This window comes from Pristiophorus japonicus, chromosome 23 (genome assembly GCF_044704955.1).
Source record: "Pristiophorus japonicus isolate sPriJap1 chromosome 23, sPriJap1.hap1, whole genome shotgun sequence".
Taxonomy (NCBI): Eukaryota; Metazoa; Chordata; class Chondrichthyes; family Pristiophoridae; genus Pristiophorus; species Pristiophorus japonicus.
The window spans coordinates 63,937,221-64,009,309 of NC_091999.1; the positions used below are offsets into that span (position 1 = coordinate 63,937,221).

Below are 72,089 nucleotides of genomic sequence, written 5' to 3' on the forward strand. Positions count from 1 at the left end.
AGCCAAACCAACCGAATAACGAGTGAGTAGAGAATTACCTTGAGAAATTCTCCTCGCAAAGTAACCAGGTATCCAACGAATCTGAGGTAGAGTCCATGCAGCCAGTAAATCCAGTTGAGGGGCGCGTCAGGACAATGTAAATAAGTACTGTAAGTGTTGGGGCAATAAGTACGCATACGGGATATCGGGGAAAAAGCCTCAGTGTAAATATTTCCGCATAATTAAAGGTGGAAAAACAGCACTAGTTAAAAAGCATTGGTGTAAAAAGTTCTGCTTAAGTAAAGATGGTAAAACAGGAACTGGTGAAAAAGCCCCAATGTCTGAAATGGCAAAGGAATCTGCCAAGGCCCTTGGAGGGCTTCGGTATAAACTACCAGAAGAGTTTCTGAGAGATACATCTGAAAAGGTCATGGAGATGGTTAAGGCAGGATATGATGAAGGGAAAAAGATAATTTTAACAGCCGGAAAGATGAATAGAAAGATACCCGAAGGTGAGATGGACAGAGAAAGTGACAAAAGACAACAGGATGTAAGTATAAAAATAGATATAGATGACAGAAGGGAATGGACAGAGGAATTTGGCCCAAATTTGTATCCCACACTAACAGGGTTATGATTAGGACTGAGGAAAATAAAGGATTGATTGGGGGCCAGAAGGCTCGCTTAGTAGATATTTTTCGTAAGTCCATAACACAAGATGTTAGTGACTATCTTAAGTGAAGTATGGATCCAAAAATAGAGCCGGCCAAACAATAAGCTTTGTTGAATGAAGAGAGACTTTTGTGAATGTCTGTCTTTGAATGAAAGTGCTTGTGTGATTTTTGGCTGCGAAATATTTGAGGTGGGAATTAATGAATTTTTCATGTGTCTGTAAGCCTGCTTCAGAAAGTGGTAGAGCTGTCTGTTGTTATGGCTCCACCCACTTTTTCAGACAGAGTGAATTTGTTTTAACCCTTTGCAGTGTTGTCCTGTATGAAGGAAGTTTTAAGAAAGTGTGAACCTAGATTTGAATTACATTTTAATTTAGAAACCCAGGTGTCGATTTATTCAGGTGATATGTTATGGAGCTAGGAAATGCACAAAGGATAGGTTTGTTGAGCAAAAGATAAAACAATGTGTGGTCCCGATGGTTTAAAAAAAACATTTCGACACGCTCACTTGTCAAAAGAAAACATGTAATCATTGATTACATTTGTTTGAAAGACAATACATTTAGTCTAGGAATGAGATAAAGAACGGAGAAGGGAAATTGTAATGCCTTAAAAAAAGAATCCTGCGTGGGTGTCTCAAGGCTGCGGGCTTGGGAAGTACGCCCCCATATTTCTTTGTGTAAAATCTTGATGCGAAAGCTTCGAGCTCAGTAAAAATATTTTTAAATCAAAGATTGGCATATTTGAATTGGGATTTTGAGATATTTGTGGTGATTCTCCTTGATAAACATTTTGGTTGTATTGGAAAATCTTGGGTTTGGAAGACTTTTAATAAAAGTAAACATACTGCGTCAGAAGCTGAAGCTTTAAATGATTACATTTATGAGATACTGTATCACAAAATTGCAGTTACAGCGCAAAAGATTCGAGTTTTTGATGTTCAGCTTCTAAAGCAGAAGTGAGGCACATAATTATAAAAAAAGTAATTTGCATTCTGTGATCTGTGAATCACTATACGCATAAATGATAAGTCCGATTAAAAAACAGTATTTTCATATTTGACATTTCATAATCCAACAATAAATACAAATACTACAAAAAGGGAGCAGAAATTAGGATGGAAGCAGTGAAGAGTTAATTTTGTTGTGAAGATTTCAAGTACAACTATTTAAGAAAATACGCAACAAAATTAGATACATTTAAATTAAAAAGTTAAATCTGATCTCTTAAAAAAAAGAAATAAAACTATAATGTTTGGAAACAATGTAGAAATACCTTCAGGGATCAGGCCAAACTCCTGGGCATGTGGGGAGCTATCTGCGAAATTGCAAAAGGAATTTTGAAAAAAATTAAATATTAAAATGGCAGGCTTTAGCAGTTTAGAACAAAGGAAAATATAAGTTGAACTTGTGACTTCAGATACGGTGGTTGAAGAACCATAGAAACTGAGACGTAAAGGCTTTGAAACTGGAACATTTGAGACAACAGAAAGCAGTTATCAAAGCCTCCGTGCTAGACTCTGTTCTAGTAATGAAAAATACATTTGAGATAATGGAAAGCAGGATGTAAACTAAATCCCAAAAAGGCACAAATCGGACAATTTGTGGTACAGTACCTGGGACACGAAATATCCCAAGGAAATCGGACCATGTCCAATGACGGGAAGGAGGGCATTAGGATTATGCCCCGACCAAAACCAGTCTGAGGGGTTTGTAAGGTACTGGGGTTCTTTAGCTATTGTAGGAATTTTGTGCATAACCACAGCAATTGCAGAACCAATACAGTGGCGAGTGAAAGGAAAATCCGGTTAAAATGGAAATGGTAAGACTCTCACTAAAACCTGGAATATCCAGGATGTGCTTTATCAACAGAATATAAACGTGATCATCACCGTCCTTCCGATTCTACAAGGACAAGCTACAAGGCCGCCCCGAGGGGGCCCAGAAGCATTTAACCACAGCGGAGGGTACAACAACTACATAAAGCAGCATCTAGGGTGCGGCATCTAAGTGTCGGGAGCGTTTGTCTTGAAGCCATAAGATAAGTGAGTAAAAAATGTTAGCTGAATATTGTAAACCAGGGGAATTAACCTTGGGAAATTGCGTGGTAGTTAAACCTGGAACAGAAGTAATGTTGTTATTTGACAATGTGTAGCATGAAATGTTACCTGTGAGCATAAATTAATCAGCCAGAAAAAAATAACCACAAGACTAAAGCGTTGTAAATACGATTGCTAGACACAATCCTGAGAATATCTAGCGACACATCAGGAGCAAGGGAGTAACACAAGAAGCTGAGACACAAAGAAGGAAGACAGAGGAGATATAGAGCGAATGACGTATTAACTTTAAAGGGACATCTCTAGTAGTTGCACCAGATATACAGGCGATCCAGGCAGGTGTAGAAAGTTTGAGGGGAACAACGGAGTTACTAATCAGGAAACAGGCCAGGATTGGGATAGAATCTTCAGAGTTAGGATCTAAAACATCCCAAAAAAAATGCTAGAGGGTGTAGCCGTATTGGAAGGCCATGCACGAAAAATTAACGAGCAAAATAAGCAGGAATTGAGAGGACGATGCCGAGGACAGGAAAAGAGACACATGTCATGCTGATGGGAGATGGATGATTGGTCAGGTGAGACACGATATGGATCAGATACAAACCGGGCGAGTTACAGGTACAATAAATAGCACCCAGTTGAAAGAAATGGCACAGCACACTGGGCCATTAGATGCATGCACCCTGAAACATAGAAACTTAGAAACATAGAAAACGGTTGCATGAATAGACCATTCGCCCCTTCGAGCCTGCACCAACATTCAATATGATCATGGCTGATCATTCACCTCAGTACCCCTTTCCTGCTTTCGCTCCATATCCCTTGATCCCTTTACCTTAAGGGCCATATCCAACTCCCTCTTGAATATATCTGATGAACTGGCATCAACAACGTTCTGCAGAAGAGAATTCCACAGGTTAACAACTCTCTGAGTGAAGAAGTTTCTCCTCATCTCGGTCCTAAATGGCTTATTTCTTGTCCTTAGACTGTGACCACTGGATCTGAACTCCCCCAAAATCGGGAACATTCTTCCTGCATCGAACTTGTCCAGTCCCATCAGAATTTTATATGTTTCTGAGGTCCCCTCTCAATCGTCTAAACTCCAGTGAATGCAGACCCAGTCGATCCTATCTCTCCTCTGATGTCAGTGCTGCCATCCCGGAAATCAGTCTGGTGAACCTTCGCTGCACTCCCTCAATAGTAAGAACGTCCTTCCTCAGATTAGAACAAAACTGAATAATTATTCCAGGTGAGGCCTCACCTAGGCCCTGTACAGCTGCAACAACAACGCTCTGCTGCTATATTCAAATCCCCAAGATATGGGGCCAACATGCTATTTGCCTTCTTTCTGTCTGCTGCACCTGCATGCCAACCTTCAATGATTGATGTACCATGACACCCGGATCTCGTTGCACTTCCCCTTTGCCTAATCATCCGCCATACAGATAACATTCTGCCTTCGTGTTTTTGCCACGAAAATGCATAACCTCACATTTATCTTTATTACACGACATCTGCCACGCAATTGCCCACTCACCTAACCTGTCCAAGTCACCCTGCAGCCTCTTAGCATCCTCCTCACATATCACAACGCCATCCAGCATCATGTCATCTGCAAAATTGGAGATATTAGACACAATTCCTTCATCTAAGTCATTGATGTACATTGTAAATTGCTGGGGACCCAGCACTAAGCCATGAAGCACCCAACTAATCAATGCCCGCCATTGCGAAAAGAACCCGTTTATCCCGACTCTGTCAGCCAGTTCTCTATCCACATCAATACATTACCTCCAATGCCATGTGCTTTAATTTTGCACACCAACCTCTTGTGTGGGACCTTGTCAAAAGTCTTTTGTAAGTCCCACTACACCACATCCACTGGTTCTCCCTTGTCCGCTCTACTCGTTACATCCTCACAAAATTCTAAAAGATTTGTCAAGCATGATTTCCCTTTCATAAATTCATGCTGATTTGGACCAATCCTGATAGTGCTTTCCAAATGTGCTGCTATTTCATCTTTAATAATTGATTACAACATTTTCCCCACCACTGATGTCAGGCTAACTGGTCTGTAATTACCTGTTTTCTCTCTCCCTCACTTTTCAAAATGTGGTGTTACATTCGCTACCCTCCAGTCCATACGAACTGATCTAGAGTTGATGGACTGTTAGAAAATGATCACCAATGCATCCATTATTTCTAGGGCCAATTCCTTAAGTATTCTGGGATGCAGACCATCAGGCCCCGGGGATGTATCGGCCTTTAGTCCCATCAATTTTCCGAACAAAATTTCCCACAAATAAGGATTTCCTTCAGTTCCTGCTTCTCACTAGCCCCTCGGTCATGTACTATTTCCAGATGGTTATGCGTGTCTTCCTTCGTGAATGCAGAGCCAATGTATTTGTTCAACTGGTCTACCATTTCTTTGTTCCCCATTATAAATTCACCTGAATCTGACTGCAAGGGACCTACGTTTGCCTTCACTAATCTTTTTCTCTTCACATATCTATAGAAGTTTTTATGTTCCCAGCAAGCTTCCTCTCATACTCTATTTTCCTCCTCCGAATTAAACCCTTTGTCCTCCTCTGCTGAAATCTAAATTTCTCCCCGTCCTCAGGTTGATGCTTTTTCTGACCAATTTATATGCCTCTTCCTTGGATTTAACACTATCCTTAATTTCCCTTGTTAACGACGGTTGAGCAACCTTTCCCGTTTTATTTTTTTACTCCAGACAGGGATGTCCAATTGTTGAAGTTCATCCATGTGATTTTAAATGTTTTCCATTGCCTATCTGCCATCAACCCTTTAAGTATCATTTCCCAGTCTATTCTAGCCAATTCATGTCTCATACCATCGAAGTTACCTTTCCTTAAGTTCAGGACCCCAGTCTCAGAATTAATTGTTTCACTCTCCACCTTAACAAATATTTCTACCTTATTATGGTTACTCTTCCCCAAGGGGCCTCACACAACAAGATTGCTAATTAGTCCTTTCTCATTACACATCAACCAGTCGAGGATGGCCAGCCCTCTAGATGGTTCCTCGACATATTGGTCAAGTAAACCATCCCGAATACACTCCAGCAAATCCTCCACCGTATTGCTACCAGTTTGGTTAGTCCAATCTATATTGGATTAAAGTCGCCCATGATAACTTCTGTAGCTATATTGCACACATCCCTGCTTTCTTGTTTGATGCTGTCCCCAAACTCACTACTGTTGTTTGGTGATACACAACTCCCACTAGCGTTTTCTTCCCTTTGATATTCCGCAGCTCCACCCACACAGAATCCACGCGAATGTCCTTCCTTCCTATTGGGTTAATTTCCTCTTCAACCAGCTATGCCACCCCACCTCCTTTTCCTTTCTGTCTATCCTTCCTGATTGGTGAATATCCCTGGATGTTGCGTTCCCAGCCTTCGTCACCCTGGAGCCATTTCTCTGTGATGCCAATTACATCATATTCATTAATTGCTGCCTGTGCAGTTAATTTGTCCACCTTATTACGAATACTCCTCGCATTGAGGCACAGTGCCTTCAGGCTTGTTATCTTAACACACCTTGTCCCTTTATAATTTGGATGCAATGTGGCCCTTTTTGATTTTTGCCTTGGGTTTCTCTGCCCTCCACCTTAACTTTTCAGCCCCCATTTTACTTCCCTCTGTCTCCCTGCATAGGTCCCCATCCCACTGCCATATTAGTTTAACCCCTCCCTAACAACACGAGCAAACTCTCCCCCGTGGACATTGGTTCTGTCCAGGTGCAGAGCGTCTGGTTTGCACTGGTCCCAGCTCCCCCTGAACCGGTTCCAATGTCCCAGGAAATTGAATCCCTCCATTCTGCACCACACATTCATCTGAGCTATCCTGCGATTCCTCCTCTGACTAGCAGGTGTCAGTGGTAGCTATCCTGAAATTGCTACCTTTGATGTTCTATTTGTTAACTTAGCTCCAGGATCCCTAAATTCAGCTCGTAATTCCTCAGACAGAGTGAGTCAGACTCAAACACAAACACATAAAGAGCTCTCTTAACACAGAGAGTGAGAGGCACAGAAACATTGCATAATCCCATTTCTTTGTCAGTTGAGAATGTTATAAAGTTATCGACATGAACAGATTCAACAGAATACATTTGCGTATTACTGAGCAGGATGGGAGGAAATCGGATTTAATTTAAAGATTTACCAGGAGTGGGGTTCGAGCCCACGCAGCTATACACCCATTGGATTTTACGTCCCACGCCTAAACCACTCGGCCATCCTGGTTTTGTCAGTATTCGGATTTTGTCTCTGTGAGAATCTGGGCTGCAGCTCCACTCTCACAGACATCGGTTTTCAATGAGCATTTTCAAACATTTATAGTAATATTGACACAGGGGCAACTCTCCTATTCTTTTTCGAGTAATGCTCTGGGAACTTTCACATCTACCCGAGGGTGCAGACGGAGCTTCAATTTAACATTTCATCCGAAAGTCAACAGCTTCAACAATGCAAAATTGCCCAAGTGCTGCATTTGAGCGTCAGCCAAGATTATATGCTCAAGTCTCAAGAGCAGGACTGACACACACAACCTCCTGATTCAGCCGAGAATGCTGCCACTGAACCAAAGCTCACATCCGTATTACTTTCCACAAGTCTTTTTCTAAAGTTCCAGGACATTTTGAAGCAATATTCAACATTTTGAAAAAGTTCCACCCTCGTCAAGGTATTGAACCCCGACCTCACGCGTGACAGGAAGGGATACTAACTACTACACTAACGACGAACTGACGGGCATTTGTTTTGTCAGAGCAGGAATCGAGCTGTGAACAGAACTGGACACCATGAGAAGTCGACAGGCACTTTGGGAGACAGAGACTTCCGACAAACAGGCAGAGACAGACAGCGAGATAGAGACAACGCGAGACAGAAAGTATGAGACTGAGAAGGAGAGGCAGACTAAGTGAGAAAAAGGCTCAAACACACACATATACAGAGATGTGTGTGTATGTGCTCTTTAAAGAGAGAGAGGGAAAGAGTGAGAGAAAGACAGTGACAAAGACAGTGACAAAGAGAGAGACAGAGAAAGAGTGAGCGACAGATAGAGAGATAGACAGAGATAGAAACAGAAAATGATGGAAATACTCAGCAGGTTAGAGGCAGTAACTAACAGAGACAGGCAAAGAGAGAGACAGGTAGAGACATGGACAGACAGAGATGATGGGAATGAGAGCGACAGTCAGACAGAGAGACTGAGTGAATCCCATTGGAACAGAACTGGACATCGTGAGAAAGAGACAGATACGTTGAGAGACAGGGAAACAGGGAGAGACAGACAGCGAGAAAGAGACAAAGAGAAACAGAGACTTTGAGACTGAGATGGAAGGTCAGACTGAATAACAGAAAGACTCAAACACATACATATACAGAGATGTGTTTGTGTGCTCCATAAAGAGAGGGAGGCAAATAGTGATGGAATGGCAGGCATAAAGACAGGAACAAAGAGAGAGACAATTCATAGAATGCATACGGGACTGTTTCTTAGAACAGTATGTAACAGAGCCTAAAAGGGAGCAAGCCATCTTGAATCTGGTCCTGTGTAATGAGACAGGAAAAATAAACGATCTCCTCGTAAAAGATCCTCTCGGAATGAGTGATCACGATATGGTTGAATTTGTAATACAGATTAAGGATGAGGAAGTTGTATCAGAAACGAGGGTACGATGCTTAAACAAAGGGGACTACAGTGGGATGAGGGCAGAGTTGGCTAAAGTAGACTGGAAACAAGGACTAAACAGTGGCACAATTGAGGAACAGTGGAGGACATTTAAGTAGCTCTTTCATAGTGCGCAAAAAAAATATATTCCAGTGAAAAAGAGGGGAGGCAAGAGAAGTGATAACCAGCCATGGATAACCAAGGAAATAAAGGAGAGTATCAAATTAAAAACCAATGCGTATAAGGTGGCCAAGGTTAGTGGGAAACTACAAGATTGGGAAAATTTTAAACGACAGCAAAGAATGACTAAGAAAGCAATAAAGAAAGGAAAGATAGATTACGAAAGTAACTGGCGCAAAATATAAAAACAGATAGTAAAAGCTTTTACCGATATATAAAACGGAAGAGAGTGACTAAAGTAAATGTTGGTCGCTCAGAAGATGAGAAGGGAGATTTAATAATGGGAAATGTGGAAATGGCTGAGACATTAAACAATTCTTTTGTTTCCGCCTTCACAGTGGAAGACACAAAAACAAAGCCAAAATTTGCAGGCCACAGGAATGTGGGAAGGGAGGATCTAGAGACAATCACTATCACTAGGGGAGTAGTGCTGGACAGGCTAATGGGACTGACGGTAGACAAGTCCCCTGGTACTGATGAAATACATCCCAGTGTATTAAAAGAGATGGCTGAAGTTATAGCAGATGCATTCATTATAATCTACCAAGATTCTCTGGACTCTGGGGAGGTACCAGCGGATTGAAAAGCAGCTAATGCAACGCCTCTGTTTAAAAAATGGGGCAGGCAAAAGGCAGGTAACTAAAGGCCGGTTAGTTTAACATCTGTAGTGGGGAAAATGCATGAAACTATCATTAAGGAAGAAATAGCGGGACATCTAGATAGGAATAGTGCAATCAAGCAGACGCAGCATGGATTCATGAAGGGGAAATCATGTTTAACTAAATTACTGGAATTCTTTGAGGATATAAGGAGCATGGTGGATAGAGGTGTACCGATGGATGTGGTGTAATTAGATTTCCAAATGGCATTCGATAAGGTGCTTCACAAAAGGTTACTACAGAAGATAAAGGTACGCAGAGTCAGAGGAAATATATTAGCATGGATAGAGAATTGGCTGGCGAACAGAAAGCAGAGTGTCGGGCTAAATGGGTCCTTTTCTGGTTGGAAATCAGTGGTTAGTGGTGTGCCACAGGGATCAGTGCTGGACCACAACTGTTTACAATATACATAGATGACCTAGAGGAGGGGACAGAGTGTAGTGCAACAAAATTTGCAGATGACACTAAGGTTAGTGGGAAAGCGGGGTGTGTAGAGGACTCAGAGAGACTGCAAGGAGATTTGGATAGGTTAAGCGATTGCGCTAAGGTTTGGCAGATGGAATACAATGTCGGAAAGTGTGAGGTCATCCACTTTGGGAAAAAAAAACAATAAAAGGGAATATTATTTGAATGGGGAGAAATTACAACATGCTGTGGTGCAAAGGGACCTGGGGGTCCTTGTGCATGCATTCCAAAAGCGAATGGAATATTGGCCTTCATTGCGAAAGGGATGGAGTACAAAAGCAGGGAGGTCTTGCTGCAACTGTATAAGGTATTGGTAAGGCCGCACCTGAGTACTGCGTGCAGTTTTGGTCACCTTACTTAAGGAAGGATATACTAGCTTTGGAAGGGGTACAGAGACGATTCACTAGGCTGATTCCAGAAATGAGGGGGTGACCTTATGATGATAGATTGAGTAGACTGGGTCCTTACTCCTTGGAGTACAGACGGATGAGGGGTGATCTTATAGAAACATTTAAAATCATGAAAGGGATAGACAATATAGAGGCAGAGAGATTGTTTCCAGTGGTCGGGGTGACTAGAACTAGGGGGCACAGCCTCAAAATACGGAGGAGTCAATTTAAAACCGAGTAGAGAAAAATTTTCTACTCCCAGAGGTTTGTGTATCTGTGAAATTCTCTGCCAAGGAAGCAGTTGAGGCTAGCTCATTGAATGTTTTCAAGTCAAAGATAGATAGATTTTTAATCAATAAGGGAATTAAGGATTACGGGGAGAGGGCGGGTAAGTGGAGCTGAGTTCACGACCAGATCAGCCATGATCTTATTGAATGGCGGGGCAGGCTCGAGGGGCTAGATGGCCTACTCCTGTTCCTAACTCTTATGTTCTTATGTTCTTATGTTCAAAGGGGGAGACAGATAGAGAGAAAGACAGATATAGAGAGAGATAGAGACAATAATTCGGTTCTGTCTTTACAAAGGAAGATACAAAAAACCTTCAAAATGTACTAGGGGCCTGTGAGTCTAGTGAGAATGAGGAACTGAATGATATCCTTATTGGCGGGAAATTGTGTTCGGGAAATTGATGGGAATAAAGGCCGATAAATCCCTGGGTCCTGATAGTCTGCATCCCAGAGTACTTAAAGAAGTGGCCCTAGAAATAGTGGATGCATTGCTGATCATTTTCCAACAATCTATCGACTCTGTATCAATTCCTATTGACTGGAGGGTAGCTAATGTGATGGCACTTTTTTTTTAAAAGGAGGGAGAGAGAAAGCGGGTAATTATAGACCAGTTAGCCTGACATCAGTAGTGGGGAAAATGTTGGAATCAATCATTAAGGATGATATAGCAGCCCATTTGGAAAGCACTGACAGGATCGGACCGAGTCAGCATAGATTTATGAAAGGGAAATCATGCTTGAGGAATCTTCTGGAATTTTTTGAGGATGTAACTAGTAGAGTGGACAAGAGAGAACCAGTCGATGTGGTGTATTGGGATTTCAATAGGCTTTTGACAAGGTCCCGCACAAGAGATTGGTGCACAAAATCCAAGCGCATGATATTGGGATTAATGTACTGACCTGGATAGAGAACTGGTTGGCAGACAGGAAGCAGAGAATCTGGATAAACAGGTCATTTTCAGAAATGCTGGCAGTTACTAGTGAGGTGCCGCAGGGCTCAGTGCTGGGACCCCAACTCTTTACAATATACATTAACGATTTGGTTGAAGGAATAGAGTGTAATATCTCCAAGTTTGTGGATGACACTAAACTGGGTGGTGGTCCGAGCTGTGAGGAGGATGCTAAGAGGCTGCAGGGTGACTTGGACACGTTAGGTGAGTGGGCAAATATATGGCAGATGCAGTATAATGTGCATAAATGTGAGATTATCCATTTTGGGGGCAAAAACATGAAGGCAGAATATTATCTGAATGGCGGCAGACTAGAAAAAGGGGAGGTGCAACGAGACCTGGGTGTCATGGTTCATCAGTCACTGAAAGTGGGCACGCAGGTACAGAAGGCGGTAAAGAATGCAAATGGAAAGCTGGCCTTCATAGCTAGGGGATTTGAATAAAGGAGCAGGGAGACCTTACTGCAGTTGTACAAGGCCTTAGTGAGGCCAGACCTGGTATATTGTATTCAGTTTTGGTCTCATAGTCTGCGGAAGGACGTTCTTGCTATTGAGGGAGTGCAGCAAACCAGTTGCCAAACAGTTCTCTATTCACGTCAGTACATTAATCCCAATACCATGCACTTGGACTTTGTGCACCAATATCTTGTGCGGGACCTTGTCAAAAGCCTATTGAAAGTCCAAATACACCACATCCACTGGTTCTCCCTTGTCCACTCTACTCGTTACATCCTCAAAAAATTCCAGAAGATTCATCAAGCATGATTTCCCTTTCATAAATTCATGCTGACTCGGTCCGATATTGTCAACAGACTGATTCCAGGGATGGCAGGACTGTCATATGAGGAGAGATTCGATCAACTGTGCCTTTATTCACTGGGCGTTTAGAATGATGAGAGGGGATCTCATAGAAATATATAAGATTTTGACGGGCCTGTACAGGTTAGATGCGGGAAGAAAGTTCTCGATGTTCGGGAAGTCCAGAACTAGGGGACATAGTCTTAGGATAAGGGGTAGGCCATTTAGCACTGAGATGAGGAGAAACTTCTTCACTCAGAGAGTTGTTGACCTGTGGAATTCCCTGCCGCAGAGAGTTGTTGATGCCAGTTCATTGGATATATTCAAGAGGGAGTTAGATATGGCCCTTACGGATAAGGGGGTGAAGGGGTATGGTGAGAAAGCAGGAAAGCGGACCTGAAGGAATGGTCAGCCATGAACATATTGAATGGCGGCGCAGGCTCGAGGGGCCTAATGGCCTAATCCTGCAGCTATTTTCTATGTTTCTATGTTTCTAAAAATGAAAATGATGAAAATACTCATCAGGTTAGAGACAGGGACAAAGTGAGACAGGCAAAGACATGGGCAGAGATGATGGGAAAGAGAGAGACAGTCAGACATAGAATCTGAGAGAATCCTATTGGAACAGACGTGGGCACCGTGAGAAAGAGACAGATTGAGAGACAGAGACAAACAGAAAAACAGGCACAAACAGAGTGAGTCAGGGAGAGGCAGACTCAGACTCAAGCACACAAACACATGCACAGTTCTCTAAAGACAGAAAGGCAGAGACTGAGATACACAGATACATTTCACAATTTCATTTCATGATCGGCTCAGAATGTCACAGAGCAACAGAAAATTGTTGATTCTGCAGATGAAACGCAGGTATCACTGATCAGCATGGGGCAAAATCAGTGATACATTAAAGAGATTCGAGGAGTGGGGACCGAACTCTCGTGGGAAAATCCCATTGAATTTTAAGGCCAACGCCTTAACCACTCGGCCAGCCTGGTCCTTCCAGTGATTCGATTCTGTCTCTGTGAGAATCTGGGCTTCAACTCCGCCTCACAGACACACAAACACACCGGGTTTCATTGAGCATTTTGGAATATTTTTAGTAATATTGACACGGGGGCAACTCTCCTATTCTTTTTCGAGTAATGCTGTGATCCACCCGAGGGTGCAGACGGAGCTTTAATTTAAAATATCTTCCGAAAGTCAACAGCTTCAACAATGCAAAATTCCCCAAGTACTGCACTTAAGTGTCTGCCAAGATTATCTGCTCAAGTCTCAGGAGTGGGACTGAAACACACAAACTCCTGATTCAGTCGAGAATACCGCCACTGAACCAAAGCCGATACCAAAGTTCACAACCCTATTATTTTCATCTAATCTTTTTAAGAAGTTCCATGACATACCAAATTAATGGTGATGATTTATACAGACAGTTGCACATACACAGATATATATATATATATACAGATAGACAGACACAGACAAACACACACATAAGCAAAAATATACTCGCAACAACGGACAAGGACAGATGTCTTAGACATCGAGAGGGATAGCCAGGCTGAATCACTGTCGCAACTTTGGCTGATTTTTGCGTTTTTCTACACGAAAGTATCGTGAATATTGCAGTTTAATAAAATTATTTAAAAAATGACAGTTTTGAAAGGTGTGGGACGTTATTCCATCTATCTTAGGATGAGTTTTGCAGAGACCTGGTTAAATTGTGAAATGGAATGAAAAATGCTGAGAATCGTAGTCGGCAGGTTTCGACCTTCAGCGGAAAAATACGATGGATTTTCTAGTTTATCGCTGTAACCTCTTGGCCACGACTACTGACTCATTAGTTCTTTAAATGTTACTCAGATAAAACTCAATCATCCACCTCTCTGCAGCAGATGACACAGAATTCTGAAAAAATCTCCTCTTCCTATATTTTTACTATTCTGCATTGCACTGGAACTTTTTAACATGAATCTATACCAAGAAACAGAAGTAAAATCCTACATTTTGAAAAAGCTTCCTGTCCGTTGGAGAATTGAAACCCTGTCTTCTGCATAATAGGCCGGGATACTAAGCACTGTACCAACGAATGTGGGTTTAGTCAAAGCAGGAATCGAACTGTGAAGAGAACTGGACTCCATGAGAAGTAGCGAGACACATTGAGAGACAGAGACAAACCGACAAACAGGGAGAGACAGATAGAGAGAACGAGAGACAGAAAGTGTGAGACTCAGAAGGAGAGGCAGACGCAGTGAGAAAAAATCTCAAACACATATATATACAGAGATATGTGTGTGCTCTATAAAGAGAGAGAGGGAAAGAGTGAGACAAAGACAGTGTTAATGACAGTGACAAGGACAGAGACAGATAGAGAGAGAGCGACAGATAGAGAGAGAGACAAAGATATAAACAGACAATGATGGAAATACTCAGCAGGTTAGAGACAGGAACTAACAGCCTCAGGCAAAGAGATACAGACAGGCAGAGGCATAGACAGACAGAGATGATGGGAAAGAGAGAGACAGTCAGACAGAGAGATTGAGAGAATCCCATTCGAACAGAACTGGACACCGTGAGAAAGAGACAGACATATTGAGAGACAGAGACAAACAGGGAAACAGGGAGAGACAGACAGCGAGATAGAGACAGAGATAGACAGAAAGTTTTACACTGAGAGGGAGGGTCAGACTGAGTGAGACAAAGACTCAAATACTTACATACACAGAGATGTGTTTGCGTGCTCCATAAAGAGAGGGAGGCAAATAGTGATGGAATGACAAGAAAAAGACAGAGACAAAGAGGGAGACAGATATAGAGAAAGACAGATAGAGAGAGAGAGAGAGAGAGCGAGAGAGAGAGACATAGAAATAAAAACAGAAAATGATGGAATGACTCATCAGGTGAGAGACAGGGACAAACACAGACAGGTAAAGAGAGAGACGGTCAGACAGCGAGTCTGAGAGAATCCCTTTGGAACAGAATTGGACACAGTGAGAACGAGACAGAGGCAGACTTCGAGCGACGAAGACTCAAACACAGACACAGCTTTCGAAAGAGAGAGGTGGAGACTGAGCGACGCAGATACATTTCATTATCTGCTCAGAGTGTCACCGAAACATGCACATGCAACAGAGGTAAATCGGGTAACACTGAGCAGCATGGGAAATAATCTCTGTTTAATTAAATAATTACCAGTTGTGGGGTTCGAACCGGCGCAATTAGAAATCCATTGGATTTTAAGTCCAACACCTTAACCACTCGGCCATCCTGGGCCTGGCAGAAACGGGCTTTGTCTCTGTCAGAATTTGGGCTTCAACTCCACCCCCACAGAAACACACATACACAGAGGGTGTAAGGGAGCATTTCCGAACATTTTTCGTGATATTGACACGGGGCAACTCTCCTATTCTTTTTCGAGTAATGCTCTGGGACCTTTCACAGCCATCCGAGGGTGCAGGCGGAGCTTCAATTTCACATTTCATCTGATGGTAAACAGCCTCAACAATGCAAAATTCCCTAAGTACTGCATTTGAGTGTCAGCCAAGATGATGCGCTCAAGTCTCAGGAGAGGGACTTACACACACGACCTTTTGAATGGAGCCACTGAAACAAAGCCGATACCAAAGATCACAACCGTATTATTTTCCCCAAGTTTTTTAAAATGTTCCAGGACATACCAAATTCTTGGTGATGATTTCCATAGAGAGTTGCACATACACAGAGACATAGATACAGATAGACATACACAGACACACACACACATAAAATAACCAAAAATATACACGCATTAACATAGAATCATAGAAACATATAAATTAGTTGCAGGAGTAAGCCGTTGGCCCTTCGAGCCTGCACCACCATTCAATAAGATCATGGCTGATCTTTCAACCTCAGTACCTATATCCTCCTTTCTCTCCATATCCCTTGATCCCTTGAGCCGTAAGGGCCATATCTGACTCACTCTTCAATATATCTAACGAACTGGCTTCAACAACTTTCTGTGGTAGAGAATTCCACAGGTTAACCACTCTCTGAATGAAGCTGTTTCTCCTCACCTTGGTTCTAAATGGCTTACCGCTTATTCTTAGACTGTGACCCCTGGTTCTCGAACTCCCCAGCAACAGAAACATTCTTCCTGCCTCTCACTTGTCCAATCTCGTCAGAATTTTATATCTTTCTATGAGATCCCCTCTCATTCTTCTAAACTCCAGTGGATACCAGCAGAGTTGATCCAGTCTATCCTAATATGTCAGTCCTGCCATCCCTGGAATCAAGCTGGTGAACATTCGCTGCGCTCCATTAATAGCAAGGACGTCCTTCCTCAGATTTGGAGACCAAAACTAACAAAATATTTAACGTGTACAATTGCAGGAAGACTTCCCTGCTCCTATATTCAAATCCCCTAGCTATGAAGGCGAACATGCCATTTGCCTTCTTCACCGCCTGTTGCACTTGCATGCCCACTTTCAATGACAGATGTAGCATGACACCCAGATCAAGATATACACAGAGTGCCTTAGACAAGTAGACAGATAGACAGGCAGGGTCACTGTCGCTACTTTGGCTGGCCTTTGCGTTTTTCCGTCGAGAATGCTGCCACTGAACCAGAGCCGATACAAAAGTTCACAACGTATTATTTTCTCCAAGTCTTTTGAACAAGTTTCAGGACATACCAAATTCATGGTGATGATTTCCACAGACAGTTGCACATACACAGAGACATATATACAGATAGACAGACACAGACACAAACACACACACACATAACCAAAAATATACATGCACCAACTGACATGCACAGATGCCTTAGACATATCGAAGGATAGACAGGCTGAGTCACTACATTGGGTGATATTTGCATTTTTCTATCCGTATGTATCGTGAATATTGCAGACTAATAGAAATGTGAAAAAAATGTCAGTGTTGAAAGGTGTGGGACGTTATTCCATCTATCTCCGGATCATTTTTGCCAAAACCTGGTTAAATTGTAAAATGGAATGAAAAATGCTGAGAATCGTAGTCGGCAGGATTCTAACCTACGCGCAGAAAACCCAAAGTATTTCTAGTCCATCGCTTTAACCATTCGGCCACAATTACTGCGTCTCTGGCACTTTAAATGTTACTCAGAAAAAACTCAGTCGTCCATCTCTGTGCAGCAGACGGCCACAGAATCCTGAAAAAGTCTCCGTTTGCAAAAAATCTGAAGAGGCAATCTCCTCTTGCTGTATTTTTACTGTTCTATATTGCTCTGGATCTTTTTAATAAAATCTATACCAAGAAACAGAAGTAAAATTCGACATTTTGAAAAAACTGCTGCGCCGTCGGGAAATGGAACCCGGTTCTCCCGCATAACAAGTGGGGAAAATCACCACTATACGGACGAGGATATGGGTTGCGTTAGAGCAGTAATCGAGCTGTCAACAGAAGTCGACAGACACATTGATCGACAGAGACAAACCGGCAAACAGAGATCGACAGACAGCGAGAGAGAGAGACAACGCGAGACAGAAAGGGTGAGACTGAAAAGTGAGGCAGACTCAGTGAGAAAAAGACTCAAACACCTACATATACAGAGATGTGTGTGTGATCTATAAAGAGAGAGAGGGAAAGAGTGAGAGAAAGACAGTGACAAGGAGAGAGACAGATAGAGAGAGTGCGACAGATAGAGAGAGAGACAGATATAAACAGAAAATGATGGAAATACTCAGCAGGTTAGAGGTAGCAACGACCAGCGACAGGCAAAGAGAGACAGATAGGCAGAAACATAGACAGACAGAGATGATGGGAAAGAGTGAGACAGTCAGACAGAGAGACTGAGTGAATCCCTTTCGAACAGAACTGGACACCGTGAGAAAGAGACAGACAGATTCAGAACCAGAGACAAACAGGGAAACAGGGAGAGACAGACAGCGAGATAGAGACAAAGAGAGACAGAAAGTTTGAGACTGAAAGGGAGGATCAGACTGAATGAGAAAAAGACTCAAACACCTACATACACAGAGATGTATTTGCGTGCTCCAAAAAGAGAGGGGGGGCAAATAGTGATGGAATGACAGAGAAAATGACAGGGACAATGAGAGTGAAAAAGAGGGCGACAGATAGAGAGAAAGACAGATAGAGAGAGAGAGACATAGAGACAAACACAGAAAATAATGGAAATACTTATCAGGTTAGAGACAGGGACTAACAGAGAAAGGCAAAGACATGGACAGACAGAGATAATGAGACACAGAGAGACAGTCAGACAGAGAGTCTGAGAGAATCCCATTGCAACAGTACTAGACACCGTGAGAAAGAGACAGATTGAGAGACAGCGACAGACAGAGTGGGTCAGAGAGAGACAAAGACTCAAACACACAAACACATGCACAGCTCTCGAAAGAGAGAGAGCGGCAGAGACATTTCACAATTTCATTTCATTATCTGCTCAGAGTGTCACATAGTTACAGAAAACTAGAGATTCAGCAGATGAAAATTGGGAATCACTGAGCAGGATGAGAAAAATCTCTGTTTAATTAAGGAATTACCAGGAGTGGGGTTCGAACCCACGCGGGTATAAACCCATTAGATCTTAAGTCTAACGCCTTTACCACTCGGCCATCCTGGTCCTGATCCTGTCAGAGGTTGGACTCAGCCTCTGTGAGAATCTGGGATTCAGCTCCAGACATATCGGATTTCAGGGAGCATTTACAAACATTTTTCGTTACATTGACACGGGCGCAACTCTCCTATTATTTTTCGACTAAGGCTCTGGGAACTTTCACATCTACCCGAGGGTGCAGATGGAGCTTCAATTGAAAATTTCAGCCGATGGTCAACAGCTTCAACAATGCAACATTTCCCAAGTACTGCATTTGAGTGTCAGCCAAGATTATGGGTTCAAGTCTCAGGAGTGGGACTTACACACACAACCTCCTGATTCAGTCGAGAGTGGAACCACTGTACCGAAACCGATACCAACGTTCACAACTGTATTATTTTCCTCAAGTTTTTTAAAAAGTTCCGGGACGTACCAAATTCATGGTGATGATTTCCACAGACAGTTGCATATACACAGAGACATACATACAGATAGACATGCACAGACACACGCACACACAATAACCAAAAATATACACGCTTCAAAATAGAAACATAGAAATTAGGTGCAGGAATATGCCATTCGGCCCTTCGAGCCTGCACTACCATTCAATAACATCATGGCTGATCATTCAACCTCAGTACCCCTTTCCTGCTTCCTCTCTATACCCCTTCATCCCTTTAGCCGTAAGGGCAATACCTAACTCCCTTTTGAATATATCTAATGAACTGGCCTCAACGACTTTCTGCAATGGAAATTTTCACTGGTTATCCACTCTCTGAGTGAAGACGTTTCTCTTCATCTCGGTTTCTAAATGGCTTACCCCTTACTCTTAGACTGTGATCCTTGGTCTCGAACTTCCCAGCAGCGAGAACATTCTTCCAGCCTCTAAGCTGTCCAATCTCGTCATAATTTTTCATGTTTCTTCTGATCTCCTCTCATTCTGCTAAACTCCAGTGGATACCAGCCCAGTTCATCCAGTCTCTCCTCATATGTCAGTCCTGCCATCCCGGGAATCATGCTGGTGAACTTACGCTGTACTCCCTCAATAACAAGGACGTCCTTCCTCAGATTCGGAGACCAAAACTGAACACAGTATTCCAGTTGTGGCCTCACGGAGGCCCTGTACAAATGCAGTAAGATCTCCCTGCTCCTATACTCAAATCCCCTAGCTATGAAGGGGAACATGCCATTTGCCTTCTTCACCATCTGCTGCACCTGCATACCAACAATCAATGACTGATGTACCATGGCACCCAGATCAAGATATACAAAGATTGCCTTAGACAAGTAGATGGATAGACAGGTAGGGTCACTGTCGCAACTTTGGCTGTCTTTTGCGTTTTTCAGTCGAGGATACTGCCACTGAACCAAAGCCGATACCAAAGTTCACAACCGTATTATTTTCCCCAAGTCTTTTTAAAAATGTTCCAGCACATACCAAATTCATGGTGATGATTTCCACAGACAGTTGCACATACACAGAGACATATATACAGATAGAAAGACTCAGAGACACACACACCCACACACATAACCAAAAATATACATGCACCAACAGACATGATTTTGACATATAGACGGATAGACAGACTAAATCACTGTCGCTACTTTGGCTAATTTTTGCGTTTTTCTATCCGTATGAATCATGAATATTGCAGATGAATAAAAATGAGAAATTGATGTCAGTGTTGAAATGTGTGGGACGCTATTCTGCCGATCTCAGGATCCGTTTTGCAAAAACCTGGTTAAATTGTAAAATGGAATGAAAAATGCTGTGAATTGTAGTCGGCAGGATTCGAAACGACACGCAGAAAACCGAAAAGATATCTGGACCATCGCTTTAACCACTCGGCAACAACTACTGCTTCTCTGGCCCTTTAAATGTTACTCAGAAAAAACTCAGTCATCCATCTCTGCAACAGACGGCCACAGAATCCTGAAAAAGTCTCCGTTTGCAAAAGATCTGTAAGAGGCAATCTCCTCTTGCTGTATTTTTACTGTTCTATATTGCTGTGAAACTTTTTAATAAAATCTATACCAAGAAACAGAAGTAAAATTCGACATTTAGAAAAAGCTGCTTTTCCGTCGGGGAATTGAACCTGGTTCTCCCGCGGAAAAGGGGGGCATAATCGGCACGACACGGACGAGAGAACGGGTTGCATCCGAGCAGTAATCTAGCTGTGAACCGAAGTCGACAGAAACATTGCTCGACAGAGACAAACCGATAAACAGGGATAGGCAGACAGCGAGAGAGAGACAACGAGAGACAGAAAGCGTGAGACTGAAAAGTCAGTCAGAGTCAGCGAGAAAAAGACTCAAACACCTTAATATAACGAGAGATGCGTGTGTGTGATCTATAAAAAGAGAGAGGGAAAGAGTGAGAGAAAGACAGTGATAAAGACAGTGACAAGGTGAGAGACAGATAGAGAGAGAGCGACAGATAGAGAGAGAGACAAAGATATAAACAGAAAATGATGGAAATACTCAGCAGGTTAGAGACAGGAACTACCAGCGACAGGCAAAGAGAGACAGACAGGCAGAAACATAGACAGACAGAGATGATGGGAAAGAGTGAGACAGTCAGACAGAGAGATTGAGAGAATCCCATTCGAACAGAACTGGACACGGTGAGAAAGAGACAGACACATTGAGAACCAGAGACAAACAGGGAAACAGGGAGAGACAGACAGTGAGATAGAGACAAAGAGAGACATAAACATTGAGTCTGAAAGGGAGGACCAGACTAAATGAAAAAAGACTCAAACACATACATACACAGAGATGCATTTGCGTGCTCCTTAAAGAGAGGGAGGCAAATAACGATGGAATGACAGAGAAAAGGACAGGGACAAAGAGAGAGACAAAGAGGGAGACAAATAGAGAGAAAGACAGATAGAGAGAGAGATTATCAGAGACAAAAACAGAAAATAATGGAAATACTTATCAGGTTAGAGTCAGGGACTAACAGAGACAGGCAAAGACATGGACAGACAGAGATAATGGGACAGAGAGAGACGGTCAAACAGAGAGTCTGAGAGAATCCCTTTGCAACAGAACGAGACACCGTGAGAAAGAGACAGATTGAGAGACAGAGACAAACAGAGAAACAGGGACAGACAGAGTGTGTCAGAGAGAGGCAGATTGAGAGAGACAAAGAGTCAAACACACAAACACAAACACAGCTCTCTAAAGAGAGAGAGCGGCAGAGACCGAGCGACACAGATACATTTCACAATTTCATTTCATTATAGACTCAGAGTGTCATATCGTTACAGAAAATTGGAGATTCAGCATTTGAGAATCGTGTATCACTGAGCAGGATGGGAAAAAACTACTTTTAATTAAGGAATTACCAGGACTGGGGTTCAAACCCACGCGGGTATAAACCCATTAGATCTTAAGTCCAACGCATTTACCACTCGGCCATCCTGGTCCTGATCCTGTCAGAACTTGGACTCTGCCTGTGAGAATCTGAGCTTCAGCTCCACGCCCACAGCGACGCACAGACACATAGGATTTCAGGGAGCATTTACGAACATTTTTCGTTATATTGACACGGGCGCAACTCTCCTATTCTTTTTCGACTAAGGCTCTGGGAACTTTCACATCCACCCGAGGGTGCAGATGGAGCTTAAATTTAAAATTTCAGCCGATGGTCAACAGCTTCAACAATGCAACATTCCCCAAGTACTGCATTTGAGTGTCAGCCAAGATGATGTGTTCAAGTCACAGAAGTGGGACTTACACACACAACCTCCTGATTCAGTCGAGAATGGAGCCACTGAACCAAAACCGATATCAGAGATCACAACCATATTATTTTCCGCAAGTTTTTTAAAAAGTTCCAGGACGTACCAAATTCATCGTGATGATTTCCACAAAGAGTTGCACGTACACAGAGACATGCATACAGATAGGCATGTACACACAATAACCAAAGATGTACACGCATCAACATAGAAATATAGAAATTAGGTGCAGGTATATGCCATTTGGCCGTTCGAGCCTGCACCATCATTCAATAAGATCATGGCTCATCGTTCAACCTCAGCACCCCATTCCTGCTTTCTCTCCATACCCCTTGATCCCTTTAGCCATAAGGGCCCTTTTGAAAATATCTAACGAACTGGCCTCAACGTCATTCTGCGGTAGAAAATTTCACAGGTTAACCACTCTCTGAATGAAGAAGTTTCTCCTCATCTCGGTCCTAAATTGCTTACACCTTATTCTTAGACTGTGATCCTTGGTCTCGAACACCCCAGCAACGAGAACATTCTTCCAGCCTCGAAGCTGTCCAATCTCGTCAGAATTTTATATGTTTCTATGAGATCCCCTCTCATTCTTCTAAACTCCAGTGGATACCAGTACAGTTGATCCAGTCTCTCGTCATATGTCAGTCCTGCCATTCCGGGAATCATGCTGGTGAACCTTCGCTGTGTTCCCTCAATAGCAAGAACGTCCTTCCTCAGATTTGGATACCAAAACTGAACACAATATTTAAGGTGTAGCCTCACCAAGTTGTGCAATTGTAGTAAAACCTCCCTGCTCCTATACTCAAATCCCCTCGCTAATAAGGCGAACATGCCATTTGCCTTCTTTACCGCCTTCTGCACCTGCATACCAACAATCAATGACTGATGTACCATGACACCCAGATCAAGATATACATAGATTGCCTTAGACAAATAGATGGATAGGCAGGCAGGGTCACTGTCGCTACTTTGGCTGGCTTTTGCGTTTTTCAGTCGAGGATGCTGCCACTGAACCAAAGCCGATACCAAAGTTCACAACCGTATTATTTTCCCCAAGTCTTTTTTAAAAGTTCCAGAACATACCAAATTCATGGTGATGATTTTCACAGACAGTTGCACATACACAGGGACATAGATACAGATAGACAGACACAGCGACACACACACATCAATAACCAAAAATATACATGCACCAACGGACATGCACAGATGCCTTATACATATAGAGGGATAGACAGGCTGAATCACTTTCGCTACTTAGGCTGATTTTTGCGTTTTTCTATCTGTATGCATCGTGAATATTGCAGATATTGAGATATTGCAAAAAATGAGAAATAGATTTCAGTGTTGAAAGGGGTGGGACGTTCTTCCGCCGATCTCAGGATCAGTTTTGCAAAAACCTGGTTAAATTGTAAAATGGAATGAAAAATGCTGAGAATCAGAGCCGGCAGGATTCGTTCCTGCGCGGGGTAAACCCAAAGGATTTCGAGAACATCGCGTTAACCACTCGGCGACAACTACTGCGTCTCTGGCACTTTAAATGTTGCTCAGAAAAAACTCAGTCATCCATCTCTGTGCAGCAGACGGCCACAGAATCCTGAAAAAGTCTCCGTTTGCAAAAAATCTTGAAGAGTCAATCTCCTCTTGCTGTATCTTTACTGTTCTATATTGCTCTGAAACTTTTTAATATGAATCTATACCAAGAAACAGAAGTAAAATTCGACATTTTGGAAAAGCTGCTTGTTTATTGGGGAATTGAACCCGGTTCTCCCACGTAACAGGCAGGGATAGTCACCACTATGCGGATGAGAATACGGGTTGTGGTGAAGTAGTTATCGAGCTGTGAAAATAAGTCGACAGACACATAGAGAGACAGAGACAAACCGACAAACATGGAGAGACAGACAGCGAGATAGAGACAACGAGAGACAGAAAGTGTGAGACTGAGAAGGAGAGGCAGACTGAGTGAGAAAAAGACTCAAACATATACATATACAGTGATGTGTGTGTGTGATCTATTAAGAGAGAGAGGGAAAGAGTGAGAGAAAGACAGTGATAAACACAGTGACAAGGAGAGAGACAGATAGAGAGAGAGCGATAGAGACTAAAACAGAAAATGAAGGAAATACTTCTCAGCTTACAGGCAGGGACTCACAGAGACAGGCAAAGACATGGACAGACCGAAATGATGGGAAAGAGAGAGCCAGTCAGACAAAGAGTCTGAGAGAATCCCATTGGAACAGATGTGGCACCGTGAGAAAGAGACAGATTGAGAGACAGAGACAAACAGGGAACCAGGGACAGACAGAGTGAGTCAGACTGAGAGAGACAAAGACACAAACATACAAAACTCTCTGAAGAGAGAGAGAGAGGCAGAGACCGAACGACACAGATACATTTCACAATTTCATTTCATTATCGGTTCAGAGTGTCACATTGTTACAGAAAGTTGCTGATTCAACCGATGAAAATCCGGACTCATTGATCAGAATGGGAGCAAATCCGTGTTAAATTAAAGAGATACCATGAGTGGGGTACGAACCCACGCGGGGAAAACCATTGAATTTTAAGGCCAACGCCTCAACCACTCGGCTATTCTGGTCCTGTGAGAACCTGGATTCTGTCTCTGTGAGAATCTGGGCTTCAACCCCACCCCACATACAAACACATACACATCGGCTTTCAGTGAGCATTTACGAACATTTTTAGTAATATTGACACGGGGGCAATATCCAGATATTTTTGTTTTTGTATCCCCTCAAAACAATACTATTTAGATGATACTGCCACTCCATGTTCCACCCAAAGTATACCGCTTCTCAATTATCCGCATTAAATTGCACTGCCATGTCCCGGCCCATTTCACTCGTCTCTCTGATTCCTCTTCAATTCTGTTACTATCATGCTCACTATTGGCTACGTTGCCAGGTTTTGCTTCATCTTCGAACTTCGAGATGGAATCCCTATAACCAAGTCCAGGTCATTGTTATATAACAAGAACAACAATGGGAATTGAAATGGACCGTTTTAAGGAGAAACTTCCAATTAACCGGATTTTGGAATGGTATTTAATTCGGATTATTTATTGAGTGGGAGGAAGGAGGAAACTCAAGAGACGTCCATTCAATAGGATGGAATAGAGCCCAGATCATAGTGCGCTGAGTAGGGAGAAACTGCTTCCGCTGTTTGGCGATGGACTACTCCCCCAAAATTACCAGCTTTTCCTGGAAGAAAGATAAAATCACCAGCCTTTCCTGGAAGAAAGATAAAGAGCCGGTTAACCATCACCGAGTCAGAGGTGTGCAGTAGCACCATCTACTGCGAGGTTTGACGTGGTGTGTCGGTCTGGGCCATCGCAATGCCAGGTTAGTGATGTGGAATACAGGGCAAACTGTGATAAGATGAGAAGGTATGTTCAACTTGTACAGAAATTTGGTTAGACGACACTTAGAGTGCTGTGTACAGTTCTGGTCTCCATATTACACTTAGAATGATGTGTACAGTTCTGTTCTCCAGATCACACTTAGAGTACTGTGAAAAGTTCTGGTCTCCCTATCGCACTTAAAATACTGTGCACCGTTCTGGTCTCCCATATCACAATTAAAATACTGTGTATAATTCTGGTATCTCTATCATACTTAGAATATTATGCACAGTTCTGGTTTCCATATCACATTTAGAATACTGTATACAGTTCAGGTCTCCATATCATACCAAGAATATTGTTTACAGTTCTGGTCTCCTAATCACTCTTGGAATACTGTGTAACGTTCTGGTCTCCAGATCATACTAAGAATATTATGCACAGTTCCGATCTGCAGATTACACTGAGAAGACTGTGCACAGTTCTGCTCTCTGTAAATGCCAGGTTAGTGTTAGTCTGACAGCGAGGAACCTGTTAAAATATAAAGACACTTTGCATTTCTTAATGATTGATTTTGCAAGCAATGTCAATAATTTGTCTTCTCTTGAAGATCCTGAACGCGACATCATTCCTCCAACTGTTCTCCTCACGCTGAGTTCTACTGAACAAATCACGAGCAGCAGATATGCAAGCGCCGTGTGTTCAATCATCGATTTCCGGCCAAAGTCACTGACCGTGAATTGGCTGGAGAGTGGACAACTCCTGGATTCGGGCTCCGTCACCTCTCCCGTCTTTGAGGTGAACGGGAACTTCTCGGCGGCCAGTCGGCTGACAGTCCCCACCGAGGAATGGTTAACCGGCTCGGTCTACACCTGCCAGGTCACACATGAAGTGGTCACGCAAAGCCGTAACTTCACCAGATCTTAGGGTAAGAAGCACAATCCCGAGAGGTTACAGACCATTCTGAGCGCTGATCTCAGTCAGGACTTTTATTGAAATTAGTAAAAAGCACCGAACTATTCCTAATTTCCAATCATGCAGTTTGTGTATTCTTGTGATTACAAACTTGCCTTGAAACAGCGCCTTCAGCTACCTTAGTCTGAACCAAATCGCTTGCCAGCCAATGAATTAAGTTGTGAAATGTGGTCACAGTTGTAATGTACAACGTGCAGCAATCATTTAGTGCACAGCAATCTCCCACAAACAGCAGTGTGTTAATGACCAGATTATATTTTGCTTAGTGGTGTTTTTTGAGCTATAAATATTCCCAGGCCACGAAGGAAAAGTCCTCGGCTTTTCATTGAAATAGTTCCAGGGAATCATTTACGTCCACCTAAGAGGCCAGACGGATCCTCGGTTTAACACGTGATCCGAAAGACGGCACCTCGGATAGTGCACCACGCCCCCAGTACTGCACTGGGAGACTCAGCTTACATTTTGTGATCAAGTACCTGGAGTGGGACTTCAACTCACGATCTTCTGGTTCAGGATTCCTCATTGTTCAGGATTTAATAAACTCGCCAACGAAGCTTTCCCCCTGCTCTGATTTCAGGCAGTGAGTGACGTGCCCGTATTCTCAGGTTTATCCTGAGTTGGGTGATTATATACGGAGCGGCAGTCGGAGTCTGGAACCCTTTACTGCTAACTGTCCAGGAACCCACTGTTGGAATGGGCATCTACCCTATTCAGAGCACTGAGCCCAATTCTGGGCTCCGCACCTCAGGAAGGACATCCTGGTCATGGAGGCGGTAAAGTGCAGGTTTATCCGAATGATACCGGAGCTAATAAAATAAAATGATGAGGAGACGAGTAGAGAATATTAAGAGGTGATACAATTGAGGTGTTCAAGTAGATAAATACAATTGATCAAGTAGATATAGAACAATTATTTCCTTTGATGGAAAAGTCCAGAACAAATAGCAGAATCTTAAAATTAGAGCGAGATCGTGCGGAAGTGATGTCAGGAAGGATTTCTTCACAGGAAGTCTGGATTTCCCTCCCCAAAAGCTGCTGAAGCTTGGTTTCAATTGAAAACTGCGATTGATAGATTTTTGTTAGGCAAGATTATCAAGTGTTACAGAACTAAGGCGTGAATATGGTGTTGAGTGTAGATCAGCCCTGATCTAACTGGATTGCGGGCCAGGATGGATGGGCTGAATGGCCTCCTCCTGTTCCTATGTTGCTATTAATGCCCTGAGATCATATTTAACTCTGACTCTCTCTCACCAGACATGATAAATGTTCAGTAATGACAGAAATTAACAAACTACATCACATCATTACAAATGATGCCCCACCACAAAAGACCCTTTGGAACTCCATTCTCCCGACCTTGAACTTCTCCTCTGACGGGGGCTGTGACTGGTTCCTGCACATTTTCACCGCAATAAAGATCACAGCAAGTGACCAGAAACATAACTTTGTTTCCTGCTGTCCCATAAATCCTGAAATTAATTTGACACTTGTTTTGAACCAGAGTAATGCTGGTGTAGACCTCTAGACCTTCGGGCTATTTGGGTTACACTATTATAACCAGCGGAGATGCGTTTGGATGCAAGGATCTACAAATGGGTGTAAACATAGAAACATAGAAACATAGAAAATAGGTGCAGGAGTAGGCCATTCGGCCCTTCTAGCCTGCACCGCCATTCAATGAGTTCATGGCTGAACATTCAACCTCAGTACCCCATTTCTGCTTTCTCGCCATACCCCTTGATCCCCCTAGTAGTAAGGACCTCATCTAACTCCTTTTTGAATATATTTGGTGAATTGGCCTCAACAACTTTCTGTGGTAGAGAATTCCATAGGTTCACCACTCTCTGGGTGAAGAGGTTCCTCCGCATCTCGGTCCTAAATGGCTTACCCCTTATCCTTAGACTGTGACCTCTGGTTCTGGACTTCCCCAACTTTGGGAACATTCTTCCTGCATCTAAACTGTCTAACCCCGTCAGAATTTTAAATGTTTCTATGAGGTCCCCTCTCATTCTTCTGAACTCCAGTGAATACAAGCCCAATTGATCCAGTCTTTCTTGATAGGTCAGTCCCGCCATCCCGGGAATCAGTCTGGTGAACCTTCGCTGCACTCCCTCAATAGCAAGAATGTCCTTCCTCAGGTTAGGAGACCAAAACTGTACACAATACTCCAGGTGTGGCCTCACCAATGCCCTGTACAACTGTAGCAACACCTCCCTGCCCCTGTACTCAAATCCCCTTGCTATGAAGGCCAACATTCCATTTGCTTTCTTAACCGCCTGCTGCACCTGCATGCCAACCTTCAATGACTGATGTATCATGACACCCAGGTCTCTTGCACCTCCCCTTTTCCTAATCTGTCACCATTCAGATAATAGTCTGTCTCTCTGTTTTTACCACCAAAGTGGATAACCTCACATTTATCCACATTATACTTCATCTGCCATGCATTTGCCCACTCACCTAACCTATCCAAGTCGCTCTGCAGCCTCACAGCATCCTCCTCGCAGCTCACACTGGCACCCAACTTAGTGTCATCCGCAAATTTGGAGATACTACATTTAATCCCCTCATCTAAATCATTAGTGTACAGTGTAAACAGCTGGGGCCCCAGCACAGAACCTTGAGGTACCCCACTAGTCACTGCCTGCCATTCTGAAAAGTACCCATTTACTCCTACTTTTTGCTTCCTGTCTGACAACCAGTTCTCAATCCATGTCAGTACACTACCCCCAATCCCATGTACTCTAACTTTGCACATCAATCTCTTGTGTGGGACCTTGTCGAACGCCTTCTGAAAGTCCAAATATACCACATCAACTGGTTCTCCCTTATCCACTCTACCGGAAACATCCTCAAAAAATTCCAAAAGATTTGTCAAGCATGATTTCCCTTTCACAAATCCATGCTGACTTGGACCTATCATGTCACCTCTTTCCAAATGCACTGCTATGAAATTCCTTAATAATTGATTCCATCATTTTACCCACTACCGATGTCAGGCTGACCGGTCTATAATTCCCTGTTTTCTCTCTCCCTCCTTTTTTAAAAAGTGGGGGTTACATTGGCTACCCTCCACTCCATCGGAACTGATCCAGAGTCAATGGAATGTTGGAAAATGACTGTCAACGCATCCACTATTTCCAAGGCCACCTCCTTAAGTACTCTGGATGCTGTCCATCAGGTCCTGGGGATTTATCGGCCTTCAATCCCATCAATTTCCCCAACACAATTTCGCGGCTAATAAGGATTTCCCTCAGTTCCTCCTCCTTACTAGACCCCCCGACCCCTTTTATAATCGGAAGGTTGTTCGTGTTCTCCTTCGTGAATACCGAACCAAAGTACTTGTTCAATTGGTCCGCCATTTCTTTGTTCCCCGTTATGACTTCCCCTGATTCTGACTGCAGGGGACCTACGTTTGTCTTTACTAACCTTTTTCTCTTTACATATCTATAGAAACTTTTGCAATCCGTCTTAATGTTCCCTGCAAGCTTCTTCTCATACTCCATTTTCCCTGCCCTAATCAAACTCTTTGTCCTCCTCTGCTGAGGTCTAAATTTCTCCCAGTCCCCAGGTTCGCTGCTATTTCTGGCCAATTTGTATGCCACTTCCTTGGCTTTAATACTATCCCTGATTTCCCTTGATAGCCACGGTTGAGCCACCTTCCCTTTTTTACTTTTATGCCAGACAGGAATGTACAATTGTTGTAGTTCATCCATGCGATCTCTAAATGTCTGCCATTGCCCATCCACAGTCAACCCCTGAAGTATCATTCGCCAATCCATCCCAGCCAATTCACGCCTCATACCTTCAAAGTTAGCCTTCTTTAAGTTCTGGACCATGGTCTCTGAATTAACTGTTTCATTCTCCATCCTAATGCAGAATTCCACCATATTATGGTCACTCTTCCCCAAGGGGCCTCGCACAACGAGATTGCTAATTAATCCTCTCTCATTACATAACACCCAGTCGAAGATGGCCTCCCCCCTAGTTGGTTCCTCGACTTATTGGTCTAAAAAACCATCTCTTATGCACTCCAGAAAATCCTCCTCCACCGTATTGCTTCCAGTTTGGTTAGCCCAATCTATGTGTATATTAAAGTCACCCATTATAACTGCTGCACCTTTATTGCACGCACCCCTAATTTCCTGTTTGATGCCCTCCCCAACATCACTACTACTGTTTGGAGGTCTGTACACAACTCCCACTAACGTTTTTTGCCCTTTGGTGTTCTGCAGCTCTACCCATATAGATTCCACATCATCCAAGCTAATGTCCTTCCTAACTATTGCCTTAATCTCCTCCTTAACCAGCAATGCTACCCCACTTCCTTTTCCTTTTATTCTATCCTTCCTGAATGTTGAAGCAGCAAGGGATTTCAGGATGAGCGCTATTCAGTGCCTAACACAATAGCACCACAATGTATTCCCGTTTTACGCCGGTTATTTGCTTCACAGCCCATTACTGGAAATGTTACAGATCTCCCGGAATCGTTGCAAATACATTGTCCTTCCAATAACGCCGATGTTAAAGCAACAGCGTGAGGTTGATATCTCAAAAGTGATTTATCCCCCTTGAACGAGTTAAGGCTAAAAATTGGTGTCCGGATTCTGAAGATGCAGCTTTTCCTGACTTTCATTCCTGTTTTGCAGTGGATGTCCCATGCAGCGATTCAAAAATCACTCTTTGCCCACAGTCACTGGCACAGGACTTACTGGAGCGACGGTGACCTTAAACTGCGTCGTGTCTGATGCTCCTTATGGGCTCACCGTGTCCTGGACCTGAGAAAAGGAGGCTTTGAAATCAGAGATTAACGTCTAACACGGAGAGGATCCCAGCAGCGTAATCAGCAACTTAAACATCTCGACACAAGACTGGCTGAGTGGGGATAAGTTCTACTGCGTGGTGAGCCATCAGGATATACCGACTCCTATCAGAGATTCCATCCACAAGGAAAAGGGATAGCGGGGAGATTGTTGCAATAAGTCAGATACTGTGACTATTTCTGCTGCATGTGCAAGGGCCAATTCATTATTTAAAGTGTTTAATGGGCTACTCTGATCATTCAGTTTGGTAATTCCACGAACTCAGCACTCTGGGACCTGATGTTATGTATTTTAGGGGAAACTGGATAAGTCCATGAGCGAGAAAGGAATAGAAGGGTATGTTATTAGGATGAGATTAAGTGAGCTAGGAGGAGGCATGTGTGGAACATACACACCAGCATAGACCAGTTGGCCAAATCTCCTTGATCTGTGCAGTAAATTCAAGTCCAACCCTTCAAGATTTCAGAGAGAAAGATTATGTTCACTCTGCTGCGGGATGGTAAACCAGAGAGGCCCCAGAGGGGAAATAATAAAGCGTTAAATGTCAACGAAGAGCATATTTCTCTGACGTACAACCACGGGACATTGGCGAATGTAAACAGAGAAGGCGAGTTGGTGGTGGTCTCAAAGGCCACTCGGGAGCAGAGGAGGATTGGAATCCGAGTGAGGAGCTCTCGGATCGCGGGGGGTGGGTTAGGCAGGGACCCTGGATCCAGGAGGGAGGTGTAAGGGCAATAACCACCTGGGTGCAGCCGTCCCCGCATCGCTGTAACTGCTGCGATTTACACAGTGTGTCAAGCCGGACCAGCTACAGTTAAAAACCGAATGGAGGTTAAAATAGAGGATTCCAGCCTCCTATAAATATATTATTCAAATACAATATTACAACCAGGAGTGGTCGGGTTGATGTCGGGATGCCGATTTTTACCAATTTAATCACCCCCACACCCTCAATACACCTGCTTTATTAGATTAAAACTCCCACCATTGTCTCTGGAACTGTCCAGTTCATTTGCCTTTATTGTAACTGTTCTACAGCGAAAGATCCATGGGAACCGGCCGTGTCTGTCCTCCTGCCCTCGGCAGAAGAAGTCTCTGCTCAGAGGTTGGTCAGCCTCACCTGCTTAGTGAGAGGTTTCTCCACCCGAGAGATCTTCGTCAAATGGACCGTCAATGACAAGCCGGTGGTTCCGACAATTACAAGAACACCGAGGTGATGGCGGAGAATGGCAGCAGCTCCTTCTTCATGTACAGCCTGCTATCCATTGCAGCCAAGGAGTGGGCCCGCGGCGCCTCTTACTCCTGTGTGGTGGGACATGAAGCGATTTCCTTGAAAATCACCAACAGAACCATCAATAAATTCAGAGGTAAACCCTGTTTTGTGAACATTTCCCTTGCTCTGATGGACAACATCAATTCTTATCAATGAGAATCTCTCGATTGCCTTTCAGTTCTTAAGTAAAAAACAATAAAGGCCTTTTCTTCCAATCGTGAGTTACACACGCAGCCGCTCAATTAATTTTGTTTCCTATTTTAGCCAAGGGGCGGGCTGTTAATCTGAAGCAGAATATTTGTCGGACTTGTGGCCAAAGCTGGTACATTCAGCGCTCTCAGCTCATATACACCACAGGTTGGAGAGAAAGAGAAGATATTTAATGACAGGATACCTCAAAGTCATTTCAGCAACTTTCGTCCCACTGGGAGAATCTGCATAGTTCTATTTCCCGATAAACAAATGCTGTACATTTATATTTCGGTGCCCTTGTTTCTCGTGTTGTCCATCCCTTCAGATTTGGGGACAATTTATTTGGCAGCATCGCACACTCTGGGATCTGAAATGAGGTCCACACACGAACACGAACTGAATCTCCCATCGCCCCACCAGAGAGAGGTGAAATGGCAATTGTTATACCCCTGTACCTCCCACTACACCACCAGAGAGGTGAAAGCGCAATTCTGAACCAACTGTACCTCTCACTGCACCACCAGAGAGAGATGAAAGGGCAATTATTCACCCACTGTAAGCCCATTGCCATACCAAAGACTGGTGAAATGGCAATTCTGAACCCACTGTACTTCCCACTGCCCCACCAGAGTGAGGGGAAACGGCAATTGTTAATGCACTGTAACTTCACTCCGTCTCTGCAAGATTCGACAAGTTCCCTGGCAGGACAGACGCGCCAAAATTAGCGTCCTCGTGCAGGCCAACATCCCAGCATCGAAGCACTGACCACACTTGATCAGCTGCTCTGGGCAGGCCACATTGTCTGCATGCCAGACACGAGACTCCCAAAGCAAGCGCTCGACTCGGAACTCGCCCATGGCAAATGAGCCAAAGGTGGGCAGGGGAAACGTTATAAGGGACCACAAAAGCCTCCCTGATAAAGTGCGACATCCCCACTGACGCTTGAGAGTCCCTGGCCAAAGACCGCCCTAAATGGAGGAAGTACATCCGGGAGGGCGCTGAGCCCCTCGTGTCTCGTCGCCGAGAGCATTCAGACATCAAGCGCAGGCAGTGGAAGGAACGTGCGGCAAACGTGTAAAATCTTCCCCTTCCCGCAACCACGGTCTTTCCCACCTGCGACAGAGACTGTGGTTCCCTATTGGACTGTACAGCCACGTAAGAAATCAGGCGAAGAGTGGAAGCAAGTCTTCCTTGATTGCGAGGGACTGCCTTTGATGATGTAAACCCTCTCCCCCACCAGAGAGAGGGGAAAGGGCAATTGTTAACTTACTGTCCCGCCCACAACCCCAGCATAGTGAGGGGAATCTGCAATTGTTAACCCAATGTATCCGACTTCCACACAAGCGAGAGGGCAAAGGGCAATTGTTAAATCATTGTACCCCTCAATGTCACCAGAGAGAGATGCCCATCGATTCATTTGTTGCATTCCGTCAGCTGATGTCACATTGTGTCTCACACTGAACACATTTACACAGAGCGAGGAAGAATGCGTGGAAACGTTAGTAGTGTATGTTTTTGTGGAAGTTCACACTTACACATAAACACAACACGGATTTACAAATAAACACACAGCGACTTACAAATAAACACACACATTGACACACTGACACAAGATATTACGCATACCCAGAATATAATACACACCGTCATTGTCAGAACCACAGCACCATTAATATGACAGCAAAAATAAACACACCCTTAAATAAAACAGAAGCACTAACACACACACACACACACACAAACACACACACTTTCACTTGCATAAACACATATTCAACACAAATTAACTAACGCATAACACACACACACATTTACATGCGAACACACACAGTTACACATAAATGCACACATTGTTACCCATAAACATACACAACACGTACACATAACCATACACAAACACATTAAAACACGCACATGAACGTACTTACAAAGAATAGACATATTTAAACATAACCACAAACAATTCCATATATACACATAAAGGCTTACATGTAAACATACACAAACTTACAAAAATACACAAACACTTACACAAAAATATAAATATATGGAATGACACATTAAAACATTCAAACTTACATATCAACATACATCAACACACAAACACAGACAACAGCAAAAGAAGAGATCGTCATACACACAAACACAAACACTAAAGTGCAAAAAATACGTCAGGTAACAGACGAATATAGAATTAAAATAAATTCTTTGAACAGACAGTCTGCAACGATTGTATTAAATAAATCATTTCTGATACCATAATATCTAACATTCCTATATTCTGGTCCTGAACGCAAACTGAATCAAAGTTCTTAGTTGGAAACTCATGCAAATTAATTATGTTCAGAACCTTGACTACCACAAATTAATCCAGATTATAACTCACATCTGATGTCTTACCCTGTCCCTTTGACAGTCTCCGAATAATTAGCTATCTGAAGCTATTGTTAAATTAATCGATATCATTCAGTATAGTTCCCCCGATATTACATCATACTATTCCCGAATGGTAAATCCTATGAAATTGATGCAAAATCAATTAGCCTGTGACATTGAAGGAAAACTGTCATATTTTCCAAAACCGACTATAGAAGGATCATAAAGAAGGAACGACTGTGGAATTAGGAACACAGATAGATTACTTAGCGTGATTAACTTAACACAGGGCATACATTGAACATTAAAATAGAGAACAATCTAACACCTTAAAAAAAGAAAATAGAATACGTAATAATAAGATGAGATCTTGGGTTAACAAACGATCTGAATATATTTCCTCCCCTACATCCCGTAGATTCCTCAGACCACATCTGGAGTGAAGAGTATGAGGACGAGAGCAGCAACATCTGGACAACCGCTTCCACATTCATCATCTTGATCTTCCTGAGCATTTCCTACAGCGCTGCCATCACTCTGGTGAAGGTGAGAAGATTCAATGCACTCAGTTCGAGTTGATTGAAGAGGTTTGACAAATCTCTAAATGTTTCATTGATAACAACCCTGAAATTAATGCCCCAAACCACTAAAACGCTGCTTCAAACTTTTATCCCTCTTTTACAGGTCAAGTGATTGACTGAATTTCGGCCGCCGGGGATTTTTCTCCTCTGGTTGTTCACATCACTGTGTCTTGAAAATAAATTATGTCCTCTTGGTGATTCCCGGAGTAAATTGCCTTCAATTTTTTCATTTCTCTGTTTGAAATGTGTGAGATAACCGTGGCTATAATGTAAATGTATCTCAGAGTCATACAATTGTTTGAATATCTCATGTGTACATAAGTCACTTTTATCATTCATGATTCACAATTATTCACTTCCCTTGGTGTTGAACATCTGTTTCTCTCCCTGATGTCTGTTAGAGTTGTACAAATAGCTGGCAGCTCAGACCGACTGTGTTCTGGTCTTAATGTGACGCTCATTTGTTGTATTCAATTTGTGTGAACTTTTGAAAACCTTCTCTGTGAATTGCTCTCTGTGAAATTGTTAATAAAACTGCAATGACAAATGGAATAATTTGGACTTTGCTGAACTCTTTACTCCAAGGCTCCTTCACACTGTTCTATTTCCCTATCACACGTTGTTTTATTTCCATGAAATTTATTCTTCCCGCGTCCTATCCTGATGTGTTTGAATCCAAGTCCCTTCGGTTAAGGAGCCACTGCGCCACCTAGTATCCCATCAGAGTGACGGCACATTTTCCCCTGCCTTGTTACATCATGCACCAGAGGCGGAATGACTGCACAGTGACCAGGTGGTCTCCTCTAATATTATGGCCTTTCACGTGCCAGGTTATATTAAAGAGCAGGCCTCTGATGCACCATAGTCCGATACAGTATAGTATGTGTCAGAGCAAATCTCCCTCTACACTGTCCTAACAAACACTCTCAGGGCAGGTACAACACAGGTTAGATAAAGAATAAAGCTCCCTCTGCACTGTCCCATCAAAAACTCCCAGGGCAGGTGCAGTACGGGTTAGATACAGAGAACAGCTCCATCTACACTTGCACACCACACCCTCCCAGGGCAGGTACAGCACGGGTTAAATATAGAATAAATCTCCCTCTACACCGTCCCATCAAACACACCCAGGTCAGGAGCAGCACGGGTTAAATACAGATTAAAGCTCACTCTATACTGTCCCATCAAACACTTCCAGACACACTAGAGAGCACAAACTCTTGGAATGATTCCCAAAGACTGGGGCCTAACTGACACACAGACACGCGCTCCAATGTTACTGTTATACACATATAGAAAGCCAAGAAAGAGACGACAGGTGGAGAGATTATCTTTGACAGAGAGGAGATGAGGGTTCACGCGGCATCTGCAGGTACATTTGGAGCTTTGTGCCCGTTGGGCACCTACATACAAAATGTGTGATGCACGGGCAATATCAATTTCTGATGTAAAATCATTGTCGTTTTGTTCTACCCAAATATATGATTGACATCCTCCTCTCTGGGAGGGCATTCGTAGAATGTAAGTTTCGTTTACGATTCAACTATTTACAGGTCACCTGAATGCATATGGTCCATACGGACAGAAATGCGTAGGGTTATCACTGCCAACCGTTCTCCATTATGAGGAACATACATAAAAACATAAAAATATAAGAAATTGGAACAGGAGTAGGCCATACTGCACCTCGAGCCTGCTCTGCCATTCAATAATATCATGGCGGTTATGATAATGGACTGAGCTCCACTTTCCTGCCTGCTCCCCATAGCCCCTTATCGTTTAAAACACTGTCTATTTCTATCTTAAGGTTATTCAATGTCCCAGATTCCACGGCTCTCTGAGGCAGCGAAGTCCAGACATTTACAACGCTCTTAGAGAGGAAATTTCTCCTCATCTCTGTTTTAATTGGGCGGCCCCATATTTTAAGATCATGCCCTCCAGTTCTAATCTCCCCCATCAGTGCAAACATCCTCTCTGCATCCACCTTGTCAAGCCCCCTCATAATCTGATACATTTCGATAAGATCACTTCTCATTCTTCTGAATTCCAATGAGTCGAGGCCCAAACTACTCAACCTTTCCTCATAAGTCAACCCCCTCATCTCCGGAATCATCCGAGTGAACCTTCTCTGAACTGCCTCCAAAGCAAGTATATCCTTTCATAAATATGTAAACCAAAACCGCACACAGTTCCAGGTGTGGCCTCCCCAATATCCTGTATAACTGTAGCAAGACTTCCCTGCTTTTATACTCCATTCTCTTCACAATAATGGCCAAGATGCCAATGGCCTTCCTGATCATTCGCTGTACCTGCATATCATCCTTTTGTGCTTCATGCACAAGTACCCTCAGGTCCCGCTGAACTGCGGCACTTTGCAATCTTTTTCCATTTAAATAATAACTGTCTCTTTGATTTTTTTCTGCCAAAGTGCATGATCTCACGTTAAACACGACCCGCTGTCACCTCTTCCCCGGACTGCCTTTCTGTCTGCTCTGCACTATTCCCTCTGATACCATCTCGCTTAACTCACTGAACATCACCCACAGATTTGTTCTCACTGCTCTGCTCCATTCCTTCTGATACCATCTCCCTGAACTCACTGAACATCTTCCTAGGGATCCTGCCTCCCTGCTCTGCTTCATTCCCTTTGATACCATCTCGCTGAACTCACTGAACATCACCCTGAGGATTCTGTCTTCCTGCTCTGCGCCATTCCTTCTGATACTATCAACGTGAAATCAGTGAACAACTCCTACGGATACGGCAGTAACCTTCGAAGAAACAGCCAATCACTGTGCTATGATGTATGCGAGGGATTATGGCGTCATCCACGGAATCCAGGTACGCAACTCAGTTGAAGTTATTACCAGGGACAAACATATTTCCTGATGTTTGATTTCTGATTTAAGCAAATTGGAAAAGGAGCCTGAGGTGAAAAGGGCCGAATTTATTGATGCAGTTATGATCAGGAATATACTACGTGAAAGAGTGGGGAAACGAATTAATATTAACTTTCAAAAGGGAATTAGTTAAATATCTAAAGTGAGAAAATTGCAGGGCTTTAGGAAAAGAGTGGGACTAATACGATAGCTCTTTCAAAGTGCCAGCACAGGCTTAATATTCTGATTCTAGATTCGAGGCGATGCCAGCGAATGTTGTCATTCTGTTCTCACAATTAACTTTAGCTGCAACCAGTTGGCTTCTGCTTCGTGCATGTCGCTAAGATACTCAACCTGCCCAATTGATTGGCTCTGCAGGACATTGCCACGAGTATCAAGAAATCAGTTTATTGTGAGCCCTTCATACAGGAGACTCTCCTTTGGGTCCATCTCAGTGTGTGTCGGCTCACAGGAACCAATGTGGCAGGATCTGCCCGCCGTTATATACGACTTCAGCAGTCGGAGCCAAGATCTACAAAGTAGCGGGAGGTTCTGTATGAGGGTTGAACTGAGTTCCATCACTGTGAGTGCCAGGGCACGTTAATAAATTGCAGGTCCAGTCATCTGCAGCCCAGAGATGGTTAAACCGGTAAACTTAGTCACAATTTAGAGATCTGCAGAGAAACGTATCTGGCAAAATATATTACCTTCATAATAGCCGATGTATTTCACCAGAATAATCTCGATCGCAGGTAGGTTGTGGTAAGTGTTCCCTGTGCTGGTTTAAATTGTGCTAATTAAGAAGGACATTAAATGATGATCTAAATAAGCTTTACAGGTAAAATCCAATGGAGTTCGGTAATGCAGCCTCAATATGAGATGACGGTATATGAAGGAGAAAAAACCTGAAGTAAATGCACTTACAATACCAGTTCCGAAGATCCAGATCGTTACTGGTACGCCTGCACCCGATCCCGACAACGCAGTTTACCTTATACCGCAATAACACCAGAGAAATTGGTGCCGATTTTGCAAGAGGAAAATTCGGTGCTCGTCATTTAAATGTATATTAATTTTTCCTTTGTCAATTCAGAAAATGAATACAGCGCCGTTTATTTCTGTTGACTGAGAATCACGGTGCTTCAAACTGCTCGACTATGTAAAAAATTCTAGGGAAGCCACAGACCAAACCAAGAAGATATCTGTCATCGAGCGATTCAGTAAAGCAATATCTGTAATTGAGGGAACTTTTAAAACAACATGTTTAATTTGTTTTCATATCAGGGATGTGGGGATTTTGTGGAGGGACTGGAGAAGCTGGCATTGATCTCATTAAAACAGAGAAAGTTAAGAAGAGATTTAACAGAGTTGTTCAAAATTATGAAGAGTTTTGAGAGATTAAATTAGGGAAACTCTTTCCACGAGCAGAAGGGTCGGTAACCAAAGGACAAAGATTTAAGGTAATTGGGAAAGGAACCACAGATGACACGAGGAAACATTATTTTACCCAGCGAGTTGCTTTGATCCGCAATGCAGAGCCTGAAAGGGTGGAGGAAGCAGAGTCAGTAGCAACGTTCAAAATCGAATTGTGTAAACACTTGAACGAATAAACGAACATTTCTATGGCGGAATGCAAAGGTGTGGGACTAATTGAATAGCTCTTGCAAAGAGGAGGCACAGGCACAAAGGTCGTAACGGCGTCCTTAGGTGTTGTATCATTCTACGTACGGGACCGTTGTCCCACAGCAATGCTCCAATTCCCGTTGAATCATGCTGCAAGTCTCTTTACTGCAACTCATTAGAAGAAGCGTATTCGTGTCGACCAAAACACAGCGGGGTTAATGGAAGGAGTAGATTGGAGAAGGTTCTTTCACAGAGCGAGCACAGACATGATTGGTCAGACGGCCTCCTTCAATGCTGTATTATTGTGTGATTCTATAAGTCAAGCACCATCCGGAATTTTCATTTATCCATGTTACTTTATTGTCCATGGGTTGAAATACTGGAACTTCCTACGTGACATCACATTCACCACATGGACTGCAGCGGTGCAAGGAGAAAGCCCACCAACACTTTTTCAAGGGCAGCCAGTAATGCACAATAAATTCCGGCCTTGCCATCTACGCCCATATCTTGAGAATAAATACAAACATCTAAGAGAAACAGCGGGTATAGAAGGACAATTACAAAGTAAAACATTTCTTGATTTCTGTCATTTTTCCTTTCCTTTACTAATATCTTATTTTTTTCTCTTACGCTTCTTGTTCTTTCTCCATTTCAATCTTTCTCTCCTCTCTCACACTTTCTCTTGTTCACTCTATTTACTGATTCCAATTCCTTCTTTTGCAATGTTCATAACGTTGAATGGTTAAATTGCATCCCCGAATATTTTCTTATTTTGAACAAGTGAGGTGCAGTTGGGAGGGAGGCTTGAATTACCATTGAGAAATACTACCCAGAGAAATGCTCCTCCAAAATCTGTATATCTCCTCCTTCATTGTTACTGAGTGGTATTCTGAGTGATGCGCCAAATTCACATGATAGGGAGTAGAGTAAGTACATCGTGGCGATTCGTCAATCCTATTCAAACGCTGTTACCCAATTAAAGAATTTGGTGCCTTTTACCAGGAAAAGAATTGCATGCAATGCTTCTTTACTTTCTGTTATACCTCCCTGCCAAACAGTTGCTCACTTTACTGAGTATAGCAGCTTGTAATGGGAAATAGAATTTAAATTTTAAGGTGTTGTTGGTGACGTTGTAATAGCGCCCATATCGTACCATCATATCATTATATTGTGGCTGGTGCAGGATCATAGAATCATAGAATGGGTTACAGCATAAATGGACACATTTCGGCCTGTGGAGCCCCTGTCCGCACTCTGCAAGAGCACCTCAGCTATTCCCACACCCTACCTTTTCCTCATTGCCCTGCATTTTTCCCCTTTAGGTAGCTATCCAACATCCTTTTGAAAACTACGATTGAACTTGCCACCACCATCCTTTCAGGCAGTGCTTTCCAGATCATAACCACTCGCTGCATAAAAAAGTTATTCCTCAAGTCGCCTTTGGTTCTTTTGCCAGTCCACTTAAATCTGTGTCCTCTTGTTCTCGAACCTTCCGCCAATGGGAAGAGTTTCGCCCTGTCTTTTCTGTCCCGAACCCTCATGATTTTGAACAGCTCTATCAAATGTCCTCTCAAGGTTCACTGCACCAGAGAACAACTCCAGCTTCTCCAGTCTATGCACGTAAATGAAATCCCTCATCTCTGTAACCATTGTTCTAATTTTTCTGCACTCTCTCGAAGGCCTTCACATCCTTCCTAAAGTGTGATGCACAGCATTGGATACAACATCCAGTTGAGCACGAACCAGTGTTTTATAGAGGATTATCTTAACTTCCATGCTTTGGTACGCTATGCCTCTATTTATGAAGCCCAGGATGGCGATTGTTGTTTTAACTGCTTTCTCAACCTGCCACTCTTAACGATTTGTGAACGTGTATCCCAGGTCTCTCTGTTCATGCACGCCCTTTAGGATTGTACCCTTTAATTTATACTGCTTCTCCTCGTTCTTCCTACCAAAATGTTACACTTCACACTTTTCTGCATTGTGTTTCATCTGCCACGGGTCCGCTAATTCCGCCAGCCTGCGGTCCCCTTTTGAAGTCTATCACTGTCCGCGTCAATGTTCAGCATCCTTCTAAGTTTTGTGTCGTCTGTAAATTTTGCAATTGAGACAAGTACACCCAAGTCCAATTCATTAATATATATCAAGAAAAGCAACGTTCCTGATAAAGACTCCTGGGTAACACTGATATCAGTCAGAAACACATTCCATTCATCACTAATCCCTCTTTCCTGTCATTCAGCTAATTTGGTACCCATGCTGCAATTTTCCCTCTTACTCTATGGGCTTCTACTTTGCAGGCAAACGTATTAGCTGGCACTTCGACTTTTTGGAAGTTCATGTATACCACATCAACCGCATTGCCCTCAACTACTCTCTCTGTTACCAACGTAAAAAAACTCAATCAAGTTATTTAAACACAATTTACCTTTAACAACTGCATACTGGCGTCCTTTAATTAATCCATACTTGTCCAAGTGACTGTAAATTTTGTCTCTATTTTTTGCAGGATCACAGAGACTGCTGCCATGATCCACCACTCGCAATAGTCCTGAGAGTTATGGATCAAGGATATTCAGAGCGGTCTCTACAGGATAACAACTGGTTGTCACAAAGTCGCATAATCCTGACTCTAAGAAGGAAAGAAAGAAAGTACTGGATTTATATAGCACCTTTTACAACGAGTGGATGTCTCAAAGCGCTTTACAGCCAGTGAAATACTTTTTGAAAGTGTAGTCACTGTTGTAATGCAGTGAGCCGATGGTGATTCATGAGAGCACGATAGAATTGAAAAGTATCTGTTAGCATTGGTTTGATAATACTACTCTGAGGATCAAACCGCCGGCAGTACTGAAATAAGGCCCTCTGATTAAAATATAATCTTAATTACACGCAAATCAGTTGTACGATTTCTCACACATGGATGTCAAGATGTACGATATCGCGCATGTGGATGTCGAGATGTTCAATTTCTCAGACTTGGATGTCGAGATGGGCCATGTTATTGGGGCTGATGGAGCTGGACAAAGCTGGTTCAGAACTGACAGGACAGGATGGCCCACTGGGTGTGATGTAATGCAGAATTAACACGAAAATACATTTTTATAATTTGATTAATTTTATAATGAGATTCATTGGATATTTCAGCGCATCCATTAACTCCTCTCTGAATTTACTCTGGATCACTGAATAAATACACGTGTTTGTGCAGGAACTCAAAAGCTGAAGACTATTTCCGGTTTCTTGGAGAATACATTTTGGGTCTTTGAAATTGGAACCTGAGAAATAATTATTCTTTGTAATTCGGACATACAAGAAATTTACAACGTACACTGTCCATAATAGGATGAAACTGCCCGAGATGGTAAAGTGTAAAACGATTAATTTTCTCCGGCTCTCCAACTCTGGGTCGCTTTGATTCTCTCCATTGCTGTGGGCCCGGAGCCTTCTGCGGGCTCTGCTCGTCGCTAGAATATGTCTAACGGTCAGAGCATTGAGCAGCAATATCAGGAGAAAGGGGAGTCATGGCGTTAAAATTCTGTCAAGCCAGTCATATACTATCCATAGAGGAGAACGATAAAATATTACTTTGATGTTACATAACCATGGGACATTGTCAGTTATGAACATAGGTTCATAAGTGAGATAAGAAGTGATGTTTTTTTAAACAGCCAGGGCACCGACCATGACTATAATCAGAGTCGCACTTTTCTCAGTGCAATATTTTGTTTTCAGTTTCTGGCATCATATCGCCACAAATCGATCGAAGGTGAAAGCGACCGTTAACCAGATGGAACTATCCGTGGCTACATAAATTAGGATAGATGTTATAGTACAGCCTGGAGTAGTGGACAGCAGACTAAATTGAAAATAAATTCCACTGATCCGGTTTAATATCACAGCGGTGATAATGACCAGGAGATCTGCCACTGCCATGGACAGCAGGTACCAAGTGATACATCTGGAAAGACCGCACTTATCCTCGGGACAGGATCACAATTATCACCACATTAGCTGCAGGAAATAGACAGAAAAGAAAACAGTAACATTAAGTATCACTCCTCCTTGATGTTTATTTATTTTGATCATATTTCAGCCTCGCGATGGGAATGATTCAGTGACCTGTCGGCAGAGATTGATCTGTTAAGATTTGAATAATGTTTGAGGAAGGGAAGCAGGAACAGCGAAAGTGAAGGAGCGTGGGCGGACCAAAGCAAAGAATGAGGAGCAGGACAGTGAGAACAGGCCAAGGAGTTTTAGCTGCAACTTCGTGACTACAACCGTTTATCGTTCACTGATTGCCATCCATTTAATGACTCAGAATATCCCTTCAATAATTGCATGGCTAAAATCACACGTCAATCATGCAATCATTCAATCAGTTCAGAAATTCATAGAAGCTTACAGCACGGAAGGAGGCCATTTAAGGCCCTCGACCAACAAGAAGCTTTCCAGCTTAATCACACGTTCCAGCTCTAGGTCTGTAATCCTGCAGGTTACGGCACCTATGGTGCATATCCAAGTACTTTTTAAATGTGGTGAGGGGTTCTGCCTCTACCATCCTTTAGGCAGTGAGTTCCAGAACACTCTGCATGAAGAAATTCCCCTCAAATCCCCTTCAAAACTTTTAATTATTTTAAATTGATGTATCCTGGTTGTTGATCCCTCTGCTAATGGCAATAGACCCTTTCTATCCACTATATCTAGTCCCGTCACAACTTTATACACATCAATGAAGTTTCCCCTCTGTTCCAAGAAAAACAAATCCAGCCTATCCAATCTGTCCTCGTGGCTAATATTCCCCACTACCGGCAACATGCTCGTAAATCTCCAGTTCAATCATCTCCTTCCTGCAATGCGGTGACCAGGACTGCACACAATACTTCAGCTGTGGCCTAACCAGTGTTTTATACAGTTGACGCATAAGCCCCCCCCTGCTCTTGAATTTTATGCCGCGGCTAATAAATGCAAGCTTTAATTATGCCTTATTAATCACCTTATCTACCTGTCCTGCTAACTTCAGGGATCTGTGGACATGCACTCCAACGTCTCTTTGTCCCTTGACACTTCTCAGTGAACCATTTAATGTGTATTCCCTTTCCTTGTCAACCTTCCCCAAATGCATTACCTCACAAACCTCTGGATTAATTCAATTTGCCACTGTTCTGCCCACCTGACCCGTTGATAGACATTTTCCTGCTGTCTGCACCTTTATTCTTCATTATCAACCACACAGTTGATTTTAGTATCGTTTCAACGCAATAGTCAGAAATAGATGCATTTTAAATACCCTTTACACGCATCATTTCTGGACATTTGTCCGTCGACAGCATTTGTGAACCTGTGTTTGATCACCAGAATTAACTGTACTGATAAAAAGTGGCGGGAAATACATATCAAGACACACATTATTGTCGCATCGGTTCACTTCAGATTTTTTCATCAGTCATACGATTCTTACTTTTTAAAAATAAAGACTTTTGGACTTGAACAGAGATTATTAGCTGAAGGCAGTGCGAATATAGATCTGGGACAGGAAGTCACGCTGATGCAGAATAATGTTGTAATAAATTTTGCTTTGGACACCCGGGGAACTTTACAATTCCAATAAAATGTCACACTGAACAGGGATACAGAAGACACATACTCTGACTCAGGGAGATTTGAAATGAGACCAGAAAACCTGGAAGGTCAAGCAACATCTGTGGAGAGAGAAAATGAGTTAATGTATCAGATCAGTGATCTTTCATCAGAACACAATGAACAAAGCGGCTGTGAAGCAAAATCTCGAAACACAAAATGCCAAATCGGGTAAAGATGCAGATCATCAGCAGAAACCGTGATATCCTTAACAACCAATGACTTGCTGTAATACCTTACCTGGAACACCGACAGCAGCGAGAAGCGGATAGTAAATGGCAAGTATTGGACTGTTTCCAGGGGCGTGCATTCTCTGTGAGAAACGAATTGCTGGAGACAGTAGCTCCAATATGAGTTGTGGCTCATTCTAATGATCCCTTAGTTATACCGAATGTTAATCCCTAGTGAGCCAATCAGATTATGCAATTTTATTGTGAGCTACGGTCATTGAAACAAACAAATTAAGGCAGCCATTTTCGAGTTCACCTTTTCTACATTACAATAACTTCCAATGAATATTGCACCATGTGGCAGGGGAAAAAAGACTTCCATATCTTTCTAAGGAAAATATAATGTAAATCTCCATCTGGACATTCGAAGATGGCATAAAACCATACACAGCATAGAGGTCCGAGTTCAATTCCTGGTGTTTTCTTTTGAACTATGGGGCACAGTCTCAGGATAAGGGGAAGCCCATTTAGGATCGAGATGAGGAGGAATTACTTCACTCAGAGGGTTGTGAATCTTTTGAATTCTCAGCCTCATCGGGCTGTGGATCCCGAATCTCTGAATATATTCAAGACTGAGGTAGATAGATTTTTGGAGTCTATGGGGAATCTGGGGATATGAAGATTATGCAGGAAAGTGGAGTTGAGTTCGATGATCAATCATGAATTTATTGAATGGCAGAGCAGGCTCGAGAGGCATAGGGCCTACTCCTGCTCCTATTTCTAATGGTTTGTTATGTTCCTTAATCAGACCCAAATTATCTCAATGGGAGAAAGCAGTTGTGCGATCTAATGATAACTTTTGTCGCCCATCCTGCAATAAAGCAGTCATAGTGTAGTAGGTGGTGCTATCTTTGGACAGAGCACCCCTTGTTCTGCAGCAAACCGTCATACGGCAGAAGGGGTGCGAAAATTATAAAGCACATCCCTCATCATCCGATAAATCAATAATCGGGATGGTACAACTAGACAGACAAATAAGATGTAAACAGAAACGTGTTTTATCAATTAAAACATGCAATACTCAAATAAACAGGGTTGAATACAGGAAACAGCTAAAGAAAATGATGGCTGCTATCACATCATCAAACACTAATGGACTAATGGTTTGTAGACAACTGTGGCAGTAATGGGATCAGCATTTTTCTTTACGTGGTGAATCAGAGACTTATCAAAGATTGTATTGGGCCACTGAAGGGTGTTCAAGGGCAGGTTTCAAAGGAATCACTAAGAATGGTGGAAATATTACATTTGTACTTTGCATCAGTCTTCACCCTTGAAAATGATTCTCGAATATTAGAATTTAATTCAACTAGTTTTGTTAGCAGCATTACCAAAGATAAAAACGTTAGGGTAAAAATAATTAAGAACTTGAAAATAGACAGAGCAGCCGCGCTGGATGATATCCACCTGATGGTCCTCTGGGAGATAGGACATGAGCTGTGAGAGCTGCTGGCCTGTATTTATAATAGCTCACTGCTCTCTTGAATGGTTCCTACAGATTGGATGGAGACTAATGCAGACCCCATTTTTGAAATAGGTGACAAGACAGACTCGGGCAACTATAGGCCCATCAGTTTAACATCAGTAATATGTAAGATGCTTGAAGCAAACATAAGGGATTTAAGAATACTTGGATAGGGAGGGACATTTTAGGCATACCAATATGACTTCATAAAAAAGAGGTAGTATCTCACAAATCTAATTGTATTTTTTGAAACAGTTACGAAGTTTGTGGATCAGGGAAGCCCAGTAGACATTGCCCACTCAGATTTCCCAAAACATTTTGAAAAATACCGCACAAAAGGCTTTTGTATAAGATCGGAGCCTCTGGTATACGTTGAAATATATTGAGTTGGATTCAGAACTGGCTGGCAGGAAACAGTCAAAAAGTAATAATTGATGGATTTGAATCTGATTGTAGACTAGTCACCCGTGGTGTCCCGCAGGGGTCAGTGTTGGGTATATTGTGTTTTACTATTTTTAATAATGATCTAGATTTTGGGATTTCGCGCAAAACTTTTAAATTTGCAGATGATACCAAGATCTGAGTGAGATTTTGAATTATAGCAGATGCTCGACTGCTTCAGGCAGATCTTAATGTGCTGGTAGATTATGCTCAAGGCTGGAAAATTATGTACAACTTAGATAAGTGCATATTTATGCATGTAGTTAGGGCAAATGTTCACATTCTTACACCCTCCAGGGAAAGGTATTAAAGTTGGCGCAGATAGAAATGGAATTGCGCATTCTAGTACATACATCCTTAAAGTTACATGAGCAATGCCGTGCAGTGATAGTTACAGCAAATAAGGCATCGGGGTGTATCCAAATGACTTTTGATTATAATAGGACGTATACTGTTATGTCCTTGAACAAGGCCTTAATCAGACCGAGCTTTGAATACTGTGTCCAGTTTTGTCCTCCTCACATGATAGGTGATATTGACACACTGAAAAGGAGAACAAGAGGGTCACGAGGCTATTTCCAAGTATAAAGCATTTTAATTACCAATATAGGTTGAATGAGTTGGTACTCAATTCCTTAGATCAGCGTAGACTTAGGGGGGATCTGATTGAGGTTTATATAATAATGAAGGAAATAGAAGGTTTTCCAACCGATAGTTAATTTCAATTAAATAGGTTAGGTTGGACCAGGTATCACACATTTAAGTTGTATAGGACTAGATCTAGGTTAGATGTCAGGAGGTGGATCTTTTCCCAGAAGATAGTAGACCATTGTACAATCTGTCGTTTCATGTAATGAATGCAGACTCACTGAATTCCTCAAGTGAAAGCAGGATTTGTTTCTGGCTGCGGTAGAGATCACATGTTATAGAAGGGAGGTACTGCAGGGAATTCAAGGCCAGAGTAATCAACTGGACTAGTTTCGATCATCTAGATGGATCAGAGAAGAATTTGCCAAATTTCTTCCCCCAAATTGGCCTGGGTTTTTAATCAGACTTTTGCTACTTCCAGGAGATCACATGGTTTCGGGCGGCGTGGGACAGGCTCAATGGACCAGATGGTCTTAACCTTTCCATCATTGCAAGTATGCTCGTATCTTTGTTTGTAGAGTGTCCGTTCTCTTGCAGTAAATCTGTCATATGGCAGTGGGCGTTGCTAAATGTATACAGAGCGTCGTTTGTCTTGCGGCAAATCAGTCAGAGGGAGGCAGGGGGCGCAACAATTATTAAAGAACATACTATTCCATGCGTTAAAAAATTAAGAAAGCAGTAGGGGGCGCTACAATTATAAACGAATAAAGATATTGAAAAAGAGATAAATTCCTAGATCTAGAGATGGATAGATAGATAGATAGATAGATAGATAGATAGATAGATAGACAGATAGATAGATAGATAGATTGATTGATTGATTGATTGATTGATTGATAGATTGATTGATAGAGTGATAGAAAGAGAGAGGGATAATCTGCCAGCTAGGCAGATAGAAAGATAGACAGACAGCCAAATAGATTGATAGTTACATAGATCGACTGATACATACATCGATAGATAGACAGACATACCGACAGACAGACTGATAGACAGGCTGACAGACTGACTAACAGATAGATAGTTAGACAGATAGACAAAGAGGGCTAGAAGAATCTATAGATAAATAGACAGACTGAAAGATAGATATTGATAGGGCACACAGATAGCTCGGTAGATAGGTAAATATCATGTTGAAAGCAACATATTAATGAAAGGAATGTCCTTGAAGAGAAAATGAGCGCTGTTTGCAGTTCGAGTTGTGTGTGTGGAAAAGTTACAATTTCAAAATCAAGTTATGGAAATCTCATTTTGTACTGACATGTAATGCACTGCATGGTGGGACTGGTGACCAGAGTCTGCAATAACATAATGCAGGAGAGGGGCGAGGGTCAGGAGATGGAAACAGCAGGGTGTATTGACACTTGATAAATGTACATTTGGCACACTGTAATTAAAGAATGTAAACAACTTGCTCATCCAGTCTGAATCAGACCGACCTTCATCTCCTTTCCTTGTTGCTGGATGTGATGCTATGTCTCAGGATCAAGTGGACACTATCTCAACAGTCCTTAAAACCGTGGATGTACATTACGAGTCACATCAGAAATTATATTCAAATGAAAATCAGTGAGGCACAATGCAGGGATACATAATAACATAAAAAATCGGAGCAGCAAGAGGCCATTTGGCCCTGCGAGCCTCTCCGCCGTTCAGTAAGGTAATGGCTGATCTTGTACCTCAACTGCACTTTCCAGCACTATCAAGAATCCCTTGATTCACTTATTATCCGACAATCTATCGACATGTGCATTGAATATACTGAACGAGTATGCCTCCACTGCCCTCTTGAGCAGAGAATTCCAAAGAATCACCCCCCTCTGTGAAGACATTTCTTTTCATCTAAGTCCTGGTTTATCCTGAGATAATGAAAGCCTAGTTCTAGACTCTCCTGCCAGATCTTCCCTGCGTCTACCCTGTAAAGCCCTGGATGAATGTTGTAGTTTTTATATGACATTTTATTCTTCGTAACTCTAGAGGATATAGGAGTAGTCTACTCAATCTCTCCTTATAGAGTAATCGATAGATAGATAGATAGATAGATAGATAGATAGATAGATAGATAGATAGATAGATAGATAGATAGATAGATATATAGATAGAGAGAGAGATAGATAGATAGATAGATAGATAGATAGATAGATAGATAGATAGATAGATAGATAGATAGAGAGATAGATAGATAGATAGATAGATAGATAGATAGATAGATAGATAGATAGATAGATAGATAGATAGATAGATAGATAGATAGATAGATAGATAGATAGATAGATAGATAGATAGATAGATAGATAGATAGATGGATAGATAGATAGATAGATAGATAGATAGATAGATAGATAGATAGATAGATAGATAGATCGATAGATAGATAGATAGATAGATAGATAGATAGATAGATAGATAGATAGATAGATAGATAGATAGATAGATAGATAGATAGATAGATAGATAGATAGATAGATAGATAGATTGATAGATAGATAGATAGATCAATCGATCGATATCTACCTGAGCAAGCAGGGACTAAGAGGCACCCGTCACCGTGCAGATATTACCATGAGGGTTTCAGACTGAGACACCAGTCGATGTACTGATATGTCCCTGAGGAAGGAAGTCATATGGATACCAATCAATGTCGAGATCTCCCCCTGAAGGAGAGGGAGTGAGAGAAATCAGTCAATGTACAGATATCTCCCTGTGGAGTGGAACTGAGGGACATCAGTCAATATTCTGATATCTCCATGAAGGAGAGGGACAGAGATAAACCGTCCATTGTACAGATAGCTCCTCAGGACATCAGACAGAGAGACACCCGTCAGTGTCCAGATATCTCTTGAGTATGCAGGTATAGCCATGAGGGATAGGGGAATGAGGACAACAGTCGATATATTGATACCTCCATGCTTGACAGGGATGGAGAGACAGGAGCCAGTTCATAGCTATCTCTCTCAGAGAGAGGAGACTGAGACGCCAGGCACTGCACAGATATCTCTTGTGCGAGCAGGGACTGAGGGACACCAGCCAGTCTATATAAATCTCCCTGAGTTGGGAAGGGACTGAGAGATACCAGCAGTGTACAAACATTTCTTGAGTGAAAGAGACTGGAAGACACCAGTCAATGTAAATATGTTTTCCTGCGAGAGAGGTGGGGGTCATCGAGACATCTGTAAATATACAGTTAACATCGGGAGGGAGAGGGACTTAGATATTAGTCAGTGCACAGATATCTCGCTTTCTCACGTATAGGATGACATTATTTTCAGTATTTCAATAACTTTAATCATATCCGTCCATTTACAGGATGCAATTTCCTCCTTGATGTGTGAAATTATGCATACTGGTTTCCAAAGATTTCAGAGAGGAACATCATAGAATCACAAAAGTTTACAGCACGGAAGGAGGCCATTTCCTCCCATCGTGACTATGCCGGTCAATCAGAGGCAAACCAGCCAAATCCCACTTCCCATCCTTGGTCCGTAACCCTGCAGGTTACGATACTTCAACTGCACATTCAAGTACTTTGTAAATGTGGTGAGGGTTACGCCCTATTCCACACTTTCAGCCAGTGAGTTCCAGACCTCCGAAACGATCTGCATTAAGAAATTCCCCTCAACTGCCCTCTAAACCTTCTACCAATTACTTTAAATTTATGCCCGCTGTAAGTCGACCCCTCTACTATGGGAAATAGACCATTTCTATCTATTCTATCTTGGCCCCTCATAATTGAATACACCTCAATCAGTTCTCCGCTCAGCCTCGTCTGTTCCTAGGAAAACAAATTTAGCCAATCCAATCTGTACTCACAGCTAATATTCTCCACTGCTACCAATATCCTCCTAAATCGCCTCTATACCCTCTCGAGTGCAATCACGTCCTTCCTGTAATGTGGTGACCAGAACTGCACTCACTACTACAGCTGTGGCCTAACCAGTATTTTATACAGTTCAAACATAAACCACCTTTCTTGTATGCTTTGCTTTGCCAAATAAAGGCAAGCATTCCGTAAGCCTTCTTAACCAGCTTATCTACCTGGTCTATTACCTTCAGGGATCTCTGGACATGCACTTTGGACATCCAAAGTCTCTTTGTTCATCTACACTTCTCAGTTTCCAACCATTTAAAGTGTATTTCCGTTCCTTGATAGCCATCCTCAAATGCATTACCTCACAGTTCTCTGGATTCAATACAAATTTGCACTATTCTGCCCCCCTGACCAGTTGATTGATATCTTCCTGCATTACGCAACTTCCCTCTTCATTACCAACCATACAGCCAGTTTTAGTATCATCTGCAAACTTCTCAATCATACCCCCATATTCAAGTCTAGATCATTGATGTATATCACAAAACGTTGAGATCTAGTACTGAGCCCTGTGGAACCCCACTGGAAAGATCCTTCCAGCCACAAAAACACCCATCAACCGTTACCCATTGCTTCCTGCCTCTGAGCCAATTTTTGGTCCAACTTGCCACTTTGCCCTGTATCGCAAGAGTTTTTACTTTTGTGATCAGTTTGCCATGTGAGACCTTATCAAAAGCCTAGCGAAAATCCATATTCACTACTTCATATGTTTGGCTCTCATCGACCCACCTGGTTAATTTCTCAAAAAGGAGGTAACTTCAACCAGTCAAACCCAGTGAGATCGGATTAACATGGTGGAGAAGCAACTGATAACTTCAACAACAAATAACCTTACATTGCAGTATCAACTGTTTTTGGAGAATATATCTTTAATTTACCCCATATTTTGATCGGTTGCTCTTTATTATTTGCCACAACATCAAATGGTTAGTTTTGAGAGTTGGAACGCAAGTCAACAGATCAGGGTCGGAGATCAACTCATCCAATCAGACTGGGCCCTCGATGGACAACGCCTATGACGAAGTAGCACAGAACAAAACCATCGTCCTTCCCTGTTTCCTTGTATTAGTGCTTGTATCGGGCATTACCGGGACCTCAAGTGCACTGTGGAACATCGTACGAATGAAAAAGGTCTCACAAGCAAGTGATGTCCTCCTTCTGGATTTAATGATCACCGACTTCTTGATTATCCTGGTCTCTATACTTTCTCTTATTCAATTTATCCTTGGAAGCAGATTATGGAGTAATTCCGTGATGTCAGTGCCCTCTTGCGTCTAATCAATCTTTATGGCAACGCACTTTTCATGACCTGCATTGCTATTACATAGAAACATAGAAAATAGGTGCAAAAGTAGGTCATTCGGCCCTTCGAGCCTGCACCACCATTCAATATGATCATGGCTGATCATGCAACTTCATTACCCCATTCCTGCTTTCTCTCCATACCCCTTGATCCCTTTAGCTGCAAGTGCCTCATCTAAGTCCCTTTTGAATATGTCTAACCAACTGGCCTCAACAACTTTCTGTGGTAGAGAATTCCACAGGTTCACATTTCTCTGAGTGAAGACGTTTCTCCTCATCTCGGTCCTAATTGGCTTACCCCTTATCCTTAGACTCATGGTGCTGGACTTCCACAAGATCTGGACCATACTTCTTGCATCTAACCTGTCCAATACCATCAGAATTTAGCATGTTTCTATGAGATCCCCTCTCATTCTTCTAAATTCCAGTGAATATATGCCTAGTCGATCCAGTCTTTCTTCATATGTCAGTTCTGCCATCCCGCGAATCTGTCTTTTGAACCGTCGCTGCACTCCCTCAATAGCAAGAATGTCCTTCCTCAGGTAAGGAGATCAAAACTCTACATAAATATCAAGGTGTGGCCTCACCAAGGCCCTGTACAACTTCAGTAAGACCTCACTGCTCCTATATTCTATAACTTTCGCTATGAAGGCCAACATGCCATTCACCGCTTGCTGAACCTTCATGCCAACTTTCAATAACTGATGTGCCATGACACCCAGGTGTCGTTGCACCTCCATTTTTCTTATTTGTCACCATTCAGATAATATTTTGCTTCCCTGTTTTTGTCACCAAAGTGGATAACCTCACATTTGTCTATATTATACTGCATCTGCCATGCATTTGCCCACTCACCTAACCTGTCCAAGTCACCCTGCAGCCTGTTACCATCCTCCTCACAGTTCACACTGCCATCCAACTTAGTGTCATCTGCAAACTTGGAAATATTATTTTCAATTCCTTCGTCTAAATCATTAATGTATATCGTAACTAGCTGAGGTCCCAGCACTGAACCTTGAGGTACCCCACTCGTCACTGTCTGCAATTCTGAAAAGGAACCGTTTATTCCTACTCTTTGCTTCCTGACTGCCAATCAATTCTCTATCTACGTTACCCCCAATACCATGTGCTTTAATTTTTACACACTAATCTCTGATGTGGGACCTGGCCAAAAACCGTTTGAAAGTCCAAATACACCACAACCACTGGTTCCCCCTTGTCCACGCTACTGGTTACATCCTAAAAAACTTCTAGACGATTTGGCAAACCTGATTTCCCTTTCATTAATCCATGCTGACTTGGACCGATCCTGTCACTGCTTTCCAAATGCGCTGCTATTACATCTTCAACGATGGATTTCAACATTTTTCCCACTACCGATGTCAGGCTAACCGGTCTATAATTCCCTGTATTCTCTCTCCCACCTTTTTTAAAACGTGGGGTTACATTAGCTATCCTCCAATCCATCGGAACTGATCTAGAATCTATAGAATGTTGGAAAATGAACACCAATTCATCCATTATTTCTAGGGCAACTTCCTTAAATACTCAGGGATGCAGAATATCAGTCCCTGGTGTTTTATCGGCCGTCAATCCCATCAATTTCCCTAACACCTGATTCTGACTGCAAGGGAACTATATTTGTCCTAACTAATTTTTTTCTCTTTACATATCTATCGAAGCTTTGCAGTCAGTTTTCATGTTCTCGGCAAGCTTCCTCTCATAATGTAGTTGCCCCCTCCTAATTAAATCCTTTGTCCTCCTCTGCTGAATTCTAAATTTCTCCCAGTGCTCAGGTTTGCTGCTTTTCTGGCTAGTTTATATGCCTCTTCCTTGGATTTAACACAATCCCTAATTTCACTTGATAGCTACGGTTGAGCCAATTTCCCCGTTTTATTTATATGCCAGACAGGGATGTGTAATTATTGAATTTCATCCATGTGATCTTTAAAAGTCTGCAATTGCCTATCCACTGTCAACCCTTTAAATATCATTCGCCAGTCTATCCTAGCCAATCCACGTTTCATTCCATCGAAATTAACATTCTTTAATTTCAGGACTTTATTCTCTGAATTAACTGTGTCACTCTCCATCTTAATGAAGAATTATATCACATTAAGGTCACTCTTCCCCAAGTGGCCTCGTAGAACAAGATTGCTAATTAATCCTCTCTCATTACACAATCTAGGATGGCCAGCTCTCTGGTTGGTTCCTCGACATATTGGTCTAGAAAACCATCCCTTATACACTCCAGGAAATCCTCCTCCACCATATTGCTACCAGTTTGGTTAGCCCAATCCATATGTAAATTAAAGTCACCCATGCTAACTGCTGTACCTTTATTGCACGCATCCCTAATTTCCAGTTTGATGCCACCCCAACCTCACTATGACTGTTTGGTGGTCCGTACACAAATTCCACTAGCGTTTTCTGCCCTTTGGTGTTCCGCAGCTCTACCCATACAGATTCCGCTTCATCCAAGCTAATGTCCTTCTTTACTATTGCTTTAATCTCCTCTTTAACCAGCAACGCTACCCCATCTCCTTGACCAATATATTTTTTTGTCCACCACATTAGGTCTCATGTCTGGTGAAGGCCTTGATGCTACCTCATTCTAGTCTATGCAATTTGGGTGGCAGTGTTGGCCCTGAGCCTGATAGCCTTTTCATAATGAGAATTAGCAGATAATGTTTCATGCAAATATATGCAATTATCGTGGCAAATTTTCATGCAATTTTTTTAAATTAAATTATTTCCGATCCTGATGTTGTTGATCTGCTATACCCTAACCGCAAAAGTAATGATAGAAGTGGGAGCTGAGAAGGAATCTATAGAGCTGATGAAGAAGAAAGTGCTGAAGTACATTCGTGTAATTTTGGTGCTTCTTTTCTGCTTTGACCCTTATCACATTCTTGAACTGTATTTTGATTGTATTTTGAGATTAAGGATTTGCTAGATCCAGCGAATCCATTCACAGTTTTTTTACAGGGGCAATAGTAAATTTTACAACTGGACCCTCCCTTCATTCATTGCCTTCCTCAATCCCTTGCTGTACATTTTCAGGTCGCAGAGCTTTGAATGGCGATCGCGCTGCTGCACTGTGTAACATGCTCGAAACAGTAACCCACACGCTCACATCAGCAGGGTCTGAGTTAGAGTGTAAGAACTCACCATCTGCTTTTCCACATTAAGTACGGAGAGAATGTGCTGAAGACACGGACATCAGGAGCAACAGTGTTTGTCCAGTTGTTGCGACTGAGCAAATAGGCTACAAATTATAGCAGATTGAACTTGCCTGAAGTGAAATCATTCCAAACTTAGCTTATGTGTCCATCAAGAACGAATGATTACATTTATCTATCAATGTTACGTACTCATAAATTTGTTTTCTGTTGATTTATCTTACCGCGTATCACTATAAGTACCGTTTAACCATATGCATATCTATCCAACCATCCATCAATTTCCATCTTTCTATGTATGTTGCTGTTGATGCATCGATTAATATCTCTATCACAGAATCCTTCTACCATTATCTACATATTTATGTATCTCCATAATCTATCTATCTCTCTATCTAACTTTATTTATATGTTGCTATCTAAATCTGTTTATCTCTCCATCTATCTGTCTCCATCACTCCTTCTATCGATCTGTCTCTATCGAATATTATTGGCCTGAATTTGCGGTCAGAGCTTTCCCATGGTCGAATGCCTCTGAACGACAAGAAAATACGAACCTAACTGATGGTCACGGAAGTTCGAACACTGGTGCTCCTGGGCCTCTACAGGTACGCATGCATAAACGTCCACATATCCCAGGGGTGCACGCGTTTAGCATGTGACCCTGGGACCATTTGGGCCAGGCCGACCAAACAAAAGGTGAATCCCAGTTATGTTCATGGAGATTCTACTAACTTTTGGAATCAACAAAAGCATAAATAGGAATGTGCCTGTTGGACATGGCCAGAAAAAGCAGCAAACCTGAGGACTGGGAGAAATTTAAAATTCAGCAGAGGAGGACAAAGGGTCAATTTCGGACCGTGGAATATAGATTATGAGAGGAAGCTTTCTGGGAACATAAAAACTGACTGCAAAAGCTTCTATAGATATGAAAAGAGGAAAAGATTAGTGAAGACAAACGTAGGCCTCTTTCAATCAGAATCAAGTGAATTTATAATGGGAAACAAAGAAATGGCAGACAAATTGAACAAATACTTTTGTTCTGTCTTCACTGAGGAAGACACAAATAACGTTTCAGAAATACTAGTTCCTCCTTCTCGATGGTCTATCGAGAAGGAGGAACTGAAGGAAATTCTTATTGGACAGGAAATTATGTAAGGGAAATTGACGGGATTGAAGGCCGATAAATTCCCAGGGCCTGATAGTCTGCATCCCACGAGTACTTACAGAAGTGACCCTAGAAATAATGGCTGCGTCGATGATAATTTTCCAACAGTCTATCGACTCTGGATTAGTTCCTATGGACTGGAGGGTAGTTAATGTAACACCACTGTTTAAAAAAGGAGGGAGAGAGAAAAGGGGAAATTATAGACCAATTAGCCTGACATAAGTACTGGGGGAAATGTTGGAATCAATTGTTAAAGATGAATTAGCGGCATTTGGAAATCAGTGAAAGGAGCGCTCCAAGTCTGCATGCATTTAGGAAAGGGAAATCATGCTTGAAGAATCTTTTACAATTTTTTTGAGGACGCAACTAGTGGAGTGGACAAGGGAGAACCAGTGGATGTGATGTATTTGGACATTCAAAAGGCTTCTGACAAGGTACCACACAAGAGATTGGTGTGCAAAGTAAAGCACATGGTATTGGGGGCAATGTATTGACGTGGATAGAGAAATGGTTAGCAGACAGGAAGCAGAGAGTCGGGTTAAACGTGTCCTTTTCAGAATTGCAGGCAGTGACAAGTGGGGTGCCACAGGGGTCAGTGCTGGGATCCCAGATATTTACAATATACATCAATGATTTAGATGCAGGAATTGAGAGTAATATCTCCAAGCTTGCAGATGACACTTAGCTGGGTAGTGGTGTGACCTGTGAGGAGGATGCTAAGAGACTGCAGGATGACTCGGACAGGTTAGGTGAGTAAGCAAATGCATCACAGATGCAGTATAATGTGGATAAATGTGTGGTTATCCAATTTGGTGGCAAAAACGTGAAGCCAGAATATTATCTGAATGGTGGCAGATTATGTAAAGGAGAGGTGCAACAAGACCTGCGTGTCATGGTACATAAGTCATTGAAGCTTGAAATGCAGGTGCAGCAAGTGGTGAAGAAGGCAAATGGCATTTGGGCGTTCACAGCTAGGGGTTTTGAGTATAGGAGCAGGGAAGTCTTCCTGCAGCTTTACAGGGCCTTGGTGAGGCCTCTCTTGGAATATTGTGTTCAATTTTGGTCTCCTAATCTGAGGAAGGAAGTTCTTGCTATTGAGGGAGTGCAGCGCAGGTTCACCAGACTGATGCCCGGGATGGCAGGACTGACATCTGAGGAGAGACTGGATCGACTGGGCGTCTATTCGCTGGAGTTTAGAAGAATGAGAGGGGATCTCCTACAAACATAGAAAATTCTGACGGGACTGGACAGGTTAAATGCCGGAAGAATGTGCACGATGTTGGGGGAGTTCAGAACTAGAGGTCAGAGTCTAAGGTTGAGGGGTAAGCCATTTAGGACCGAGATGAGGAGAAACTACTTCATTCAGAGAGTTGCTCTCCTGTGGAATTCTTTTCCGCAGAGAGTTGTTGATGCCAGTTCGTTAGATATATTCAGGTGGGAGTTGAATATGGACCTTATGGCTAAAGGGAGCAAGGGGTATGGAGAGAAGGCAGGAAATGGGTATTGAGGTGAACATAGAAACATAGAAACATAGAAAATAGGTGCAGGAGCAGGCCATTCAGCCCTTCTAGCCTGCACCGCCATTCAATGAGTTCATGGCTGAACATGAAACTTCAGTACCCCCTTCCTGCTTTCTCGCCATAACCCTTGATCCTCCGAGTAGTAAGGACTTCATTTAATTCCCTTTTGAATATATTTAGTGAATTGGCCTCAACTATTTTCTGTGGTAGAGAATTCCACAGGTTCACCACTCTCTGGGTGAAGAAGTTTCTCCTCATCTCGGTCCTAAATGGCTTACCCCTTATACTCAGACTGTGACCCCTGGTTCTGGACTTCCCCAACATTGGGAACATTCTTCCTGCATCTAACCTGTATAAACCCGTCAGAATTTTAAACGTTTCTATGAGGTCCACTCTCATTCTTTTGAACTCCAGTGAATACAAGCCCAGTTGATCCAGTCTTTCTTGATAGGTCAGTCCCGCCATCCCGGGAATCAGTCTGGTGAATCTTCGCTGCACTCCCTCAATAGCACGAATGTCCTTCCTCAAGTTAGGAGACCAAAACTGTACACAATACTCCAGGTGCGGCCTCACCGAGGCCCTGTACAACTGTAGCAACACCTCCCTGCCCCTGTATTCAAATCCCCTCGCTATGAAGGCCAGCATGCCATTTGCTTTCTTAACCGCCTGCTGTACCTGCATGTTAACCTTCAATGACTGATGTACCATGACACCCAGGTCTCGTTGCACCTTCCATTTTCCTAATCTGTCACCATTCAGATAATAGTCTGTCTCTTTGTTTTTACCACCAAAGTGGATAACCTCACATTTATCCACATTATACTTCATCTGCCATGCATTTGCCCACTCACCTAACCTATCCAAGTCAATCTGCAGCCTCATAGCATCCTCCTCGCAGCTCACACTGCCACCCAACTTTGTGTCATCCGCAAATTGGGAGATACTGCATTTAATCCCCTCGTCTAAATCATTAATGTTCAGCCATGATCTTATTGAATGGTGGTGCAGGCTCGAAGCTCCGAATGGCCTACTCCTGCAGCTATTTTCTATGTTTCTATGCTTCGATGTTCCTACTGACCTGCTCTATCAGTTCCTCTCTACCTGGTTTTCAGAGATCACATTGTAGGTGAGCACCTTAATCGTGGAGCAGTTTGCGGACTTCTGCATAGTATACTGACACAGTGCCCCGCCCCCCGCCCCCCACCCCTGCACCAGTTCCAGCACGTGACTCTCCTGCGCTTTCCGATTCTCTCTCCAACAGCTCACACTTTTGTCGTTGGTTATTTTCTACTGACCACGTATATTCTGGCGTCGTGTCTCGACTTCGCTGCTAGCCACCTGTGACGGTATTTTCTGCATCTTCCCTGGGTCCCGATCTCCTTGTTGGTCCGTGCTGTACCTTTGCTGGTCACAACCTACCTGTTGGACCGTGCTGTACCTTCCCTGGGTCCCGATCACCCTGTTGTTCCGTACCTTACTTTCCTCGAGTACCGATATTGCTGTTGGCCTCAGCCTCCGACTTCACTGCTGATTTGTGATGAACCTTCCCTGGATGCCAACTTTATTGCCTGTCTTGGCTTCCCGACCTCGCTTCTGCGCTGTGCCTCACGACCCTGCAGCTGGTCCGTGCTGTTTCTTCCCAGGGTCCCGACCTTACTGCTGGCCTTGGCTTCCCAACCTCGCTCCTGCACTCGGTCTCCGGACCTAGCTGCAGGTCTGTGCTGTACCTTCCCTGGGTTCCGTACTCGCTGCTGACCCCTGCTAAACCGTTCATGGGTCCTCCGATCCTCGCCGGCCATCGATTCCCACCGGTCCTCCGATTCTCCATTCCCGCCGTCACCCAGCAACTGGTGCCACGTATTTTTACCGGGGTTTTACCCGTTTTCTTGCCAATCGCTGCCCGACTTGGATGGATTGGAGACACCCGGTGTTTGCGCCACACACACCTTGACACCCATGCAGCAGAGCCTCGTCTCCAATCATCTTGCATCCCCTTGCCATTGGACCAAGACTTAGTCTGTCAGGTTCGGTGGTAGCTCGTGTGCAAGGGACACACCTCAGTAATATAATTCATGCAGGGGTATCTTCTAACCTTTAAAATGAAGTTCAGGACCTGAAAACTTTAGGACCCTCATGGACAATCCCAACATTAACAGACCAGAACGTCATACTGCTGCCATTGTCCGGGAACTGAGATGCTTCGACATCGACAACAATGCCCTGAGTGATACAAAGTGGGCAGGACAAGGTCAGCTCAAGGGACTAGGTGGTTGATACACATTCTCAAACGGCACACCAGAAGAATAACACAGTCTCAATGGGGCATACGCACCAACCCTGGAAACTACGGACACGGACAAAGAGGAATTCTACTCCAGCCTGGAACAATCCCTGTCCCGACTCCCAATAGGCAACACGCTGATTATTCTTGATGACTTTAACGGCAGAGTTGCAAAGGACACAGACCTCATGAGAGGGGTGATTGCCAGGGAAGGAGTAGGGAAAACTAACTCCAATGGGATCCTCCTCCTGAGGAATTTCTTATAACATGTTCTTGTCATATCCAACACCTTGATTCGTCAGAATGACTACTACAAGGCCACATCGCAACACCCTCGTTCCAGGCACTGGCATCCGATTGAGGGACCACAAGGATGTCCGCATCACTCATGACATGACAGGAGCTGCTGACTGCTGCATTGCCCACCGCCTAATCCGTTCTATTATCTCCATCAATATAGCCTCAAAACAGCAGGGGCAACATAAATCCTGCCGTAAAAAATCAACATTGAAGGTCTCAAAGACCCTGCAAAGAAAGTCCTAATCAGCCAACTGCTCACAGCCTACCGAACGACTTCCAATCAACCAAAGCCGCAGAGTGTCCATAGTGCCTGTTCTGCCCTAAATCCACTAAAATTAGCATCTGCGAATAAACACTTGGCTACAATACCAGAAAATATCAAAACTGGTTCGATGCGAATGACCAAGAGATCCAGGAGCTAATAAACCGCAAACGCAAATCATTTCTGAATTGGAAACAACACCACAACTCGAGTGAAAGCAAGCAGTTCTAGAGACAACTAAAGGCTGATGTACAACAAAAAACTCGTGACATAAGAACAGATGGTGGGTGGAAAACGCGCAGGAGATCCAGCAATTAGCTGACAATCATGACGTGCGTGGATTTTCTTTTAGCACAATCAAGATCACCTACGGGCCAAGCACACTGTCCGATTCTGCAGAGAACCGAGAATGGAGGAGTGCTCTTCATGGACAGAGAGGCAGTCATTAGCCACATGAAGGAGCACTTTCTGGATCTCCTCAACCAAGCCTCTGTCTTTGATGTGAGTGTCCTTGAACCCATCCCACAACATATAACCCGTCACCACATCGGTAAAATCCTGACCCAGCACGAGAGTGAAAAGGCTATCTGACAACTAAAGAACAGCAAGGCCTCAGGAATCCCCGCCGAAGCACTAACATATGGTGGAGTAAAACACTTGGCGCGAATTCATGTCCTCATATCCCTTAACTGGAAGGAGGAGAGCATACCAGGGCCTCTCAAAGATGCCGTAATCGTGCCCATCTTCAAGAAAGGTGACAAGTCCGATTGCAGTAATTACAGAAATCCGCAGGGAATATTATCGCACAAGTCATCCTCAATTATCTCCTCCCAATGACTGAAGAGCTCCTCCCACAGTCGAAATGCGGATTCCACAAACTAAGGGGCACAATGGGCATGATATTCACCGTGTGACAATTCCACGAAAAATGGATAGAGCTACTTCAATCTCTGTACATCGCTTACTTTGCTCTCACAAAGGTCTCCGAATCCGTCAACCATGAGGGATTATGGAGTGTCATTGTTGAAAAAAAATATGTAGTGGGAACCTAATTGGTTAATAAGGGGACCTAATTAAATAAAGCTAAAAATTAAAAGCAAGTTTGTAAGAGAAAAAAATACGTGCTACGAACATAGGGAAAATAATAGAACTAGAACGCTCAGGAAGATAGATCAACTTATCACAGTATAAACCAGACAGTTTGGAAAAATACATTCCAAGGCTAGGTTACATGGGGTAGTAAGAGATTACGGGAAACAAAAGATGATTGAAGAATATCTCACCTGATTCAAAGCAGTTAGGCAAAGAGGAGAAGAGCAAAGATTGATGTGACACTTAACTTATCAGATAAAAAGTGCACAAGGACGTAACGAAGCTTGCTTTCAAAGCAATTGCATTAACCAATTAATATTTGTAATCGTAGTAGGTAGGCGAAAATTTTGTGATGCAGCAGGAAAACAACAAATGGAAAGCCTCTACATGGAACTTTATGATTTTGTATGTATTCATAGACAAACTTGTGTCGAGTATCTTTTTTAATACTCCATATCAGTCATTCTCAAAATTGGATCTCCTCTGAAATTTGTCACCAACGGATCTACTACAAACACAATATAAGTGCAGAAGGAGGTTAAGCAAGGCTGTGTCATCACAAGGACGCTCTTCTCAATCTTCCTCGCTGCAATGCTTCACATCATCTTTAAAAATCTCCCCACTGGTGTGTAGTTAATCTAATGGACAAGCAGGAAATTGTTCAACCTGTGACGCCTCCAGTACAGATCCAAGGTAGGTCCAGCCTCTTTCATTGAATTACAGTATTCAGACGTTGCTTGCATTTGTGCACATTCGGAGCCCATACACCAAATCTTCATTGACACTTTCACTGGAGCATACGAGAGTGTGGGCCTTTCATTAAGCATCAGTACGACAAACGTTCTCCAGCAACCCGACCCCGCTGCACAGTACTACTTCTCGATTATCAAGATCCATGTCGGGATCTTTGACAATCGGGACCACCTCCCATAACTTGGAAGCCTACTTTCAGCAAGGACAGACATCGATGACTAAGTCCATCACATTATTCAATGTGCCAGTGGAGCCTTTGGTCGTCTGAGGAAAAGAGTGTGCAAACACCAAGATCTCAATCCCAGCAACAAGCAAATGGAGTAAAGTGCAGTCGTGGTATCCGCCCTCTTCTATGCTTCAGAGACATGAACTATGTACAGTAGGCACCTCAAAGCACTGGAGAAGTAGCACCAATGCTTCCTCCGCGAGATCATGCGAACTTATTGGCAGGATAAGCGCACCAACATCAGGGGTCTCTCTCAGGCCAAATTCTCTTGTATCATGGCATTTAATATGCTCGATCAGTTCCGATAGACGGGCCACATGGTCCACATGTCCGATACTAGAGTTCCGAAACAAGCATTCTTCTCTGAGCTATGTCACAGCAGGCGAGGTCGAGGAGGGCAGAGAAAACGCTTCAACGACACCATCGAAGCCTCCTTGATAAAAATTAGCATCCCCACTGACCCTTGGGAATCCCTGGCCCAAGTGGATCAGAAGAATCCTACAAGGCACCAAGGACTTCAAGTTTCTCCGCCGTGATCATGTAGAAGCCAAGTATAAAGAGCGGAAGGAGTGAACCACAAATCAAGCACCCCACCCACCAGTCCCTCCAAAAACCCTCTGCCCCACCTGTGAGAGAGACTCTAAATCCAGCATTGTTCTCAGCAGTCACCTTAGAACCCATTTTAGTTTGGAAGCAAGTCATCCTCAACTCGGGGGTCTGCCTAAGAGAAGATAATAGGAAGCCCCTAATAACAGAACTACACACCTGTTAATTATAAATCAAGCAATACATCAAAATGAATTAAAATACAATTAAAGTAAACATTTTAAACAAATATTAAACTTTTTGAAAAATAAATGTAAACGTTTTCAAGAAGTTAAGTTAACATAATAACTTTTAAAGGTTTTATTATGTTTAAATGATTAAAATATATTTTAATAATAACTGCAATCTTACACTGGTAAAATAAAACACTCTGCCTCCTTTTAACAGGTGCAAGATTTTCATGGGCATTCGCTAGGCAAATAGCCAAAATCTCCACCATCAAATGTCCATTTCCCAGGGATGCGGCCGATCTGTCAAGCAAAATCTTGACAGATTGCAATTTCTGTGTTTTCATGCATGCACATCACTTCCAGAAAGCTGGAACTTGCGTGGCACTTATGGCCCCATTGGCACCATGTATGCATTAAATGCCACGGATATTCCTGGCCATTATATTTATGTAACTCTATATATGTCTAAACCGTGTTGGAGATATTCCCACTGTTATAATACTCATTATTACTGCGAACCAATCACCAACTTGCCGTACTGGATACTGGGCAGGGGAATGGAGAGGGATTCACAAATGGGACTTGTTCTGGAATATTCTCTTGTCCCTTTGAAACCAAAGCAGGGCAGTACACTGTAGGATATGGGCAAAATGCAAGATCTGAAATGGAGGACTTGAAAGAACCTGCAACGACCATCAGTCCATCAGCTTCACAGCAGCTGTCCAACGTTGTAGAGTTTGCTGACTATACAATGTACCACTTGCTTAAATTGTGGCGTAAATTTTACAAATTCAATGTTAATTTTTTTGATCAGTATGATAATTGATGCAAATTCAAAATAAATGGTGGTGTTTCAGAATAAATGTAACTTACGTTGATTGTAATGTATTATATACATGTTGAGAAAAAGCTGATGTGGCGACCTGGAGGGTCTGGAGCTGCCTTAAGGCGCTAATAGGAATAAGTAGCATTTCTTAATGTGCTGATATGTTGAGAACCTGTGATTATTCCATCACGTGCAAGTCAGAATGACATTTCAATGGATGCTGTAGCTATGTTAGTAACAAGCTATTGTCATCGTAAGGCATGACGTTTCGTTTGGCCATTTGTAAGCTGAACATGTTAAAACTGCAGGCTTAGCAGTTTAGAACAAAGGACAGAAATTTCAACTTGAGATTTCAGATATGGTGGTTTAGAACCACCGAACGTGAGATGTAAATGTCTTGATACCGAAACATTTGAGATAACGGAAAGCATCTTCCAAAGCCTACGTGCGAGACTCTGATCGCTTTGGAAGAGACATGGGTGTATACATTAACCAGTCAGATGGGCAGAGCCAACGGTTGAACAGCTGCTAGTCACAGACATATATGGATGTTTTTTATCATTGTAAATTGTCAAGCTTACGCTTCCGCACAATCATTTATAAAACCTGATGCAATTGTTTATCGGAGAGAGCCTTTGCTAATATTCTCTCCCCTGCATGCTTGTAATAACGTTTCTCACATCATAGCCTGCCCACGACAAAGGGTAGTTTCTTTCCACATCAACAACTGAGGAGTACTGTGAGGTAGGATGAGGTGGAGCAATTGGAATGATGTAAAACAAAAATCAGAAGCCACTATCAACCAGGATCCAGAGATTGTTTTTCACTCTTGAAGCATGCTGCCAGTGCGTCTGCCGTATAATACCGGAAATTGGGTTTTTGAAGTCCTTTTAATTGGACTCTGGATTTGTGGGACATCAATACACCAGAATTGTAAATTAGGCTATATTATTTTGCTTTCGATGATTACTAGTCGAAATCACCTAGCATTTTATATAGTGACCAAGAAACAAGTGTAGTTATCAGTTTAAATGGAGTTGGAAAGCTGAGGGAGAATTAAGATCAGAGATATGCAGAAATAATTCATCAATGATATAGATACAGGAATTGAGAGTAATATCTCCAAGTTTGCAGATGACACTAAGCTGGGTGGCAGTTTGAGCTGTGAGGAGGATGCTAAGAGGCTGCAGGGTTAATTAGACAGGTTAGTTGAGTGGGCAACTGCATTAAAGATGCAGTATAATGTGGATAAATGTGCGGTTATCCAATTTGGTGGCAAAAACATGAAGGCAGATTATTATCTGAATGTTGGCAGATTAGTTAAAGGGGATGTGCAACGAGACCTGGGTGTCATGGTACATCAGTCATTGAAGGTTGAAATGCAGGTGCAGCAAGCGGTGAAGAAGGCAAATGGCATGTTGGCGTTCCTGGCTAGGGGATTTGAGTATGGGAGCAGGGAGGTCTTGCGGCAGCTCGACAGGGCCTTGGTGAGGCCTCACCTGGAATATTGTGTTCACTTTTGGTCTCCTAATCTGAGGAAGGACGTTCTTGCTATTGAGGGAGTGCAGCGAAGGTTCACCAGACTGATGCCCCGGAACGCAGGACTGACATATGAGGAGAGACTGGATCGAATGGGCGTCTATTCGCTGGAGTCTAGAAGAATGATAGGGGATCTCATAGAAACATATAAAATTCTGACAGGACTGGACAGGTTAGATGCAAGCAGAATGTTCACGATGTTGGGGGAGTCCAGAACCAGGGGTCACAGTCTAATGATAAAGTGTAAGCCATTTAGGACCAAGATGAGGAGGAACTTCTTCACTCAGAGAGTTGTTAACCTGTGGAATTCTTTTCTGCAGAGAGTTGTTGAGGCCAGTTCGTTAGATATATTCAAGCGGGAGTTGATTATGGACCTTACGACTAAAGGGATCAAGGGGTATGGAGAGAAGGCAGGAAAGGGGTACTGAGGTGAATGATCAGGCATGATCTTATTGAATGGTGGTGCATGCTCGAAGGGCCGAATGGCCTATTCCTGCACCTATTTTCTATGTTTCTATGTTCCTACTGACCTGCTCCCTCAGGTCCTCACTAAAATGTTTTCAGAGATCATAGTGTAGGTGAGCACCTTAATCTTGGAGCGGTTTGCAGAATTGTGCATAGAATATTAACAGTGTGCTTCCCCCACCCGCCGCGCCAGCCCCGCACCAGCACCAGCATGCGGCTCTCCTGCGCTTTCCTATTCTCTCTCCAACCGCACACACTTTTGTCGTTGGTTGTTTTCTAGTGACCACGTTTATTCTGGCCTCGTGTTTCGACCTCGGTACTGGCCTCGGATCCGGGCCATGCTGCTAGCCTCCTGTGCCAAACTCCCTGCTGGCATTTTCTGTATCTTCCTTGCGTCCTGACCTCCTTGTTGGACCGTGCTGTACCTTCCTTGGATCCCGACCACCCTGTTGTTCTGTGCTGCTCTGTAATTCCTCGTGTCCTGACCTCGCTGTGGGTCTCAGCCTCCCACCTCACTGTTGGTTCGTGCTGTACCTTCCCTGGGTCCCGAGCTTACTGCCGGCCTTGGTTTACCGACCTCGCTGCTGCGCTCTGCCTCCCGGCCCTGCTGCGGGTCCATGCTGTACCTTCCCTGGGTCCCGAGCTTACTGCTGGCCTTGGCTTCCCGACCTCGCTGCAGCATTTGGACTCCGGATCCTGCTGCTGGTCTGTGTTCTACCTTCCCTGGATTCTGTCCTTGCTGCTGACCCGTTCCAAACCGTTCCTGGGTCCCGACCTCACTGGTTGTCCGTGCTGACTCTTTCCTGGGTCCTCGCGACCCGCCGATTACTGCCAGTCCTCCGATCCTCGCCGGCAATCGTTTCCCACCAGTCTTCCAATTCTGTAGGCCCGCTGTCACCCGGCAACTGGTGCCGCATTTTCTTTACCGGGATTTTACCGGTTTTCTTGCCAATCGCTGCCCGACTTGGACGGACTGGAGACACCGGGTGTTTGCGCCACATACATCTTCACCGACTGCCAGTGCGTCCGCCTGTATAATGCCAGAAATGGGGTTTTTGAGGTCCTTTTAATTAGACTCTTGATGTGTGGGACATGAATGCACCAGAATTGTAAATTAGAATATATTTTACTGCCTGATACAAGCATTATTGTTGCTTTAGATGATTACAAGTGGAACTCACCTGGCATTTTATATAGGGCGCAAAAAACAAGTGTAGTGCTCAGTATAAATGGGGTTGGAAAGCTGAGGGAGAATTAGACCAGAAATAATTGCAGAAATAAGTCTTCTCCATTTTAAAGTTATACATGCTGCATTCGTTTCATTATATTATGTTTTGGTTTCATGTTATTACCTTTAGGTAAATAACAAGAGTTAGTGTATTTTGGGAAGGAGAGAAGTAGATTTGTATCGAAAATCGGGCATTGCTTGCTGTCGAGGCGGGGAAGGCTAGAGATGCAAAACTGAGGCACTACAGCGCCACCGCTATCGGGAGAGTGTAATCAAAGCGTGGCACGTTTGCATAAGCAGTTTCCATTATAAATGTAGAGATAGGAACATAAAATGCGAGAAGTTCGCACAAAGATCGCAAAGATATAAGATTTCTATGATATTATAGATAGATATATGGGTCCTGAATTTGAGGTCTGAGGCATACACCCGGAGTACGCCACCGACACGAAAATAAATTGGTGTCTCTGGAGCTTTGGAGTCTTCAGGTCTTGGGACTCAATGCATATATCTGCATAAAGGCCAATGGATCCCAGGGAAGCAGGCGGTTCGGAAGCATTCCTGGGATCACGTGGCTGGGCCAGCCCAACAAATTAAATAGAGGGATTCACCATTACCTTATGGGGCTTCCAATTACAAAATAAATTCCCATAAGCTTGTGAGAAATCTCTCAATAAAACACAATTCCAATAAAAATAACGAATCCCCTGTTCCAAATGAATGAAAAGTCCCTTTTATTAAGCATTTAAAATGTTTCAGGGGCATTCGGTGGGGCGCAGTTGGGCCCTGCACAAGGAAGAGTGTTTTCGGGGTGATCGCAGATGATCAATCAAGATGAATCTTGACAGATCGGAACTTCCGGGTTTTACGTGCATGCGCAGCGCATATGGAAAGTCAGAAGTTGCGGACCCATTCTGAGGACTTACGACGGCGCACGCTGTGCAGACACCATCATCAGCCCGGCTAAATCCGGGCAATTATGAATATTCATCATTTTATTCCAATCGTAAATGGACAGACAGACATATCGATAGATAGACAGTTAGATAGACAGATCGACAGATATATAGATGGATAGATAGATAGATAGATAGATAGATAGATAGATAGATAGATAGATAGATAGATAGATAGATAGATAGATAGATAGATAGATAGATAGATAGATAGATAGATAGATAGATAGATAGATAGATAGATGGATAGATAGGTGGAAAGATATATCGACATATATACAAACATATAGTGAATGTTGTTGATATAAATTATGACATATAGAGCAATATATAGGTAGACATGCAGACAGACAGACAGTCAGATACAGAGAACGGTACAGTGATGCAGAGAGATCGATAATACTTTTCACAAATCATTTTAATATTTTAAGAGACTAATGAGTAGCCTTGAGTACAGATGGATAGATTACCATGGTGAATGAGTGTTTGTTTGCTGTTCGTGTTAAGAAAATGGAAAAGGCTCTTTGTAAACATGAGGGTATGGAAATCTCAACGTGCAGTGGCATCTGATCTACAGCAATGTGGCATTGGGTACCAGAGTCTGTAATACTATAATTGAGAAAGGGAGACATGACATGAGCTGGAGATCTCCCTCTGTACTGACTTCTGATCTACAGCAGTTTAGGACTGGTCCCGGGACCGTTATATTATAATGCTGAAGGGGTGGAGGGGTGGGGGTGGGGGGGGTTGCCTTGTGTAGTGAAACCTGATAAAAAGTAGTGAGCGATTTGACTAAAATATGTAGACAAATCATGGTGGTGGGAGGGGGTGCGGCAGAGAATTGAATATCAGTGAGTACAGACACTTGAACTACTGAAGGTTGGGACGGGGTGTCAGAGTCTGTAATAATATAATGTCAGGAGATGGAAATCTTAATGAATACTGAACTACTACGGGGCAGTTCAATTCGTACTAATCTTGCCCCATAGCCATTTACATCTTTATTTTTGAAGAATATATCAAGGTAATTATGAAGGTTACTAATAAAATCTGCTTCCACCTCCCTCTCAGACAGTGCATACCCTGTCACAATATCGCGCTGCACAAAAATGCCTCCTAATTTGCCATCTCTTTTAATACCGATTAACTTAAATCGATATTGCCTGGTTACGATCCTTCCTCCAGTGGAAACTGTTCAGTTTAATTTACTCTATCGATATCTTGTCTAATATTGAAGACCACTATCAAATCTCCACGTAATCCTCTCTGCTCAAGGCGTCAGCGTTTGCTCAGCAGTCGCACCCGCACCTCTGACATCAGAAGGTTGTGGGTTCAAGTACCGCTACAACGATTTAAGCACATAATGTAGT

The 72,089-nt window shown here is 42.9% G+C and overlaps 2 non-coding genes and 2 pseudogenes across 2 annotated transcripts; 1 reads left to right on the top strand and 3 right to left on the bottom strand.

The window, feature by feature from the left end:
• Nucleotides 1-18,651: 18,651 nt before the first annotated feature.
• Nucleotides 18,652-18,734, bottom strand: trnal-uaa (transfer RNA leucine (anticodon UAA)). The gene has a single exon. It is a non-coding gene; the product is annotated as a tRNA-Leu (tRNA).
• Nucleotides 18,735-22,060: 3,326 nt separating this feature from the next.
• Nucleotides 22,061-22,143, bottom strand: trnal-uaa (transfer RNA leucine (anticodon UAA)). The gene has a single exon. It is a non-coding gene; the product is annotated as a tRNA-Leu (tRNA).
• A 3,511-nt stretch (nt 22,144-25,654) lies between these two features.
• Nucleotides 25,655-43,267, top strand: LOC139235575 (Ig heavy chain C region-like; annotated as a pseudogene).
• Nucleotides 43,268-43,653: 386 nt separating this feature from the next.
• LOC139235576 (probable G-protein coupled receptor 139) lies at nt 43,654-46,501 on the bottom strand (annotated as a pseudogene).
• Between the last annotated feature and the right edge of the window lie 25,588 nt (nt 46,502-72,089).